Here is a 67,520-nt window from a genome sequence, read left to right as displayed (position 1 = left end):
CCCCTGCCTGGGCAGACTCGCTGTGGAAAGCTCACGGAGGGGCAGAGGATGCTGAATGCTCCGAGGTCAGACCCAGGAAGATGGAAGCCATCTGAGCTGTTTGCCCTGGAGACAGTCTGCTCACAGAGAGGAGACTTCCCCAGAGTCCTGCCTGGCTTTGTAGGGAGCAGTTCCAGAGCATTGACCAGGGACTCCATGACAACGTCTATCCTGTAAGCTGTTTTGAGAGTCTTTGGGATCAAAGGTGTTCTATCAAATAAAATATTCTTATCACAGACCTTTAAAGGCAGCACTAAGTTTACGAAGAGAGAGATCTGATTGTCAGTGGACCTAGTTTGGAGCAGTTGCAATGCTCATTAACTCCAGCTGAAAGAAAGAGTCAGCCAAGCAGTACAGCCAGGAATATGGACAAAGAAGCTATTATTGACATTTTAGTTCAGGTCTTGACCCATTAAACCCTCTCCTGGCCAGAGGCTTTGACTAATGCTATTGTTAAATCTAGTGTCCTCTTTATAATTGAACTGAATTAAAGGGAATGGAATTCATAGTTATGAAAAGCACCTGAAATCTGAGGAAGTCGGAGACGTCTGTCCTGTACAGCACACCCACACCCCCAGCCACCCACCCCATATCATCTGATCATGTCCAGGTATGTTGCAAGGCAACATGGAAAAAAAAGCTTGACTACCGCCCCCTGGTGGTCACACACAATACTACAACCTGCCTGTGTTTATGTCGCACTATCCAAAGACACCATTTCCAGGCCTGATGGGAGCGGTTTGTCTGACTTTCTGCACCTCACAGCACGCAGGTGACAGCGCTGAGTTACTGCCAAGTGTTTTGCAAATCTCACTCCTGCCAGGCAGCCTATGGGGTGCCCTTTGCTATAATAATTCAGCTCTTGAAGCAGTTACTTCGACTGAGTGGGATCAATGTGCATAGAGAATGACAAACTCCCTGCCCCAAGGCGCTTACAGTTTAAATGCTGGGTCATGTGTGCAGTGTTCCGCTGTCACCAATACACAGCGCAGGCTTCCCTCCAGCTAGAAAGCCCTTTCTGTTGCAAAACTAAATATCCCGGGGATAAATGGATTAAGTCATAGGGGGAAAGAAGTCTGAGATCTTGAATTTATAGAACCTGTAAAAGTTAAGTTTGCAAACCAGACTCCACAGATTTTCCCCCTCCCCATCTATCCAAAACAAGGAGCCAGGTGTGCCCAAGTGGACAGAATATTACACTTAGAGTCAGGAGACCTGGCTTCTGTCCCTAGTTCTGCAAGTGGCTTACTCAGGCCTAGCCTACAGTAGGAAAGGTTTGTGGGTGTATGTGGGGGTCATAGTGGATCACGAACTCCCAATGTGATGCTGTGGCCAAAAGGATTCAGTGACCATTGGCTGTATAAACAGAGGAATCTTGAGTGGGACTGGAGAGGTTATTTCGTACTGGGCACTGGTGTGACGGCTGCTGGAATCCTGTGGCCAGTTCTGGTGTCCACACTTGAAGGATGTTGGTAAACTGGAAAAGGTTCAGAGAAGAGCTATGAGGATTAGAGAAGCCTTATAGTGATAGACGGAGCACTGGAGTCTATTTAGAACAACAAAGAGCAGGTGGGCACAGTTTCAGCAGAATGGAACCGGTGTCCCCCATGGTCCACTCCAGCGGTGCCCAGTTAGGTCTCATGTCTCCAGCCATCACTTGTCTCTGGGTAATGAGCCTTCTCCCCACTCGGGTTTTAAGGCTGCACCACTCTCCGCCTAACACTGCAATATCCCCAGCAAGCCCGTCTGCCTAACGACCAGCATCCGTGCACTGCTTTCTCTGCAAGGTCTATGGGCACTGTATTGCCTGCAGTTACCTGTTATCACACAGCACTTCCCAGGGCAAGCACATTTATTCATAGGGCAAAAGCATTCCAGAGAAAACATATAAAAACAACAAACAGATTAAAACACACAACATACCGGCAGGTTTCAGACTAGCAGCCGTGTTAGTCTGTATCTGCAAAAAGAACAGGAGGACTTGTGGCACCTTAGAGACTAACAAATTTATTTGAGCATAAGCTTTCGTGGGCTACAGCCCAATTCATCGGATGCATGCAGTGGAAAATACAGTAGGACGATTTTCTATACACAGAGAACATGAAACAATGGGTGTTATCATACACACTACAACGAAAGTGATCAGTTAAGGTGAGCTATTACCAGCAGAAGAGAAAAACCTTTTATAGTCACTCTTAGGCTTTTGGGGCCCTTGTAAGCCAAAGTCTTTCCGACACTTTCACAAGAGTGGGGTGCTCCTTGGACAGAAGGTCCTGTCTGTTTGCTGGCTCATAAAAAGGCTGCATCTAAGTGCCTCAGGGCCTTCTTTCTATCCTAAGCCCTTTCTTTGTCTGCTGGTTTCTGAAAACCTAGTTTAACCAGTAGTTGCAGCCCACCCCCCCAGAGCACAACACCTCCCTGGAGGTGCTACAACCTCCATGGTTTATCTTAATCACCCCTGTAGTCATTTGGCTCTCAGCCTGGCTGTTGCCCCTAAGTTTCATGCCCCAGGTCTTCTCCAGAACCCAGGCAAGTTCCCTGCCAGAGCTGAGCTCACCCCCAGGGTCCTTTCTAAGTGTAATTACCTCCAGGTCCTGGCACTGCCCCTCAGGTGCAGCTACAGGGCTCTGACAGAGAGCAGACAACCAGATTCATGCCTAAGGCAGCAATGTCTCCCTACCCTAAACAAGGAGGGAGGAAAGGCCAGTCACTGCCTTGGGCTGGGCTCTCTGGCAGCTTCTCTTCTTAGGCAAACTCCCCCCCAGTCTCTGGTCAGCTTCACCTTTTTAAGCTCCCCTTCTCCAAACAGGGCATGCGCTACAGGTGCACCTAATTAGCAAGTGCAGGGGCTCGTTAGGCTCGCTGCCAGCAGGGTGGGGTGTGTCCCGTCCCAACTGCCCCCTGTTTCTGGTTCTTGGAGGAGCTGCGGTGACCCATGCAGACAATCCCAGGCCCACAGTGACACATAAACCATTCATTGACTTAATACAATAGGTTCCCCCAAAAGTGTCGCCTGGGTTGCAATGCCTGGCACAAAGGTTCGAGGGCGATTGGCTTATCGTCTATAAGTAACGACACGGGGAACAGAAATTTGATCCTGGGGGGCTGGTCAATCTAGCTGACAAAGGGGTAGCACGATCCAATGGCTGGAAGTTGAAGCTAGACAAATTTAGACTAGCAATAAGGTGCCAATTTTTAACAGGGAGGGTAACTGGCCATTGGAACAACACACCAAGGGGCGTGGTGGATCTCCAGCACTGGACACTTGTAAAACAAGACTGGAAGTTTTTCTAAAAGCTCTGCCCTTGTTCAAACAGGAATTAACTCCGGGAAGTCCTATGGCCTGTGCCAGGCAGGGGTTCAGACTAGACAATCGCCACAGTCCCTGCCAGTCGTCTCATCTTGCCCTTTTGTTTAAACGTCGTCTTTGGGGGATGCAAGTGGGGGTTTGAAAGAAGAGTCGGCAGCCTCTTGATGCAGTGACTCGCACCTAGGTCTGGTGGCCTGTGTTTGGGGCCTGGTCTGCCACCTGTTCCCTGACACCAGGAGCTAAGCGCCGATCCTCATTCGCTGCATGTTTTGTGGAGGCAGGGCCCTGCCTCCTCAGCTGCACCCTGGATCCGCTGGGCCCTGAGGAGGCGCTATTTGCAGTTCCTTGATTCTGGACCCAGCTGGGCCACTGGCAGCGTTCACAGCAGTCCTGTTGGCTGGTTCTTGTCCCCAAGGGGCTGTCGGCCAGCCGAGGATGCCAAAGTGGAACAGCACTCTGGTTGTCTCCTCCCACCTGGGAATGCCCCAGCATGCTCCCTATGCCAGCGGCTGCAGGGGGCGGTGCAAAGTGATGGGAGTGAGACTTAGGATTGACATTTTCTAGCAGGCTGTTACTGATGCTCTCTCCAGACAAACTAGAGCAATTACAGCCAACTGGGCAGGGGTAGGGTCTCAGCCATTCAGGCTGCCCCGTATGAAAGGCTGCATCTGGATTCCATAGGATTTGCCTTACCAGATCTACCCACTATCCGAACAGTATCCTCTGGGCGTGCCCCACTGCTCAGAGGATGGTGAAAGAGCCCAGCATGCAACTGGCCAGTTGAGCAAAGGATGCTGTGTGGAGGAGGGAGGGGGATTCCTTCCTGACCCCTGGTGGTGGGGAGCCACATATGCCCTGCAGCATGGTGTCTGATCACTCACCTCTTTTACCTGCATATGCAAATGTAAGTTATCCAGCTACAGTACCTGACTCTCTTGGTGGGGAGGTGTAAATTACATCTTCTGCTAGGCTGGCCATCACCTGTTCCCCTGGAGATGCTGTTCAGGGGACAAACTGAATGATCAGCTCTCCTATGGCCCTGGCCAGGTCCCAACCAGTGCTACAAACGTAACAGGCAGCCTGGTCCCATGCACACCCCACACATGGTTTTTGCCAACACCCCAGGGACTGAACTGGCGTTCTGCAGAGCTGAAAGCATAAGCTGCTGCAGCTTGAGTGAAAGAGCTAATCCTTGGGGGGGGGGGGGGGGGGGCTGGAACAGCTCATATCCTCTGAGGATCAGTACAGAGAGGGCCCTGTAACACACTCACAAGTGGATTACAACTACTTCCCACGCCTGTAACTCCCTCCACCCCCCACTGGGGGCCTCCATCTGTGAAGTCCAGGGTGAATCCTGTCACAGAAATGGACCTATGGCTAGAGATAAGCACAAACCTAAACCTCAGATCCAGGTACCCCAGAATGTTCAGGGAGATCTGATCTGAATTTTAAATCTTCACAGTTTGAAACCATCAGTCTACCGCATCCTGTGGCAGGGAGTTCCATATGCCCTGGGAATAGTTTCTTGATGTTTGCTCTGACTTTGCCAGCTGTTCATTTCAGCAAGGACCCCCTGGTTCTCGTACTGCAGGCAGGAAGTGAGGAGGAGAGCTGGGTGCAGCAGGGGCTTGGGTTTTCCACAGACTACCGTTCTCTGGCAAGCGTTACTGCGAGAACCACACCAGGCAGGAAGCTGCCACCCAGAAAGGAGCGGACTCACATGACAGAAAGAAGGGGGTTGAGGGAAATTGTAGCCCCTGATGGGAGTGACTTTGAATCTGGGCCAAATATAGAAAGGGAGGTGTCTGAGGTTACATACTAGGTAAGCATGTGTTGTTCCTGTCTGCGCCTGTTGGGGGCAGCAAAACATCCAGAGAAGCGTGTCCGTAACCTGTATGTCACCCAGGGACCATTACCTACACAGCCCGGTAAGGTCTGGGTTCGACCAGCTGGAATCCTGCTAACAAGCAGCCTGACTAGGCACCTACAAAGTAAACAGTTTGTCTTTTCCTTCTCCACGCATGTGTGGAAGGCGAGCAGTCAGACCTGCAGCAGAGGGAGATGGGAGCTTTGCATTTGAGAGGTGCTTCTTGCAGGGTCAAACTCAAGCTAGGGAGACCTGAGCTGACTTGAGAGGAGACCATCTAATTCTGGCAGCTGAATCCCAACTGTGCTGCCCCTGTTGCAGGAGAGGCAAGTGCCCTGCTCAGGCTGCAAGCACCAGGCTCATGAGACAATAGCCAGGAAAGGAGATCTGTTTTGCAAGCCAGGACCGCACCCTTATTGTCTGGAAACTGGTGGGAAGATCTTGGCCCAGGCAGGAGCCCGAGTTGCTGGAGCCTGTGAATAAGACGGATGGGTGCAGGCTGGGTGGGTGGCCTGCTCAGACTGTGCTGAAGAACAGCTGTCGCTGTTAAAACAGAGATTCTCCCCTCCGCACCTCACATTCAACCGAGTCACTGCTGGGGACACAAGACCCCACAGGTGCCTGCGGGGAAAGGCTCGCGGACAGAACACTAGCTCAGAACTAGCCATGAACGGGAACGGCAGTGTTGGGACCCAGTTCCAGATGGCAGAGTGCACAAGTGTGTGACTCCGTGGTTTTTGCCTGGGTCCCACCTCGGCTCAGTGCAGCTGGCAGAACAGGGAACTCCTGAATGAGCAGAACATTCTGAACGCGCTCCAAAGTCATTGCTAGCACTCGCTCCCCAGCGTTTCACACGCAGCCAGCCGGGGTTCCCCGCACCTAGCATCGGAGGCAACTAGGGCCAGAAGCCTGAATCTTCAGCTTCTTTGCATAACTGCATGCAGGGCTAGTCACTGGTCAGATGGTGCCTAATCATAGAATATCAGGGTTGGAAGGGACCTCAGGAGGTCATCTAGTCCAACCCCCTGCTCAAAGCAGGACCAATCCCCAACTAAATCATCCCAGCCAGGGATTTATCAAGCCTGATCTTAAAAACCTCTAAGGATGGAGATTCCACCACTCCCTAGGTAACCCATTCCAGTGCTTCACCACCCTCCTAGTGAAAAAGTTTTTCCTAATATCCAACCTAAACCTCCCCCACTGTAACTTGAGACCATTACTCCTTATTCTGTCATCTGCTACCACTGAGAACAGTCTAGATCCATCCTCTTTGGAACCCCCTTTCAGGCAGTTGAAAGCAGCTATCAAATCCCCCCTCATTCTGCTCTTCTGCAGACTAAATAATCCCAGGCCCCTCAGCCTCTCCTCATACGTCATGTGCTTCAGCCCCCTAATAATTTTTGTTGCCCTCTGCTGGACTCTTTCCAATTTTTTCACATCCTTCTTGTAGTGTGCGGCCCAAAACTGGACACAGTACTCCAGATGAGGCCTCACCAATGCCGAATAGAGGGGAACGATCACATCCCTCGATCTGCTGGCAATGCTCCTACTTATACAGCCCAAAATGCCGTTAAATAATAGGAGATAAATATTGACCTGCAACTTCAATTCCAACAGATTCCAGTGTGGGCTGCATTCCTACCCCTCTTCTGGGCTGGCCTTAAAGCTTTCTATTGACAAGTAGCTTTTGGTTTTACTGATCTGGCATGCAGTGATCAGCAAAGGTGAATTAATTCTGACCTCCCACAAAAGCCCCCTGTCCTCAGAGCTGCCGTGTTTGTCTCTCATCCCCACAGAGGTGTGGCCAGCCCAGAGGCTCGAAGCCATTTCTCCAAGTTCCTCTGTCTCCTGCCAAAGTCAGGGAGAAGTTTACACATGTCCAAAGAACACGTGGCTGCAGGAAGGAGTGTTGCGGTGTGTGGGAAGGTTACTTGAACCAGTTACAACCTGGATAAACCTACCTGGGCAGTAACACACCCAGAAGAAGGCAGTGGGTGGCGATTTAGCTTCCAGGCATATGTGAGCTGGGAAGTTCCCTGTATATAGCTAGCCCCATGAGGGAGCAGGTGGATTTAATACTTAGCTCTTCATCCATAGATCTCACTGCCTGTTACAAACGAGGGTCACGATCATCATTCCTGTTTTACGGATGGGGCTATGGAGGCACAGAGACGGGACTTACCCAGACTCACACAACAGCTCAGCAGTGGCGATGGTACAAGGATGCGGGGGACCTGGGCTCTCTCTGCGAGGCCCCATCGGGCCCAATTCAGTCCTCAGCAGGGGGTTCGGCCTTCTGCGTGTCACCAGAACGAAAGCCTCCAGCTCTTGAAGCCCAGGGAAGACACAGACATGAATCAAAATAGGAGCCCGCCGTGTCTGGCTGACATGGTACAGCTGTCGCTGGGGTTGGAAGATGTGGGATGAACTGCTGCAGCCGACTGGTCTTCCCACAGCACAAACAGGAAATGACAAACATCATGGCTGCAGCAGTTCAGCATGTCTCGACGTCTATGTAAATTATGTACATTACCCACAAGCCCCTGGGCCGGAGGTCTCAGGAATCCCGGCATGCCCTGGGCAGTCGCTGCTGTATGGCACGCACACGCATCAACCCAGGTTTGCTGTGTGGTTGTGCTTCAAGCTTGCAAAGGACATTTCATGCCATCGGTGGCCTGGCAATGGCTCCCTCAAGTGTCTGTCGTGCCTGGCCATGTGGGTGGACAATTTCACCGTCAGTTCCCGCCATTTTTTTGACCAAAAATACATGCTCGGAACATAATGTCTTGGGGAAGACTTTCAAAGGCTGCAAATAACAGGTACGGGCCAGGTCCTCAGAAGTATTTTGGTGCCTAACTGCCATTGAAATCAATGAGAGATAGGTAACTGACTACTTTTGAGGATCTGTGCCTCGGCTGTGCCTAAGCTACCAGTAGCTCTCCATCGGAGTAGGGTGGTCTAGTGGATCAAGGACCTGTATGGGCTTCAGAAAACTTGGGTTCAGTTCCTATCTCCGCCACAAACGCCCTGTAGGAAAGTCACTGAATTGTCTCTGTGCCTCAGTTTCCCAGTTATACAAGGGGGATAATGCTTCCCGAGCTCACAGGGGCATTGTGGCAATCAAAATCCACTAGGGCCTGTGTTGATGCTACAATGAGTGGAGGGAGCTAGCAAACCAGCTTGATGTCCCTTTGAAAAATAAGTCTGTGTGTGTTTAGGGCCCCCTCCCCAAAAGCTTAGCACAGGGAACATAACATAATGTTGGGTGAACCATCTTTCCCAAGTGCTCTCTCTGCAAGCTGGTGGTGGCCAGAGAAGTAATTATAAAGAACCTCTCTGTTCCACACTTACATTTCTTTATTTATTTTCCCAAAAGTAAATACCATTCCTTACATTGTTGAGAACGATCCCTTCCTCAGTAGCACAGCATTTCACGCTAAGAAGTGTGCTCATATTTGCCCTTTCTCATTAGGAAGTTACAAAAAATTAGTAGTGGAAAATTCTGGCCCTGTTGCTTTCACCACACCCTCACTGGAAGTGTCTGTTGCCAGGCAGATCAGGGATGTCAGTGCATTTATTCTAAATTTACTCCAGGCAGCATTCAGCCCTTGGACGCTTCTGTTATGTTCAGAGCCAATAGGAAATTCTTGCACAGCCCCACAGGGTTTGTATTTCCGATGGTAGCCTGAGTGTGCCAGGTTTCCTAGTAGAGTCCAATTCAGAGGTCTGGCCTGGTGTCATGCCCTCCGCTCCAAGGGAGCGTCTTCTGATTTACAGGAGCAGAATCAGGCTCTTAAGTACTGGCCCTACACCAATACCGGACACGGAGTCACCAAAGGATATTCAAGGATGAAGCAGTCTGTTGTGACTGGGCACACTATTTTAGAAATCCCCCCAGCTGCCCTGCAGGAGCCTTTTGAAGCCACCCAGCACTATCTCCCTTTGTTTCTGTAAGGTGGCTTGCAATGGTCTGTCATTTGGACAGATAGGGTTGCTGTTCTCTAGTTAGCCTATCACTTTGATGGGCAGAAGCCCTGGGTTTTGTGCCATGCCCTTACAGCGTACTACCTCCTTGGCCTAAGCAAGGCAGAGAGGCTCCCTGGAGACATGGGGAGGTCCCCTCTCTGCTAAAAGTGCATCTTACAACACAAAGAGGTCCTGGCCTTGAGTAAGTGGGTTCTCCACCAATTATAGTGTAGCAAAGCCTTCGAGGAGCCCTGCATGCGTTCTGCACACTCAGGCTTTCCTTCACAAGTGGCCTGGCTAGAAAGGTCGTATCTTTAAGCAGAAAAGCTTCAGTTCTGCAAAAGAAAAAGGCTGCTCGGTGGTGGGAGCGTCAAGCTGCATCATTCCATGCGTGCAGCTTTTTATTGCCCGTTTACGACGAGCCACTCAGCCCAGCCCCCGGAGAAGTACGTGTCCTACATTTGCATTCAGCACCTGTATCCGATCTGCGTTTCCCGTGCCCTGCCCTGCCCTGCCCAGGAGGCAGCAAGCTGGGGCAAGGTTGGTGGCTGCCTTGGGCACCCTATAGCCGTTGGCTTGCCCTTCGGCCAGGGGGCCCTCTGGGCACTCACCCCTAGTCCAATGCTACCATGCCAACTAGCTGAGCGAGTGACGGGCAGCCGATTGCGCTGTGGTGAAATGATCCTGCTCAGGCTTTTAAACTGCACTTTGTCAATAAACTCTGTAGGAATCAAGACGCAGGCAGCCTGGTAAACATTGCTTTGAGCCAAACCCCAGGGCTTGGCCCTTATTTCCTTAATGGAGCATAGGGCAGAACCTACCTTGAAGGTGATGGGTTAAGAGGACCTTCCCCCCTGTAACATTTAAGCCAGGAGTGTCAGTGGCACATGACAAATCTGAGTGATGGGTCCACACCACCTCCTTTTCCTCACCCACAGAAATGCCTAAATCCCACGAGTGAGTAGCTGCCCCTGAGAGACTGCTTCCCATGGCTCCTTTGTATGCTTCAGGCCCCGTTAAACTAAGTCTGGCTCTCGCTGTAAATGGAGCCCTACCCCATTAACTAGGATACTTAGGAATGAGGCCACGGGGATGGCTGCTGAGTCAGCCCGGCCGCACCCTGCTATGTAAACAACTGCCAGCTGCTCACCCCATCCCAGCCATGTTTGCTCAGGCTGCATGTGCTCTTTCGGAGAATCACGTCTAAGGTGGATGGGCTTCCAGCTTCCCGGGAGCAGACTGTCAGGGCAAGGCAGCCAGCCAACGTCCAGCCTGTTTTAGGGCTGGAAGCAGGATGCACAGACCCTGTGCATGCTGCACGGGCGACGTCCAGGCACCTGTAGGAAATGTAATAATGATCCACAGACTGGAAGGGGGCAGTTATCGAGCCCGTGGCAACAGAATCCCATGCAGTAGGGAGAAAACGACAACTCTTCTTGCTTCCTTCCAAGGAGGTAGCCTGGTGTACTACTGTACCAGAGACCCAGACTGGATTCCCACAGCCCAAGCACTTGCTCCATGGGGCAATAGGCTAGTAGGGGGCTCTACTCAGGACAGCTCCGACTGATCAAAACCATGCTAAACACCTAGGGGACATATGGCATGCAGCCAGAGTAGGGGCATCAGTATCACTTGCTAGGTGTATCCATGCATACTGTTGCCTGGGCATCCCGAGTGAGCCATGTGTTGCAGCATATTCACAAGCAACATGGACATAAGGCCATCCACTGGTCAGCATAAAGGACTTTTGCAGCCACAGGGGACCACAAAAGGTGGTTAAAAGCATAGTTAAAAATGGGGCAGCAGGGGAAGAAAAAATCCACAGGGCTCTGCCAGATTTGGGAGGTGGGGAGCTACGGGGTTGGGACAGGGGATGGACCAACATTGGGATTGGTCTTGTTCCCCCAGGAGAGCAAACAGGGAGCAACATCTTCTCTTGGATCAGGATGCAATCGCATTCACTCAGGTTAGGCACCTCCTGCCTCGAGTTAGTTTCCAGCAGCTGCAGGCATTGTGGTGGCAGTCACCAGGGTCTGAGATACAGCAAGCATCCCACTAGACTTCATTGCTCGTCAGGCCACATTGTGTAGTGATCCCACCTGGTGTCCTGTCCATGGTAAGCAGGGTCAGGCCTTGTCCAGCAGCCTTCAGGAAACAGAGGTGCAGCACGAAGCAGAGTTACTGAAGGTTTGTAGGACACCCCAACATAGGGCTCTACGAGTGCCTTTCAGTCAAGAAATACAATCAAAGGTCCTGACCACCTCTGGTCATTAAAGATCCCACAACACCCATCTTCAAGGTTGCTTCATTATCTTGGCCAAATTCCATAGCAGGCTGGATATTGCACATACTGCGACCTCAATTCCCCGTCAGTCAGCAATCAGCAGTTTTGCTTGGAACAGGAATCTTCTCCCCCGCCCCCCGAAGTTTCCTAACTAGAACTATTCCTTAGGGCCAATACCACTGTACACTATTGAAAAGCTGCCACGTCTCACCCCACAGGTGGCTGCCTATCCGTGGTAGAGTAAGTGATCCCAGAATTAAATCTGTGGAGAAATGATAGAAAAAGGCAAAACAAAAAACCCCGCACAAAAAAATGTATTTATAGCACAGACTGGCTGACATGTCAGCCAATAAGACTATTTATTGTTAGCTTACAATACAAATACGGTGGGGCGGAGGGGGAAGAAGAGGGTTGTGGGGAGCGAACAGATTCAACAGCAGCAGCTTTTACATAGGAGTCTATGTACATCACAGTATAAAGTCAATTAAAAAAATTAAATCCAAGTTTTAAAAACCCCCATGTGTGATCTAAAACCAGTAACCAGGAGTTTGGCTGAGAACTATATAGATTCTCCCTCCCCCAATACATCTAGAAATATTTTTCTAAGCCACCATTTCACAAGACCAGAAGCCAAGTTCTAAAGAGTCTGGACTTTACAGCTGACCAGGTCACATGTTCATAAATCCCACATGAGAAACTAGATTAGAATCAAACCCCCACCTCTTCAAGACCTCATTTGTCTGCATAGTCTGTCGTCTGCATCCCTGTCTCGTTGAGACACGTCGTCCTCACAATGGCCTCTGTGACAGCATACGGGTCGCAGTTGGCTGCAGGCCGGCGGTCCTCAAAGTAGCCACAGCCATCCTGGCCGACTTGGCGGGGGATACGGATGCTGGCTCCTCGGTTGGCCACGCCGGCAGAGAACTCAAAGATGCTCGAAGTCTCATGGTGGCCGGTCAGTCGTCTGGAGTTGTCCCTGCCCCCTCTGGGGTCGTACACACAGATGTGGTAATCGTGTCGCTTGCTTAGCTTCTCAATGGCAGCTTCAATGCATCTAACCGACAAGGAGAGGAGCAGTTTAGAAAACACAGATATGCAGCACATTGCCCAGTGGAAGCCTGGGCCATGGCGGAGGCTCCCACGCACTACCGCAATACAGAGACCATGTCAACATGAAGTGCTCTTTGAGTGTGGGGCGTGAGCATGACTGAGAATCCTGCCAAATGCAGTTACTCAAGCAAGAGACGCGTGCAGGGCTCCGGGGACAAGCGGCACCTCGGTCTCACCTGTTCTCTGTCTGGGGCACACCAGTGGTCTTCAGTCACACGAAAATCTTGTGCGTCTCAGAAGTCACTGGGCCCAACATGGGGAATCTGGATGAAATTCAATGGCCTGCATTCTACAGCTCACACTAGATCAGGGTGCCCAGCGTACGCCCACCAGAGCGTTTCATCAGGCCTGTGACTTGCTTCAACACACTATGCTAATGGACGATGCATTAGCATTTTGTCGTTGTGCGCAAATTTTATGCATGGGTGTCTTTATTGGTTTTTAAATAGACAATACTATCTGTAGAAACAACCTATCTAAATACATACAAAACAAGCCAAACTTAAAATACGAATCAACACAGGGGACTTTAAATCTTATTAAAATATGTAGAATCTGTTTGGCCCATACAAGGTTGTGCTTCGGTTTACGTGACCGTCGTGTGTAATAAGGTTGGGCACCACTGCACTATATGATCCAATGGTCCCTTTTGGCTGTGAAACTACAAAACCAGTTTTCGGTCTGCCTCATGAGGACCCTGTGCACAGGTTGTGGGGAGGGATTTCACCCATTATCTAGAAACCATGTCAGTAAGCCCCTTAGAAAGGTGCTACCAACCATAACGACCCCAGACAGACTCCAGCCTAGCAACGGCATTAACTCACTTGAGACCGCCCTCCTTCCTCATGTCTTCTGTGCTGTAATTGGTGTGGCACCCAGCTCCGTTCCAGTTGCCAGTCATTGGTTTGGGGTCCAACGTGGCCACGACCCCAAAGTCTTCACAGACACGGTGCAAGATGAACCTTGCCATCCACAGGTGATCTCCCATCTCGATGCCCTCACAAGGCCCGACCTGGAACTCCCACTAGAAGGGGAAAGATGAGCATTAACGCTAAGGTTTGGGTATCTCCCTTAGCCACTTGCTTTTGACTCAACAGTGGATCATGGCGGACTCCTGCCAAGTGTTCTGGCACGCACGCCAGTAAGCTATTTATCAAGGGTTTAATCATCCAGCTCCTGCCAATGTGCAGCCAGAGGCTGCTCCACCCGGGATGACTAAGCAGAGGCTTGCGTTATCGGATTCCTTTCGGAGGCAACTTTATAGCATCTGTAGGTATTACCCAGCCTAGCAAGGATCAAGTGCAGAACACGGAAGGAAGTGGAGCAAGAGCTTAGAAGGGCTCACTTCATTGTGGGTTAGAATCAATTCAGGGCTTGTTAAGGTGTTGGGCAGACAACACTGCAGTAAAATCCTCCACTTATGCTGAGAGCAGGTACAGCCAGGGTAAGATCTACCCCCACACACTGCCTTGCCAATGACCCTCAGCCCTATTCCACAGACAGCAGGGACAGGGGAAAAAAACAAACCAAAACAAAAACTCCGAACGACTCATACTGAGTGCGCCAAGACTCGGGTCCTGTCTACATGGGAAAGTCGGACCGGTTTGACTTGAGGTGTGATTTTAAAATGAGTGCAACCCTCTCATGTGGAATTAGGAGATAATTTGAGCTAATCTGAAACAGGAGTCTCCATTCAGGGTTGGCGCTAGTTTAAAAATCACACCTTCAGTGAAGCTGGTGCAGCTTTCTCTTGGAGACCAAGCCTTAGCTGAACCTTTCAGCACTGGAGACTAGGTTCTCCAGAAGAACACACTTCCCCTGTGTCATAAATATAAAGAGAAGGGTAAATACCTTTAAATCCCTCCTGGCCAGAGGAAAAACCCTTTCACCTGTAAAGGGTTAAGAAGCTAGGATAACCTCGCTGGCACCTGACCAAAATGACCAATGAGGAGACAAGATACTTTCAAAGCGGGGAGGACGACAACAAAGGGTTCTCTCTGTTTGTGTGATGCTTTTGCCGGGAACAGAACAGGAATGGAGTCTTAGAACTTCGTAAGTAATCTAGCTAGATATGCGTTAGATTCTGTTTTGTTTAAATGGCTGATAAAATAGCTGTGCTGAATGGAATGGATATTCCTGTTTGTGTCTTTTTGTAACTTAAGGTTTTGCCTAGAGGGATTCTCTATGTTTTGAATCTGATTACCCTGTAAGGTATTTACCATCCTGATTTTACAGAGGTGATTCTTTTACTTTCTCTTCTATTAAAATTCTTCTTTTAAGAACCTGATTGCTTTTTCATTGTTCTTAAGATCCAAGGGTTTGGGTCTGTGTTCACTTATGCAAACTGGAGAGGATTTTTATCAAGCCTTCCCCAGGAAAGGGGGTGTAGAGCTTGGGGAGGATTTGGTGGGGGGAAGGGGGAGAGACGTTTCCAAGCGGGCTCTTTCCCCGTTATATATCTGTTAGACGCTTGGTGGTGGTAGCAATAAAGTCCAAGGGAAAAAGGGAAATAAATAGTTTTTACCTTGGGAAAGTTTTGACCTAAGCTGGTAAAAATAAATTTAGGAGGTTTTCATGCAGGTCCACACATCTGTACCCTAGAGTTCAGAGTGGGGAAGGAACCTTGACACCCTGGGTGGAGAAGGAGCTCATTTCTCCCTTCCACATAGTTTTGCTGAAGACCATGAATACTCAGTGCAGACAGCTCTCTTCAGTACTGGGCAAGAGGTCAGGTGCTGCAGCAGCTGCGAGTAAGTGGGGGAGAGGGAAGCTGGAGACTGCAAGAACCAGATCCCCAGGGATAGCACTGCAGAGCTAATGCTCGGGGCACTGGCAGGCAGCGCAAGGTAAGTATTCCAATTCCCTCAGCTTCCTGCCTCAACGAACGCTCTCTTGACAGGGGCAATGAGAAATGCTCCTTCCGTACATACCTGGGAGGGCATGACCTCAGCGTTGGTGCCACATATCTTCACCCCGGCATAGATACATGCCTTGTAGTGGGACTCGACAATATCTCGCCCGTACACCTTGTCTGCTCCAACCCCACAGTAATAAGGCCCTAGAAGGAAGACACCACGTCATCAACCAAGTCAAGCTCAAGGGAAGAACAGTGACTCTTCATATCCCATCCCACAGGCTTATCTTCCAGCAAGCATTTAGAACTCAGAGATGTTCTCAGGGCTCTGCTTCCTGCACAAGAGCCCTAATAACCACAGAGATGCAATGGCTTCTCCAGCTCGGCTCCACACTGAGCTGAAGGGACTTCATCTAGGAGCAAGAGCAGTTCAATCCCCCGGCACATCCAGGCCTCTGCTGAGATTTGCCAGCAACGGGACAAACTGAAAGGGCTGTTCTGTTGTGTGGACACCTGCCCATCCTATGGGAAAGGTATTGAGACCAAAAGCTGCTCCACGTGAGAGCTGTTCAGTGGACATGACCAGCGAGGGGACTGATTGGAACAGCAGCTAGGAAGTGCAATGCTCCATAATCCATTCCCAACACTCTGGGCCATTTAGTCTCTGGCTGTTCCCCAGTATTCCCACAGTAAACTTGGAAGGAGCATCCATTTTCCCATAAACCTCATTTAACTTCTAGCTATTGTATTCCTTAGTACTTAAAGTTCCAGCAGAGAGACTGCACAAGCTAACTGGTCCCAATTAAATGGAGCATTTCCCATTGTGGGGGTGGCAGGAAGAAAGGAAGTGAAGAACTGCTCCATTACAATGAACTCCACCCCTAACACTAAGGCTGGCTTTTTGAGATTGTTTTGACAGCTAATGTTGCCTGTGTTTATTGCAACAAACTTGGAACCTGAATGAGTGTTAACCTGCTGCAGTTTGCTACAGGTTTTTCCTCCTTCAAAGAAGGCAGTTAGCTCTGCAGTACAAACTCAGAGAGAAAAAGGAGATGTTGAGAAAAAAATCCCAGTTAGGGGATTTTAAAGAAAAGAAGAAAACCCTCTAGTGTCACTACCCCCACTCAATCCAGTCTAGGCAGCCGAACCAGTTTGTGTGCAGAGGGTGGGGGAATTTGCTGGAGCGCGCAACCTTCACACGACCAGTCTTTACATTAATAACCACCTGCAGTTTTTTTTCCCCCAACCAAGTTCTCAAACCCTCGACAAACAAGTTCTAGAATGGAAAAGTTTGTGTAATCTCAGGCAGTGTCAGGCGAGTGGTACCACTGCAGGGCACGTTATCTGCAGGGCATGCAATGAACAGGTGTGCCGCTGGTACTTAGCGGAACTTGGCACAGTGCTACCTGTAATTTCAGTTTCAGGAAAAAGCTGCATCCATTTGCCTGAGAGCAGTAATTGGCAGGGTGATTTGTCCAAGAAGCCCATGGCTGGATCAACACCTTCAGAAGGAGTTCTGGCTGTTTGAAGTGAGAACAGCAGCTGAACTAAGCCAGCCAAGGTCATCCACCCACCAGTACCACTTGGGATGTGTGGATGCAAGAGCTTTTTTGCTGGGTTTCGCTCACTCAGCAAGTTAAAACAGTCTTGGATGCAGATCCTGTCATGAAAACTGCACTGGGGATGGCAGGGCATGTGTGGGGGAAAAAAAAGACCTGCACCCACACAGAATACAAAGCTCTGCCCACTTGGTTCTCATTGCAGGATTGGAGCCCTAGTCATGAACTGCACAGGGTTCAGCACTGATCCTGTGAGGCCCTGAGTGCCTTTGACTGCCATAGATATCAATGGGAACTGCACCTTATGAAGTCAGTCCTTTCATCGTAGGAGAGGTGCAGGAGTTGGGTACCACTGTGTTAGCTACCAGAAATCTGGGAATACTAGGGGGAGGAGAGGATTCAGGGGAAGGAGAGTCTAGCTCTTACCTTGTGGACCTGGGAACCCATTATCAGGCCAGCCATACGGGTGTCCATTGATCCCCAGCAATGTGTACTCTTGCTCCATTCCAAACCAAGGATGGCTGTCCTTAACCAAGTCCATGACTTTTTTACATATGTTCCTCAAGTTAGTTTCTGGAAAGAAGAGAAATTCCTTAATTAGACCTGGAACATGTAACCTGGGGATCGGACCCCTCCAGCATTTCATTCAGCCCATCACTTGAGGGCCTTTCTTACTGGGAAAGACACCAGTTGGCACTTTTCCTTGAATAGCCCTCTATGAGCTATAGAGGGTTCTCCTCCAGCCAGCCTCTCTCTGTTGGGAATCTGCAACCAATATTGTCGTTATGAATTCATGACACTGTATTGGTTTGCACGGCAACAGACTTGTCTCAAAGATAGGACTAGGACAGCCCTGGCTGTGGAAAAGCTGGGCTGAGAGGTCGATAAATCCAGACCAATACAAGATGTGGTCAACAGCAGGGAAGGGAATAAGGAAAGTAACTTGTTACACAGGGTCATCTCCCTCCATCCCTGAATAAAATGTTCTCTGCTCACCCATCATTTGCTTTAGCATTGGAGGAAGACAACAGCGCTCGATTTCAAAGGGTGTGTAATTTTATATACAAAGTGCAAATTTAACCCTCAGCCCATTAAAATAGATACAAAAATCCACAAACATCTAAGTAGCCATATGCCCTGATGTCTCCCATCACCACAGTATCTGGCCATCTGCCAAGTATGTATGGATTTAGACTGCCACCAGTGGTAGGCAAGTAGTCTTCCCATTTTACAGATGGACAGTCCCTTACTCAGAAGAAGGCCATCTTCCCACCCTATGCACATGTCCCCAGCCAAGCTTTCCTGAGCTCTCTTCCCACCTCACTGCCCCCTATGTTCTGGGCAAGCACTGAAGTTGGCTGACAGCTTGCAAGAGCTGATTGAGTGCCAGGGCTCGTCTATCTGGCTTTCTCCCCGCTGGGAGTGGCACAGAAACCCATCAGAACAGTCCCGAAGATACTGCTGGCCCAAGAGAGACCAGAAACGGAAGAATCCAGGTAAAGGGGAGAAGAAGGAAATGAAACAACAGGTTTTCCCTGTCACTGAAAATGGCACCCTGCAGGCAATAAGTTGCACTTTTACCAACAGTGCTCATTGAAGAGACCCAAGTGCTGCTGTGACACAAATCCCAGGGATGTGTAAATAATGACAGAGCACCAGCAACTGTTTCTTTTAAAGGTCACACTTAGAACGTTTGTATGGTGGAGAGAAAACTGAAGAGACCCTCTAACCATGTAAGCTGGGCACCTTCAGAGAAAAGTCAGTTCGGGGACTGGCACTCACTGGGTACTAGGTAAGTGCCAACTGTTATGAGCAACACTGGCTGCCATATTCCCCATTGAATCTTTTTAGCTCTACCAGGATCATGAACATGGTACAACAGATGCATTTAAACAAGCTTCAGAAACTGAGCTATTGTCTCCTGAAGCTCTTACTGGGGGAGAATCTGGCTCCACTTCAGCCCCAAAACGAGCCACTGCTTTAAAGATACAACTGAGCCCCAGGCTAGCTGCTAGGAATCAGCTGTTTCCTTTATCTGTTAGATGATAGTTGGCTAATTTAATTAAACAAAATATTGTAACCACAGGAAATTTGAAGTGGATGACAGGACCTTTCTAGGTACTTTTGCCAGAAAAGCACTGCCTCCATTCGTCAAGCCAAATGCCCCTTAATTCAACTTATACAGAATGTCTCATATGCTTAAATTATTGGTGACTGACAAAGCTATTCAACCATATTACTTTAAACACAGTAACATGGATAACCTCCCTGTTTGACAGAATACAGCCAAGTGCATGGATTTAAATACTTCGACTACTTTAAGCCATAAATTCAGTCATCTGAGATCACAACAGTTGCCCCTCAGAGCTGTCTTACTGCTTGATAGGTGTCCCTAGCCTCTGTTTGCCAGAAGCTGGGAATGGATCACTTGATGATTACCTTATGTATGTTACAAGAATTAACTTAAAGAGCCCACCAACATGAATTTATAAGTAGAGACCCAGGACTGAGCTTTCCATCTACATCAAGCCTGCACACTGTTATTAGACTGGTGTCTCAAAAAGTAGGGCAATTCTTAAAGAAAGCCTTTGTCAGAATAGAAGCATAGCAGTAATTGACAACACAATAATTATTTTTAAAAGTCCAGAAGTCAGGATTTACACTACGGTACTTCACACAAAAGTGAAATGCCAGAGTTTTAGTGTTTTTATAACCAACCAACCCACCCACCCTATCTTGGACCACCACATCCCTTAGACCTCCAACCCAGAGAAAGCTTTGCATACAGACACATGGTCCCCACATGTAGGGGGTCACCTGACCTGCCTTTGCCCTCACAGGAGCATACAAGATGCAGATTTCCTTTCTCAAAGCAACTAGTGGACCTTTCCAGCGGCAAGGGGAAAGGAAGCGAGAGCGTGGTGCGGCACTAAGGCTCCCAGGTACCTTAACCGAGCTTTGAGTACGGGCATATAGGTTTTTGTTTAAAATACACTTTAAATCTACAATCATTTCTATGTTTTTAAACCCTAACTGCCAAGTTTCGGTCTTAATGTTCAATATGCTACGTTCTAGTAATCTGGTTACAGTAAGTACAATCTCCCTGAATACATTTGGGAATACAGGTTAAAATTACTTGGTGCTGGCCTGGTCTGTGAGGCGTGCGGTGACCTCTGCAGACAGATGTAAGCAGAACATTAGCTCCTTTTTGACTACTCAATACAATTCTCCTGTCCTCCCAACACCGGGTTCCTGCAGATAACCAGCACCAGATCCGGGGTTTTTGCATGCCTAAGCTAATCGCAAAAACCACTCACCACTTATAGCTCAGTCACTGAGTAGCACATGGTCATTCACAACTTCCCACTGACTTCAAGTGGCATTGTGGGTGCTCAGCACTTCTGAGAACGAGGCCCTAATATTTTGATGCCCATGGCACTTAGCTGGTGTGTCTGTTTGGTAACACGCGGGCTCTGGGAACAACCAGTTTAGGGCAGTGCAGACAGACAGGAACCTCACCTGCATTTTTTCTGTTGTATTTCAGGACCTCACACAGCACTAGCTTGTTCGGGTCCAGACAGAAGGGGTCTCGGAACATCCTGACTGGTATCAAGAACATATCGCTGTTCGAGCCTTCTGCTTGGTCTGTACTGGATCCATCGAAATTCCATTCTGGGACATCTGGGAGCGAGAAGAAAAGGAAAAATCCCTAAGATTAAAAATCCCTCAATTTGATCATGTTAAATGTTCAAGAATTTTAAGAAGAGCTCAATCAAGAGCCCAGGGAGGATATACTCCACAACATGCCACTGAAAACTGCTTCAAAAGGAAATCCAGGAAGCTTTTGACTCTCCTGTACCTACCTACATACAGCCCAGTCCCGTAGCTACTACTCCCATCACTGACCATAAAGGGGACAAAAATCCAGCAACAGCCATAGGTGCTGGAACTAGGGGTGCAGCAGCAGCCCCTCATGTGAAGCAGTTTCCATCATTTATAGGGTTTAGTTTTGTATAATGGCTTTCAGCAAGCACCCCCACTTTAACTCCCCTTAACCACTTTGATGGTTCAAACAAGATAGTAGATTTAGACTTCAAACAGTTCACTGCATTTTTAGTGACCAGCACGCCAGACAGGGTTAACATCTCCATTCCAGCCTCAGAGGTGCCTCCCGAACTAGAGGTTTGGCCTCCAGGCCTTTGGCTCTGTGTCCACAGCACCTAGCCAAATCCCATTACAAACCACTTTTGATGGAATCCCATTTAAACATGCTTCTTGGAAACGAGCCCTGCTCTTAAGAGGTAAGAATGCTGCCCCCTCACCATCCTAGCATTGATGGCAGAGAGCTTATGGATAGCAAACACGATCATCCTGGAGAAGGCTAGCGATTTACCATTCCACCTTATATAACCGTGTGATAACATCCACAACCCTGTTAATTCACCTTGCATAATCCGCAGGGGGAAAAGTTCTGTGCATTATGCCACCAAATAAATCAAACAAACATACAGCAGCTCCTCACATAATGTTACTAGTGTTACAGGCCTTGCATCTAAAACTCTTGGCTTCTATATTTTGCTCCATTTACAGACACAAACAGCTAACAGGCCCAGCTTTACCTTCTATGCACTTTGGTTCCTGGTCCATGGTTCGAGTTTTACAGCGGACGCCTTCTCCGCTGCCATCGATCCATACATAAGTCACCAGGACCCTGCCCCCTTGGGGAAGCCTCATGTACTGGTCCCGGACCACCTTGTTCAGCTTGGAACTGTGAGACACAGACATGCTGATGGATCTGGAGAATGGAGGAGAACAAAAGAAGAAGAGCCCCAGTTATAGATACCCTTCCAGAACAGAGTGTCCCGTCGCCACAGGGAGAGCAGGAAAACCCCCCTCTCAGGGGCCGGGGCGGACAGCCCCCATAGCTCACGCCTTCCCAGGGGGCAGGCAGCTTATTTCTCGTCCCAGGGGTAACAGAGGCCGGGCAGATGCGCGGTTCTATGATCTTGCGCCACTTCCTTTCCACTGCAGAGCGGGTGCTTTGGCGCCATTTCCTTTTTTTTTTTTTTTTTTAAATAAAAACCGTATTTAAATGTTGTAAGGGGGGGGGGGGGCTGAACATGAAACCCGGAGCTTGTCCCACCATTAAAAAAAAAAAAGGGGGGGCACCCCTCCCCCCACAAATACAGCTACCCCCCCGCGGACTTGGGGCGCGGCCCAGCCCCGGGCAACGGGGCAGTCCTGCCCCCAAGGGGCGGCCTCCGCTAACCCCGCCGGCTTGCGGCACCGCGGGGCGGGCACGGGGCCGTTCGGGTCCCGGAGCGGCAAAACCGAGAGCGACGCGAGTGCGCGGAGCGAGACCCGGCGGCTGCCCCGGCGTGCGTGAAGCCGGCGCGGGGGGCGCCCCCTCCAGGGTGGGGAGCGGGCCGGGGCTCCCGCCTCGCCCAGGCCTGCGCCGCTGCGGCTCAGCCCGGGGGCCGCCGGAGCCCCCCGCCCCGGAGCGCCCCCACTCACAAGGGCAGCGCCGGGGGGGGAGAACCGGGGCCGGCCGGCGGGATCCCCGGGCAGGGCGCCGCGTCCTCGCCGGGGAGCGCCCGGCCCCGGCCCCGCACTTACCGGCCCCGGCCGCGCAGGAGCCCGAAGCCGCCGCTCCCCGCCCGCAGCCCGGCTGCCGCCGCCTCTTATAGGCGCCCCAGCCAGGCGGCGGGGCCGGGGCCAGCGTGGGGCGGCCGCTCCCCAGCTGATGCAATAGCCGGCCGAGGGCTGGCCCCACGGGGTGGCGGGGGGAGGCGCCTGGCGCTCGAGTCTGCCCCCCCCCCCCACCCCACCCGCCAGGTTTGCGCCTAAGTCCCCGCCCCGGCAGCTTGGGACAAGTCTGGGTCTTCGAGCGGGTTGTTTCCTGCTTTGTTGTTGTAGGGTCGCCCGGCCTGGAAGGCGGCTGGGCCGATGGTTTTTGGGCTTGCCCGTGGAGCCAGGCTCCTAGCTGCCAGGGGAGGAGAGGGGCACAGCGGGGCAGGGGATGGATCTTCCAGAAAGTTTTAGGGGGAAGGGGGTGTTTGGGGCAGCAGTTGTGACCTGTACATGAAGTGTTGCCCCACACTCCTTTCTAAAACTCTTCTAAGCGCCTCAGTTCCTGGAGTCAAGTGATAGAGGAAGAGCAGCTTGCTTTTTAAAAATATGTTTTATTCCTCTGGGGTGCAGAGGGAAAAAATAAGGCAACCAGACAGCAAATAAAAACACAAAATAATGGGGGGAAAAATCATTATTTTTAAGCCAAGCTCATGATTTTCAGGGACATGACTCACAAATTATGGATGCGGGACCTTAGCAGGACTCTGGGAGGTATGTCCTTTCTGCCCGATCTCCACTCTGAATGTGCTTTTCAGGATCAGTTCTAGCTTGGGCTGGGTCTCGGGTTGGTGGGAGCATGGGTGGACCTTAGAACTAGCGAAGGGTAGAAGCAGCTGGAGAAATGATCGAATGGGTCTGCTCGAAAAGAAGCTTGCCCTTTTAAAGCTTTTTCATTTAAAAACAAAAGATACAGATGAGACTGATGTAACCTGAAACATTTAGCAGATTCCCAGTCCCGTCACAGTGGTGTAAATCAATAGGGGACACCGGTGGATGAAACGGCAGTGTTGGCCAGAGCTCTGCCCACCTATGGCACCAAAACAAAATGCCCTGCACAGTAACTTGTGTGTGGCTTTCTGTAATAGGAGCAGCCCACTTGGGTGCATGCTTTGACCCGTACTGAAATGGCTAAGAATACTGACATTTAGCATCAATCAATCAAAAACAAACAAAAAACCTGCGGCAGCAAGTCTCGGGGCCCAGATCTGCAGTCTTGAGATTGGTGCTAAAAATAGCCATGTAGATGTTTTGTTTGGGTTCAGAGACCCATCCCCCTCACTGGTTTTCAGAGCCCGAATGGGAACATCTAGCTGATTTCTAATGCCCCAGTGCAGGGATGGCCAACCCAAGCCTGAGAAGGAGCCAGAATTTACTAATGTACATTGCCAAAGAGCCACAGTAATATGTCAGCAGCCCCCAATCAGCTCCCCCGCCCCAGAGCTTCCCGCCCACCGGCAGCCCCACTGATCAGCACCTCCCCATCAGCTGTTTTGTGGCGTGCAGGAGGCTTTGTGGGGGAGGGGGAGGAGCAAGGGCACAGCCAGCCCAGGGGAGGGGGCAAGGTTGAGCAGGGAGCACCCCCTGGCCCATTGGAAAGTTGGCACCCGTAGTTCCAACCCCAGAGTCGGTGCCTAGACAAGGAGCCGCACGTGGCTCTCCGCGGAGCTGCAGGTTAGCCACCCCTGCCCTAGTGCAAACCCAAGTCAATAGATCTAGGCTCTGAGACTTGTTGCCATGGTTTTTTTTTTTTTTGGACAACCCTAATGAGGCCCCTGCGTCATGACGGATACAATTGGGGAAGTTCACATCTCTGGGCCACTGTTTCAGGCTGGTGGCAGACAGCCTTCAGACCGTTACCCGAAGGTATATCTTTAGAATCAAAGGCACCAGGGACAATTTTTCTTAAAACACACAACAAAAGCTTAGAGTCCACTGGAGTAAAAGAGTGACAGCTGTTAGGGAAAAGTACTGGCTAGCAGAGCACTGCAAACTTGCCATATTCACCCTGAAGCATATGGGCACCATTTATAAGTTAAAACTGGACACTTAGTTCAGGCCCCATGCATAGAATAAAATAGGGGGGTTTCAAAACCAAGGGCTTGTTTACACACACAAGTTAAGCATTGGTTTAATTTAAGTGCATTCACAAACCAATTTAGTTGAACAGGTGTGTAGCAGGAAGGTCTGGTTCATGGCCTTACAGGTTCTGCAGGTCTAGTGCTCTCAGAGAGGCCCCAGCTGTGGCCTCAATTACTGCCCATGCTCTGACTGATCTCCCAGAGTTCATCACTACAAAGGTGCGGTGGGGGGGAGGGCAAAGTAGGGGAACCCAGGCCCACTCACTTCACCTTATCCTGAACTAGGAGTGTCTCAAAGTCTCCAGCTCAGTTATTGAGCAACCCCCAAATACCCGTCTGGAGCTCCTCAGTTTGGGGCACATACAGCTCATTCCTCCTCTAGCCTATGGCACCAGTGTCCTTTTTAAGCTGTTCCTCCACTGGGAACATGCCCTGAACCTGTTGAGGGGTGAGGCCTCCCCATCCTCATTCAACATGGGGCCTGCAGACTCCATCACAAGGTGCAACCCCTGTGTAAATGATTATTTCAGTTCAAGAGTGGCTTCCTGCAGTTTAGCTTCAGTCAATTCCTCTAAATCGATTGAAGTGAAACAGAGAATCCTCTTTTCACTCAAAAGAAGCGTGTCCACCCAGGGATTTGCACCCGTTTAAATAAGTTGGTTTAAAAAAAAAAATCACATTGCAAATTAAGCCTGTGCAGATTTGTGTGCAGACCAGTCCCCAGTGCAGAGGACCAGCTCTTGGAATTTTATCATGGGGCTCATGATTATTTGGTGGGGTTTTGTTTTCTAAAAAAGGCCCAGCTACTGGACTCATGGGATTACAGCCTGGTCTGCACTTAAAACGTAGGTTGACATAGCTATGGGGTTCAGGGGTGTGAAAAATCCATACCCCTGAGTATTGTTGCTATGCCGACCTAGCCCCTAGTGTAGAGGCAGCTACGCTGGTGGAAGAATGCTTCTATTGACCTAGCTACAGTCTCTTGGGGAGGTGGAGTTCCTATAAGGATGGAAAAATCCTTTCCATCACTAGTCTGTGTCTACACTATGGGGTTACAGCTATGCCACTGTAGCACCCATAGTATAGACATGGCCTGCATGGGACTCCCATCTTTATTTAAAAAATATAAATTCTAACCCTCATAGTTTCAGAGAAAAGCTTGATAACATAAAAGCTCAATCCCCCCTCCCCTGAAACAACAAAAAACCAAAACCCCAGCGGGCAAAGAAGGCCCACCTCATCATTTTTTAAGTCTCATGATTTTTGGGGCCTGAGTCAAAGACATTTGAATGAGCTCACTGTATTGAAACACCTCTAAGCCATTACTTTTCCTTGACAATTAAAAGCTCTAGCCACTAAACACAAATTACCCTTTATTGCTATTGACGGGGAGGCAAATAGTAGAGAACTATAAAGCAACAATCCTGTTGTTTTTCCTCGGAAGGTGCTTTGATTGCCTATGATGATAAATGTTTAGAAACAAGTTGGGTGAGGTAATATCTTTCTTGGGCCAATTTTAGATGAGAGAGACACAGAAGCGTTTGCTATTGCACAAGAACCAGGAAGTGTAGCCAATGACCACAACAAAAGCAAACCTGATAAGTGATTTTGGACAGCAAGACTGTACTCAAATGTGAGCCAAAAATCAACCCTGCTGTAAGCAAGGGCAACTTCGTTGGAGTCATGCCCACTTACAAGGCTCAGATAACGAGAGAGCATAGAGGAGTGAGGATTTGCAGAGGCCCTGAGCGAAAGGCTGACTTATACTGCATCAGCAAATGGTAACATTTGCACTGAGTTCTCCAATCTGAACTCAGGTTTCAGAGGAACAGAACTTTATATCTTTGGAGTTGCATCAGTACATCTATATTAACAAGGCTGCAGTCCATATGCAAATAGGCAAACTCCAGTGGGTTTTCTATCAAACCTGTGATTTGATTAAAAAAAAAACAAAAAACCAAACTAGCCAATAAATATTGTTAGAGAGATTTCAACATTCTCTGTGGTAGAGAATGTCCCAGGGACTCCCATCCTCTCTCTCTGTTCCAGATTAAATGTCCTGTTGGTATGAACTTTGGATGAGTCAATCCTATTTGCATCAGTCGCCTTAGCTTGTTTATAGCACTCCTTGATAGGGAAACTTCCTTGTTTGATTCCTGTGGTGCTTGTTATGTTGGAGATGGAGCAAAGCAGAAGCCGGAATACCAGAGCGAATGAAACAGACCCCGTGGCTGGCTACCCTCCAACACAGATCTCAGTGGGGAAGAACTTACGTTCTTAGGACTATCTAAGGGGAGGAGAAATGGGGGCATGCAGCCTCAAACACTTCTAAGACTCTGGGTTATCTGAAACCATGAAAATTGACAAGAAGTTTTAAAGATGAGAAGTTAGAGAGTCCCCCAGTTTGCTGCCATTCCACATAGTCAACAGTGTTAATATTAGAAGTAGGGGTGGAGGGTTGGGGGAAGTTTCTCTGCCTGCCGCCAATGAGGTTCTTCCCCCTTCTATGAATACTGCTCAGTCACCTTTGGCCTAGATGGTTTATTCAGGCTCAATCTTTCTTAAGAGGATTTTTTTTGGTCTTTGGAATGCACCAAATTCCACCCAACGTGGTATCTATAACCTCTGTATCTTATTCCACCTACTCATTCCCTTTTGCTTTGTCATTGCTTCATTGTGGCCAAAATCCTGAAAGGAGCTCTGTCATTAATATAAAGGGAAGGGTAACCACCTTTCTGTATACGGTGCTATAAAATCCCTCCTGGCCAGAGGCAACATCCTGTTATCTGTAAAGGGTTAAGAAGCTCAGGTAACCTGGCTGGCACCTGACCCAAAGGACCAATAAGGGGACAAGATACTTTCAAATGTGGGGGGGAGGAAGGCTTTTGTTGTGCTCTTTGTTTAGGTAGTTGTTCTCTCTTGGGACAGAGAGGCCAGACAGAAATCCCTCTTCTCCAACCCATCCTAATCCAAGTCTCCAATATTGCAACCAGTAGAGGTAAGGCGGATTAGTTTATATTTTGTTTTATGTGAATTTTCTCTGGGTTAAGAGGGAAGTTTATTCCTGTTTTCTGTAACTTTAAGGTTTTGCCCAGAGGGGGATGCTCTGTGTTTTGAATCTGAATACCCTGTAAAGTATTTTCCATCCTGATTTTACAGAGATGATTCTTAACCTTTTCTATTTTTTTTTTAAATCCTTCCTTTAAGAACCTGACTGATTTTTCTATTGTTCCAAGATCCAGGGGTTTGGGTCTTTGATGATTTTGTAACAAATTGGTTAGGATATTATTCTCAAGCCTCCCCAGGAAAGGGGGTGTAGGGCTTGGGGGGATATTTTGGGGGAAGACATCTCCAAGTGGACTTTTTCCCTGTTCTTTGTTTAAAAACGCTTGGTGGTGGCAGCATACTGTTCAAGGACAAGGCAAAGTTTGTACCTTGGGGAAGTTTTTAACCTAAGCTGGTAAGAATAAGCTTAGGGGGTCTTTCATGCAGGTCCCCACACCTGTACCCTAGAGTTCAGAGTGGGGAAGGAACCCTGACAAGCTCTTTGCAGGTGCAGGAGTCTATCCACAAATAACTGCTTGCAAGATTGGGGCCTTAGACTGTAAGCTATTTGGGGCAGTATCTTTTGGTGTCTGGAGGCCATCTTGTGCACAGTGGGTGCTAAATGAAGTTTAGTAGTAGCAATAAATAGTGTGGTTGCGGTGTTATAACAATGTTGCTTTACGAAAAAGAATCCCTGAGAATAAAGCCAGCCTATAAATGTGTTATCCCCAACTCTTACAAATTACAGTTTAAACCCCACCTTTTACCAAAGTAATTTTGGATCCTCTAGCATTTAATTCTATACATGTTATTTGGGTTTTTTGTACCCCCTTTTGCAAGACACACTTTAAAAGAAAAAGACACTACTGAGATATGTTTAGTTATTGTTTAAAATGTTCCAATTCACTTTTAGAACAAAAATAATCCACCTGTATTCTGAACCCCTTGAATTTCACATAATACATTCAGAATCGTCCTCTGTATTCTAATCACTGCTATTCAGATCTCAAACACTGGGGAAAGCCTGTTTGAAGCCTGGGGTGGTGGGAACCCGCCACAGCAACAAGATGCGGGAGAGGCCACAGAGCCCTGAAAACAACTGATTCTATGGGACAGCACCTGATCAACCAGGAATGGGAGTGGGGATGTCAAAGATTCAAAAGAAGGGCAGCAGGGGAGGACAATGAACAGAGAACTCCAGACAGTGCCCACTGTTTCACCATGAACACATGGATATGTGATAGAACCAAGAAATGGAAATAGGCCCCGTGCTCAACAAGCTAATATTTCTGGAGTCTGAAGTCTAACTATGGCTCTGAGAAAGTGCAAGTCGGAGGTTTCCTCCCTCTGCCAGTCTCTCTTGCCACTGAACTGAAGGGAATTATGTTTGTAATAACTTCTGGGTAGGTGAAAATATGCTGATAGGCAAAAGGCAGATGTGGTCATGAAAGAAGAATCAGACCAGACAAACCGAACAATAATCTGTGTTGCCAACTCTGTGATTATGTGGCGATTTATGGGATTGGCAGTGCTGCAGCACCCTGGGACACAGCTGCAAGTCTGGGAGGCAGAGGGAGGGCAGTTAAATTCCCAGCTATACCAAGAAATAGTCCACCTCTAAGAATACAAACACTCTGTGTCCAGGATCTGTTTGCATTGCAGTAGCACGTATTAGCCAATCAGAAATCAGAGCCCCCTTGTGGTAGGCACTGTCCCCCTCCTGCCCCCCAATTCTCCCATATAAGCATTTTGGAACAAGGACTGCCTTTTACTATATATTATCACTTTTAGTTTGTATCATTAAAGCACCAAAAGTCTGCTAGTTGCTATACTAGACAGAAAAACAAAAAACAAAAACAAGAACAGGGTTCCTGTCCTAAAGTGGTTAAAAATCTAGATACTGGACTATTTCTGTGCACACTGTGGGACTAAGTCTCATCTCACACTGGTCTAACTCTACTGCCTTGTGTAGAGTTACTCCTGATTTACACTGGTGTCAGTGAACTCAGGATCAGGCCTAGATCCCGTAGATTGTAATATGATATTTTGTCCCACAAGCGCTTTCCATCTAAGGATCTCAACATTCTTTATGAACAATGTATTTAGCTTCAACACACCCTTGGCAGGCAGGTACAGTAAATATTATGCACCAGGAGGAAAGTTAACTAAAAGATTAAGTGACTTGCCCAAGGTCAGACACAAGAGTTCTGTGGTGGAGCCAAGAACAGAAAGTAGATGTCCTTATATCAGCAAAAAGTCACTTAGATTAAATCTTCAGAGAACTTTTCAGAAGACAGTGTCATTCTATTAGAAGCCCAACTTTACATGCAGATTGTTTCAAGGTAAAGGAAGCTGGAAGTAGAGAAACAAAATTCTGTGTTCTTGCTACCAACTAATAGCAAAGACAAACTAGAACCCCATTGTCAGTGCTGTTCTGTGGCTAGAAACAAGCTCTGTACATGGCATTCCAAGAAGTAGTGCAGGTCTTTTCAGAGGTTTCATCATGTGGTTTTGCTATTATTAGAGAGAATACAGTGGGGAATGGTGGTGGTGTATATCAACAGGGAAGTTAGACCTTCCCTCTCCCTCTGTTTTTCTTGGTGATAGCAGTGAAGTTCTGACAGCACCAGTCTTTAGGGAAAGCTTTGAAGCCTCTTACTTCTGTGTCTCACCTCCTACAATTCATTTCTCCCTTGCTGTAGTCCAGTGGTTCCCAGACTGGGCTTCATGAGTCCATGGTGGTCTGTGGACAGGTTGGTCGGTCACATAGGAATGGCTCCTCCTCCTCCTCGGTTCCAGCTGCTAACTTCCAATCACAAGGAACAAAAGCTCCACTGAATGGTGTTATATTTCTCCTTTCCCATGTCAGCAGTTGCTGGAGTTGCCACAGAGAAGGTATAAGATAGTGAATGGGAGCACTGGGGTTCACCAGACCAGTCTCTTTGCTACATTGTGGTCCTCACTAGGGGAGTGCTGGAGAACTCTGCTGCTGTAACTCCCTTCAGTAAGTTTGGCAGTGAGCTAAATTGCTTTTCATTGTTTCAGTTGTTATCTCTCTGACTTTGAGACTATCTTTCTGACTATTTTCTACCTTTAAAAGGAGATGCACTGGAGATATTATCAATGCATTTCTTAAAGCAAATACTCCAGGACTAAAAAATATTCATTAAAACACGGATTTCAAGCAGAGCAAGTGTATTTCCTTTCAGCACCAACATTTGGAAATCACCAGCTGTAGCAACATTAATATCCAAACCATCCTCAGTTCACATGATCTACCAAATGTTATATTGCCCAAATGAATGAACTCATCCACCTCCACAATCAACTTATCACACAGCATCCACCCTGCTTCCCTTCACGTATACTCTATTCCTCACAAGTCAGGCAGAAAACACACAACTTTCACTTTGACCTGCAACACTTTAAGGCCATCTGTTGGTAACAGGTTCATTTTGATGAGGTCAGAGTTAAGGGTGTGCGTTTGAGTGCACCTGGCTTAAGTAAAGGTGTGCATTGTGGGAGGTTGTGTGCTGGAAGTGAAAGGGAGTTTGTGAAACAACAAGGAACAGGAGGGAAATTATATACCAAAAATTAAATCTCAGATTTAATTATAAAACTGAGCAAAGAGGCTGTATGGAGAGAAAGGATGGTCCAGTGGACTTGGATTTGATTCCCTGATCCACCACAGGCTTTCCATCTGATCTTGACTCAGATCCTTAAAGGTATATAGGCACCAAGCCGCACTAAAGTGCCTAAATATCTTTGAGGATCTGGGCTGTAGTCTCTGGCCCAAATCCACAAAGTGCCATAGGCATTGCAGTGCGGAGTATCATGGTGCCTGGAAAACCACAGGAACAGCACTGCAATCCACAAAGCCAAGCTAGGGGCCCAGGCTCCCTATACAACTCATGGGGGGAGACAGGCCCCTTAGAATGCAATCCACAAAAGCCATCACACCAGGGGAGTGGTTTATGCTGGCCAATGGGTGATGCGCACAAGAGGGTTTGTGCTGAGCCTGCCCCTGTCATGGAGATAGGTGCCTAAGGCCAGCTGCAGGGAGGCACCTAACTGGCACCCGCTGCCAAGAGTCAAGTGGCTCAGGTGCCTAAGGAGCTCCTGGGGAGAATGAGTTCGGCTCTTGCCTCACTCCACACAAGACAGCCTGAGGAAGAGCAGGTCTTGTCCACGGTATGTCTCAGGGGTGTGCGTTAGTGATTGAGCTAGGGCCCGGATGGGCAAACTACGGCTCGTGTCTGGCCCATCAGACCTTTTAATCTGGCCCTCGAGCTCCTGCTGGGGAGTGGGGTCAGGGGCTTAATAATGGAAGAGTGGTTGGACCAGGGGGACTGGACCCAGGGACTCCCACCTTCCAGCTAAGTGCCCTAACCACTGGGCTCCTGAGTCATTCTCTCTCTCTCTTGCAATGACTTAAGTATTTACCCTCAGTGGAACAGCTTCAAGAGGAGAGAGGGAGGGAACCCCATGGCAGAATATCCCCTAGCTCAATGGGTTGAACACTCTCCAGAGGAGGGACCCAGGTTCAAATCTTTTCTCCTGCCCTGACAGAAAACATAGGTGCGAAAGGTTTCAGAGTAGCAGGCGTGTTAGTCTGTATTCGCAAAAAGAAAAGGAGCACTTGTGGCACCTTAGAGACTAAAATTTATTGGAGCATAAGCTTTCGTGAGCTATAGCTCACTTCATCGGATGCATTCAGTGGAAAATACAGTGGGGAGATTTATATACATAGAGAACATGAAACAATGGGTGTTACAATACACACTGTATCAAGAGTGATCACTTAAGGTGAGCTATTACCAGCAGGACAGCAGGGGGAAAAGAAACCTTTTGTAGTGATAATTAAGGTGGGCCATTTCCAGCAGTTGACAAGAAAGTCTGAGGAACGGTGGGAGGTGGGGAATAAACATGGGGAAATAGTTTTACTTTGTGTAATGACCCATCCACTCCCAGTCTTTAGTCAAGCCTAAGTTAATTGTATCCAGTTTGCAAATTAATTCCAATTCAGCAGTCTCTCCTTGGAGTCTGTTTTTGAAGTCTTTTTGTTGAAGAATTGCCACTTTTAGATCTGTATTCGAGTGACCAGAGAGATTGAAGTGTTCTCCGACTGGTTTTTGAATGTTATAATTCTTGACGTCTGATTTGTGTCCATTTATTCTTTTACGTAGAGACTGTCTGGTTTGGCCAATGTACATGGCAGAGGGGCATTGCTGGCACATGATGGCATATATCACACTGGTGGATGTGCAGGTGAATGAGCCTCTGATAGTGTGGCTGATGGGATTAGGTCCTATGATCGGTTTCAGAGTAACAGCCGTGTTAGTCTGTCTTCGCAAAAAGAAAAGGAGTACTTGTGGCACCTTAGAGACTAACCAATTTATTTGTAGATCATTCTTACAACTACAATACCCACCTGCTGAAGTGAAGAAACAGATGGACAGAGCCAGAAGAGTACCCAGAAGTCACCTACTACAGGACAGGCCCAACAAAGAAAATAACAGAACGCCACTAGCCGTCCCCTTCAGCCCCCAACTAAAACCTCTCCAGCGCATCATCAAGGATCTACAACCTATCCTGATGGACGACCCAACAATCTCACAGATCTTGGGAGACAGGCCAGTCCTTGCTTACAGACAGCCCCCCAACCTGAAGCAAATACTCACCAGCAACCACACAACAGAACCACTAACCCAGGAACCTATCCTTGCAACAAAGCCTGTTGCCAACTGTGTCCACATATCTATTCAGGGGACACCATCATAGGGCCTAATCCCATCAGCCACACTATCAGAGGCTCATTCACGAGTTTTCTTCATCCCATTGTATTTTTCATGAAATCACCATCCTCTGAATTATGAGGGATGGCCACGGCTGGAGATGGGATCCTGGATGGGGAGGGCCGGGGCTCGGAGATGGCACTGAGCATTCTCACTGTCAGGTGCTTGGCTGGCTGGCTCTTGCTCACATGCTCAGGGTCTAATTGATCTCCATATGTGGAGTCAGAAAGGAATTTCTCCCCAGGCCAGATTGACAGTGACCTTGGGAGAGTTTCACCTTCCTCTGCAGCATGTGGGTGCGGGTCACTTTCCAGGGTTATCTGGCTATATCTCACTTCATCATTTCCCTTCCATTGCAGGGGCTCAGGCACTGGTGCACCTCGGTCCCTCCTATTCTCTGTCTGTGACACCTCATAGTCTAGGTGCCTGAGGACTGTAACCCCTGAGTCTAATTTCAGTTGTTGGTGGCCTATGATATACAGGAGGTCAAACTAGATGTTCTGCTGGTCCCTTCTGGCCTTGAACTCTGTGATTCCATAAGGTGGAGCTTTAAGAACATCAAGTACCACAAGACTCATGATAAAACCATGGGAGTTGGCAACAGTGAAGTTTTATTCAGTGGAGACCTAAGACCCCAACCCTGCAAGGTGGTTTGGGCAGGCAGGCTTCTGCACCCTCTTTGAGCTTTCAGGGTGAGGGCCTAAGATACAAGCAGTGAAGCTGCAGTAATTTGATTCCTGTTTGTGAGATCAGCCCAGCAGCAAACAGATCCTTGGTAGAGCCGGAGGGCACTTTTGTGTCTCCATCAGAAAAATGACGATTTGTCAAAAGCAAAAATGTCGATTTTGGGACAAAGGTTCATTTAGGAAAAACAGAATGGGGCATCTGAAAATGTTTTCAGAATGGAACATTTCAATTTTTGGTTTCTATCAAAAGGAAAGGTTTCCATCGACACAAACTGTTTTGTTTTTCTCCCCCCCATCCCCCCAAGAATTTTGTTTCAGGAGACATTCCAATTTTTTTTGGTTTTGTTCTATTTCAGGGGGAAAAAAAATAATCAGAGAGTTTCCCACAGAGTAGAAAATTTGGTCCCTGCTCGACTCTAGTTATTAGAGTGCCTTGATGGCCATTGCTGAAGTTAAGCGAAGATTAAGACCTTTGTTGATATAATTGTTTAATTATATATTAAATAGAAAAATATTTACTCTGATCACTTATACTGTGCCCAGACAGTATAGGTCAGGGGTGGGCAAACCCTTTTGCCCAAAGGCCACATCTGGGAATAGAAATTGTATGGCGGACCATGAATGCTCACAAACTTGGGGTTGGGGTGAGAACTCTGGGGTGGGGCCAGAAATTAGGAGTTCAGGGTGCGGGAGGGGGCTCTGGGCTGGGGTGGGAGAGTGGGGTGCGGGAGGCAGGTGAGGGCTCCAGCTGGGGGTGCAGGCTCTGGGGTGGGGCTGGGGATGAGGAGTTTGGGGTGTAGGAGGGTGCTCTGGGATGGAACCGAGGGATTCGGGGGGTGGGGGGGTTAGTGCTGGAGCAGGAGTTGGGGTGGGGGAGAGGCTCAGGGGTGCAGGCTCCGGGCAGCGCTTATCTCAAGTGGCTCCCGGAAGCAGTGGCATGTCCCTTCTCCGGCTCCTACACGGAGGCATGGCCAGGCGGCTCTTCACACTGCCCCTACAGCTCCCATTGGAGTCCCGGAGGGGGTCGTTGGGGCGTGTAGGAGCTAGAGCGGTATAGGTTTTATTGCTACTGATGAAACCTCTGAGTAGTAATTTATGGTAAGCTGTTTTGGAATGCAGCCTAATGAATGTTTTTCTTTGAACACTAAACAGTAATGCTGGGTTATGTGTCTTTGATTGTTTAGCTAGTCGTAATAGAATAAGTCTCAGTTTATTGGCAGAGTTAAGTCCTTCATCTTAAAGGACACAGGACTCTGGTTATTAGAGTGCCTTTACAGCCTCCTGAAATGCTCTTCTGAATTAAAATCCTAAATGTATGTGACAATTACTGCACGTGGGGCAACTCCAAGCCCTAAACTTCCCTGAATTTTGGGGAAGTGCCGATCCAAACTTCATTGCAGAAGGTCATCTCACAAACACGGATGCATTTGCTTCACTTTAAATCAAGGTGACTGCTCATGAGAATAAAGCACAGACTTAAGTGTTTGCAGGATCAGGAACATGCTGTAAGTTCTGCGGGGCAGGAGCCCGGTCTATTTTTTCATTTTAGGTAAAACACCATGCACCCCTGTGGGGTTATACTCAATATTATATGATTAATAGGAACACATAAGCTAAGTATAACTCTCAGGTGCCACTGAGGCGTTTGTAAATTTGGGCACCCCTCGTTTAGGAAAGGGTAAGACAGCTCTTTAATGCACATCACTTCTGCCAGAGAGGACAGCCTACATGTTATTCCATGTGCAGAGAGGACAGTTTGTTTCCTTCCTGGAATATAACAGACAAATAGCTGTGAACGCATAGTACTTTCCCAGGAGGTGAACAGGAAAAGGGACCAGCACACCTTCTTCATGCACACTCAGAAGTGACCCTCTACCCGCACCCCACTAGCGGATTAAAGAAGAGCTAGGACTAGTTTCTTCCATTGCTTATGTACAATCAACATCCATGGATTATTAGGAATCACACACGAGAAAATGGGGGGGGGGGGAGCCAGAGGTCAGAACTTTACATTAGGCTTTAAACTTCTTTCAGATCTTCCCTGTCAGAGCCTAACACAAGGTAAGTTCATCACATGACTAAAATTAAATCACACAAATTACTTACTTTTCTCACCTGGCCATAACACTCAGCTGTGTGGGTCAGAAGAAGCCAGGGCAAAGCTTCCACGGAGAAGAGAAAGAGAGGAAGCTACCCTCCCTTCTCCTAACTTTGAGCAACTTCCCTCTTTGCTGGGCTCTCCCAATCAGGCTCACCTGAGGAACTCCCCCTTTCAGGTAGAGGAGACCTCAGGTTGGAAGGAAGTCATTACCTTCCTGTACAGCCCAGGTGGCTATTAACTCCCTTATTGCCAAACACCCAGTGCAGCTTTATACCCTCCCCTGCCCTTTGAAATCCAGCACCAAGTGCTTCCGTTACTTGATGATTGCAGATTGACCAGCCTTCCAGTAAGTTATACACACAAGTTGGTGTGACTCAAGGCTCAGGAATTCAGTTCTAGTGTCAGCATAAAGCCCCGAGAATTTATTTACTTTGCTTGGTTTCTTGTCCATTTGCAAATATATTAAGGAAGCTCTAGGAAAATAGCTACCACACCCGTGGTCGTGGCCATCAGCTGGTGCTTCACAGGAAGGCAAAGCCTCCCACTCTGCCTAGCCAATGGTTTAACAACAACTACTCCTTCCTGAGCGCCATGTGCAGCTAAACATTTCTGCATTGCTCTGAGTCTAGCACAGGAGAACCTATCCACCACTAGCCGGGTATCTGAGAATGCTTCACAAGCTGTAACATATTATCCTCCAGACACCATCATGTGGTATAAACATGCTATTACCCCCATTTGACTGATGGGAAATGGAGGCATAGACACCCCAATCCTCAGAAGTATGTAGCTGCTAACTCCCATTGATTTCAGAGGAAGTTAGGACCCTGAATACCTTTGAGGATCTGGGCTTGAGAGAATGAGGACTCGATTTTAAAAGGCATTTTGGTGCAGATAGGCACCTGGTGGGATTTTCGGAAGTGCCTGGCTCCCATTGTGGGAGTTAGGCACCTAGGGCTAGCTCTAAAAAGGAGACTTAGGCTCAGTGTTGCAAGGCCTCAGTCTCTCCTGAAGCTGTTGCACTTTGTATAATCAGGTAGTTATTAGAAGAGGAACTTGGACTCAGGTTTCCTCTAGCCTAGGAATGTGACCCAACCATAGGGCCATACAGTCATTCCTGCTGTTTTTCTGGCCTAGGAACTATTTATTTTTACAAAGTGGAATGGCTTCAATAGGAGAGATTAACAGAGTCCCCCGCCAGACCACCCCATAGCTCTGGGGTTGGGGTATGCACTGGAGAGGTGGGGCCTGCTCCCAATCAGGCAGGGGGGCAGCTCTCTTGGGTGACAGGTTTCAGAGTAACAGCCGTGTTAGTCTGTATTCGCAAAAAGAAAAGGAGTACTTGTGGCACCTTAGAGACTAACCAATTTATTTGAGCATGAGCTTTCGTGAGCTACAGCTCACTTCATCGGATGCATGCCGTGGAAACTGCAGCAGACTTTATTTATACACAGAGAATATGAAAAAATACCTCCTCCCACCCCACTGTCCTGCTGGTAATAGCTTATCTAAAGTGATCATCAGATTGGGCCATTTCCAGCACAAATCCAGGTTTTCTCACCCTCCGCCCCCCCACACAAATTCACTCTCCTGCTGGTGATAGCCCATCATGATAATAAAGTTGGGCCATTTCCTGCACAAATCCAGGTTCTCTCACCCCCTCTCCTCCCTCCCAAAAACCACACACACAAACTCACTATCCTGCTGGTAGTAGCTCATCCAAAGTGACCATTCTCCCTACAATGTGCATAATTAAGGTGGGCCATTTCCAGCACAAAGCCAGGTTTTCTCACATCCCCCCACCCCCATACACACACAAACTCACTCTCCTGCTGGTAATAGCTCATCCAAACTGACCACTCTCCAAGTTTAAATCCAAGTTAAACCAGAACATCTGGGGGCGGGAGGGTAGGAAAAAACAAGAGGAAATAGGCTACCTTGCATAATGACTTAGCCACTCCCAGTCTCTATTTAAGCCTAAATTAATAGTATCCAATTTGCAAATGAATTCCAATTGCTAATCACTAGGCTAACAGTTCTCAGGGGATCGCTACGTTATTCTCCATTTTGCTCCGGGCCTGGTCTGTTCTGCAGCCTGTGAGAACCTGCACTGTATCAGGCCCCGGAGGGGTGATAGCAGAGCATGAGATCCTGCCAGGACTGAGGTGTGAGCTGCACTGGGCATCAGGGGTTAGCCAGCTGTGTGCGTGTCCACTAGATTTTTACGTGCCTAAAACACTTTATTGGTGGAAACTTCGACACCGAGGGACGTTAGGTGACTGGAGAGTTAGGTGGCAGCTGATCAGAAATTTTGAAGAATTAAACTTTGGACTTGGGTGCCTAAAATGGTAGTTAAGACCGGAGTCCCTTTGTGGCTCTAGCCCCAAAGTACGTCCACCTCAGAACTTTTGAAACTCCCACCAGGTGCCAATCTGCATCGTTAGGGTCCTCTAAAACTCCGACTCTAAGGGTAGGCCTCCACTGCATCTGGCAGCAAGCCTCCCAGCCTGGGGCCACAGACTTGCACCGGCAGGGCTCATGCCAGCGTAGGCGGCGACTCCGTGGGTGCTCTGGGGCACAGAAAAAAAAATAGCGGGTGCTCAGCACCCACCGGCAGCCCCGCGGATCAGCTCCTCCCTCCCAGCCCCTCCTGCCCGCCCAGGATCAGCAGTTTAGCGGTGTGCAAAAGGCGCTGAGGGGGAGGGAGGCAAGTGGGGGCAGGAAGAGGCGGGGCCAGGGGGGCTTGGAGGAAGGGGTGGAGTGGGGGGTGGGGCCTGGGGTGAAGTGGGGGTCGACCCCCACCCCCCAGGATCTGAGTAATTCAGCACCTGTGTGTACTAGTGCTCTAAGAAGAGCTGTGGAGGCATTCTGATTCGGGCTGGAGCCCATGCTCTCAAGAGTAGGGTGCAGGGTGGGCATGACAGCCCAAGCTCCAGCCCAGGCTGGGAATGTTCACATGGCTATTTTTAGCATGCCAGCACAAGTCCGGGCTGGGAGGCCGACTCCTGATATAGTGTAGACATAGCCTAAGTGACTTGCTAAAGGTCACACAGATAGCCCATGGCAGTGCAGGGAACTGAGCCAAAGTCTCCCAAACTCCCAGCTAATTCCCTAACCACTGGGCCAATCTTCCTTAACCACATGGGCTGCGGGTATCATAGGCTGGGGGAGGCTGTACCTCCCCAAACAGCCTGGCGTGGCCCTGTCCACGCTCTGCCCCCAAACTCCCTCCTGCAGTTCCCTGCGCTCTACCCTGTTCCAGTCTGACTGGGGCTGGCTCTGACCGGCCTCCCATGGGGACATGGGGTGGCTGGCACTGGTGCCATGGTGCCCACCCAGCACTCAGACTGTGTCGCCTCGCTGCCTGGCGCTGGGGTGCTCTGGGCTCCTGTGAAGGAAGGGGGCAGAAGGGAAAGGGGTGGTGTGGAGCCTCGGGCACAAGGGATGGGACTGGGGGCCAACCTCCCCTAGCGGCTGGGTCTTTAGCCACCCAAGCTTAACCTAATCAGATAACTGACTCAAAGCGTCAGAGGATCTCTAGTGACCCTAAGAAAAGGCCTATCTATTAATCTAGTGCATCTCCTTGCCAGCGCAGGATTGTCTCCCGTTGTACATGTAGTAGAATTCTTCCCAGGCAGTTTAAATGTCCCAGGCAATAAAACCTCCACCACTTCCCTTGGGAGCCTACTTTGTAGCCTTGTTGGTCTCACTATTCAGAAGATTTTCTTGATAACTCGCCCTCAGTTCCACACCTCTTTGATCTAACTTAAGCAGCTCATCTCTTTGGAGAACATGAGCATGATTTCCCTTAACCATGGCCTATTCAAGATTTAATTATCTTCATCCATTGTCAACATAAGAACAGGAACTGAATATATACATCAAAGTGAAACTGACTAGGGCTGGGATTTTCAAAAGGAGCTAATCAAGTTAAACTCCTAATTCCCATGAATTTCAGTGGGATTTGAGCTCTCTCTATTATGTTCCCACCCATATCTTCCCCCATTATTCAAGAAGAATTAAACAGACAGCTTGAATAGGAAGTTGTTTTTACATTTTTTTGATTTTATGGGCTTAGAAGCAACATGGGTCAGGGTTTTTTAAAAAGTCTATGGGACACAATTCTCCACTCACTCCGGTGTGAATCAGGAGTAACTTTACTAGAGTCATACTCAACTCAAGAGGAAACTGAAAAACTGACTCTATGGCCCTGTGGTTGGGTCACATTTCTAGGCTAGAGGAAGTTTGGAGGCAAATTATTATTTATTAAGGCAGAAGCAGTCCCAGTCTGTTCAGAGATCACAGCTTATTCTTTTAATTTATGTAAGCTAGTGAAGAGTTTTTGCATGTCTCAAGTTCCCAAGCAATCTCTCCCATTTGACTTATCAGGTCTTTTCTTTTTGTTTTAAACAAAGAAATAAGTACAGGTGGGATCTTGCTCTTTGACAATCATTAACTGGCCATGTTTGTTCTCCCACCACTCAGGTAGTTTGTTTCCTAAATTGTATGGGATATGGTGAGGAAACAGTCGCTAAACTAGTTCTAACTAGAAAAGGAGGACTTGTGGCACCTTAGAGACTAACCAATTTATTTGAGCATAAGCTTTTGTGAGCTACAGCTCACTTCATTGGATGCATACTGTGGAAAGTGTAGAAGATCTTTTTATACACACAAAACAAGAAAAAATACCTCCCCCCACCCCACTCTCCTGCTGGTAATAGCTCATCTAAAGTGACCACTCTCCTTTCAATGTGTATGATAATCAAGGTGGGCCATTTCCAGCACAAATCCAGGGTTTAACAAGAATGTCTGAGGCAGGGTGGGGGGTAGGAAAAAACAAGGGGAAATAGGTTACCTTGCATAATGACTTAGCCACTCCCAGTCTCTATTCAAGCACGGCTGTTACTCTGAAACTAGTTCTAACTAGTATCCTGTTTGGAGTTTTCCAGTGGTTTCTTTGTAGGGGAAAACTAGGTGGGTTTCCCATGCCCAAACCCACTCTCTGTTCAATTCTCCTCCCAAAGGGGGTTTACTCCAACAGAATTGCATTGACTTCAGTGGAGGCACTCCTGATTTTTGCTGTTGTAGGGGGGAGAAGAATCACCGCTTCTACCTCTGTCCTGGCTCTAAATTCTCAACTTCCAGCAGAGGGGAAATCTATTCTTGCCTTGAATATCTTTTCCTGTGCTCTGCACTATAATATGAGAGGAAGTATGGTCTAGTGGTCAAAGCTTAGGACTGACAGGACTGCGGGGGTCTGCCATTTATGCCTTTGAAAGTCCATGCACGTACTTGTGCATCCAGTGACACATTTGTGCTTGGCACGAGGCAGAAGTCTCCTGCAGAAAGGCAATTTGCACATTGGTTATTTTTTTTCAGTGGTGACAAGATTTAGTTTCTTTTATCAGGCTGCATGAATTCAAGGGCCTCATCTCAATTGTTTCTGCTCCTGGACTCATCAGCAAAAGGTGAGAATAGGCGGAGTACTTCCTGTGTACAGAACCCTTCCCAAGCCCAACATCCCTGTTCTCAGCCTTCCTGCTGACTTTTCATGATCTGATTCTCCACTTTCCCCGCTTGGCATTTCCGAGTCAGAGACTCATTGTTCTGCTTCTTGTACAGCCTGAGAAATGTTCATTAAGTGTTGAATCAATTCTCCACTTCACTCTCTGGCTTTGCAGGGCCACTAAGTTAGTAATTACTTTCCTTGGCACTGCAGAATCCTAAACACATTAGGACTGGAAGGGCCCATTAGTGGGTCATTTCTATCTTTCCTCTAGGGTGACCAGAGGTCCTGATTTTATAGGACAGTCCTGATATTTGGGGCTTTTTCTTATATAGGCACCTATTACCCCCGACTCCCGTCCCGATTTTTCACAGTTGCTGTCTGGTCACCCTACTTTCCTCATTGCAGCAGGATTGATTTCACTATGGCTAAACCATTCCTACGATATGAGCATCTAGTCTAGCTGTGAGTATTTCCAACCATGGTAATTCGTTGGCCTCCTTTGGTAGCTTGTCCCATAGTTTTAGCTGTTTTTTATTGATACCCCTTTGCTTCACGAATGCTGCCTGTTTTACAGCCCTTCTTCCTGTCTCTCTCTAGGCTTTCTTTCTCGCTGCCCCATTGGCCAGGACTGCCCTCCCTGACTTACCTCACCATGCGTCCTTCCTTGCCTCACAGTCACTCCCATCTGAAGTTGTTCAGGCAAGTGACCAGTTGTGACTTCTGCTTTTCTGTTAAACTCCCCTCAGTTTACAGTTATCTTCTCCTTCCACTTAACTGTCTTTCTGTGTTGCTTCCTAGCGGTCATGTAAGTTGGGAGCTCTGTTGGGGGGGGGCAGGGACTGTCTTCTTTGTTGTTTATGTGCTACCAGAATACAAATAATAATCATAGGTCCTAAATCCTAATCATCCCTTCATGGAAGTGGGAAATATCATAGCTCAGTAGCTTTGATTTTGGTTATGGCACACCTGAATCCCTCATCGATATGTGGCCTATTTAGCTTACAAGCAGTTCACACAGGCAAACTTGTCTCCTGGATTGTCTCCACTGCACACTTTAAGAGCTATGCAAAGAATAAATCATAAAGGTTTCTTAATGTTTAAAAAACACAAGATGAATTCATGAGGGCTTGGCCACAGAGTGTGTGATTCTGAACATTTGTCCAAACAAATACAAAAGTTACAAAGCTCTTTGGAGAAAGAGGATTAGAACATAGATTCCAAGCATTTGCAATAGTTTTAGGCCAAGTCCCAAAAATATACACCAGGCTCTGCTTCTTCTTTACAACAGGACAGTTCTTTGTTTCATTCCTTTATGGCCTGTACCCTCAGAGGTTTCCAGTTACATGGAATGCAGAGTTTGGTACACACAGATAAGGTCCTGGATGAATGATGTGATCATATGGTGAGTACTGGCTTGATCCTGCATTCCGGGTGCAACCAAAACTCCCACTGCAGTCAATGGGAAAATAAGGAATGCATCATCAGGCCTTACAACCCTAGGTTTTACAGTCCCAATCATGGGTCAAATGTTGGGTCTTGATTGTTGTCCAGCACACCATTAATTTTTTTGGGTAATCTCATCCCAGAACTTTTGCACAATCCCACATAATGTCCATAACCTCTCTAGGCCCCTGTGTGACACCTCCAGCCCATTTTCCATACCCAAGGGATGTGATTGATTCTGTTGCTTGTGGCTATATATCAACACCAAGTTTCACGTCCATTTGCAGAATGTTGTTTCACAATACCCTGTACTTAGCATTTATGATTAGTCACTGACAAAAACTAAATTTAGTTAATGCGGAGTTAACGTCACCCAGTGCTGTCTCGTGCCCTTCCGGAACACTGAATTTAGCTGAACTCAAATGTCTGAAAGGCAGATATGATGAATTCAGATAAACACAAGCTTGAACCTCTGAAAGCCAGAAAATTCAGAGTTAAGGTACATGCTATCGTGCGACTCTGATGCCAGATATGCATCTACAGGTTCTTCTTCCCCATTCCAATGTAGCTCATGTACATTTACTCTCTTTGGAACATCGCTTTGGTTTGGGCAATTCCCTGCAACAAATTTTGCATGAGCCGCACTAAGGCACCACACAGGGCATTAGACATAGGGGTGGTACGTGTCAGAAAAGACTGGTGTTTGGCTATATTTTGTAATTACTGCCTAATTCTTATGTTGTACACAGTATTGTTGCAGCAGCGTTGTTCCCAGGGTATGACAAGGTGGGTGAGGTAGTATTTTGGAGCGGTGTTAATAGACCACTTCACCTTGAATGGTCCCTTGAAATGTGTTAACTACTTATGCTAAACAATCTGTTCCCCCTTGTATTTAGCTGTGGCAGTCGGAGTACATTTCCCAGAGCGGACGAAGAGCTCTGTGTAAGCTCAAAAGCTTGTCGTTCTCACTAACAGAAGTTGGTCCCATAAAAGAAGTTACCTCACCCAATGTGTCCCTCTAATTCACGTGTCATTCACCTTTTAGAAAGAATTATAGCTCCTTCTGAAGTAGCTGTGCTACTCAAGGCAAATTTCCTGGAAGTGTAAAGCCCTAGACTCACAGACAGCAAGTAAGCAACATGCTCAGCAATCGTTCTCACATATCTTCCCAGACCAGGGCTGGAACAGGGCTGATAGACATGGCTGGGTTCAATGACTACAGCAGGTACCCTGAGATGCAATGCGAGGCTGACACCAGGTAAGTGCCTACAGCCCGCCTCAGCAATACTCTGACAGACGATCTCCCAGCCGCACCCAGCTCGTCCACACTGCAGGCTCTTTAGCCCATCAGTTAGGCTTGAGCGGAGCTAGAGTTCTAAACTTCATCCTCATGAGCTTTTGAGATATTGCTTCCCCAAAGGGCAGTGGGAGCCAGACGTTAGCGGAGATCAATTTGGGGAGGATGAGGGTAACTCTACCCTGCAAGCGAAGGTGGGATTGGTGCACGGGAAGGCTTTGATTTAGCTAGCATGGGTAACAGTAGTAGTGAAGCCTGTGGTCCCTCCACATCTTCAATGTGAGCTAGCAACCGGAGTATGTACCTCAACTCCGCATCAACTCCAGCCCCGTGCCACCACTTTGTCGCTACTATGGTTACCTATACTAGCTAGCTTAAAGTTAGCACTGGTATGCCTATGCACATTATGATCACACCTTCACTTGCAGTGTATACATACCGTTTGAGCCCAGGTGTGTGCAAACACAGAAGAACCAGGTAATTTTTACGAGCATCTGTCTCTTGGGAGCCTTTTGCTCAAATAACTGAAATATGGATCACGAATTCTATCCGATAACCCCACGAGGTACAGCACATTTCAATACAATAGGAGTAACTTGCAGACTTTAGAGCACTTTGAATAGTGCTCTAAGATTTGTGTGCTTACTCCCAGACTTTGTGAATGTTTGGAGCCTGTTCTGAAATGAATGGTTTGGACCGAAGCCTATCATACTGTTTATCTCTACCCCAACCTTTGCCACCAGAAGCACCTGTAGAAGCTTCCCATTTTCCTCTTTGAGGAAAAATTCATTTTTCAGCTTCCCTCTCCAGGATTTTGCAGGACTTTGTTAGCCACATTACACCTTTCAGATGGAAAATTACCTTTTTTAAAGCAGAAAACCTTAATATTTTCCATAGTGTGGTACACAGAGTCATAGAATCATAGGACTAGAAGGGGCATCCAGAGGTCATCTAGTCCACTCCCCTGCACTCATGGCAGGACTAAGTATTATCTCCATCCCTGACAGGTGTTTGTCCAACCTGCTCTTAAAAATCCCCAATGATGGAGATTCTACAACCTCCCTTGGCAACTTGTTCCAGTGCTTAACAACCCTGACAGTTAAAAAGGTTTTTCCTAATGTCCAACCTAAACTGCCCTTGCTGCAATTTAAGGCCACTGCTTCTTGTCCTATTCTTAATGGTCAGGGAGAACAATTTTTCTCCCTCCTCTTTGTAACAACCTCTTATGTACTTGAAAACTGTTATCATGAAAGATTGGAAGGCAAGAGGTCACCAAGACATTCTATACCATACCAGCCTCTCTCTCCCAAATCACAATTTTGTTTTTATTTTTTTTTTTTGGCAATAGCACAAATATCCCTAAAAGCAACTAGAAAAATTGCTTTCTTAGAAATGTAAGACTTGTAGCTGCCTTTAACATGCTAAATAGGGAACAGAGACTGAACTGGAGTGAGGCCCCTGGCTCCAGCTCTTCCTGCTTCTGCAGAACTAAAGCTCCACAAGAATCCAAAAAGAGCAAATAAATTCCCTGCAGAGGTGAAAAGTTGTGCAAAAGTCATGGACGCTCAGAAGCAGGCTATGTAAGGGCTGGTCTACACTTGGACGAGGACAAACATAGCTTTGTGACTCCGGGGTGTGAAAAATTAATTCGCCCGATTGCCATAGCTATGCTAATCTAACCCCTGCTTCCATTGACCACACTGCCCCTGCTCGGGAAGGTGTTTATCTAAGCTGCTCTTAAAAATCTCCCAGTGACCCTTGGACTGTGCCTGGAAAACCTGTTAGATGCACAAGACTTTTTCCATGGAAGTTATAATCTTTCCAGAGCTTTCATGTAGCACACAGAATTTTTTTTTTGCTAGTGGATAATTTTTCAATTTTCCACCCAGCTTATTGGTCACATTGCCGGTGTCCTACTTCTCCCTCTGGTCTGTCAAATGCAAGAAGTTTCAAATTCCTAGGTCAAGCTGTTTTTGAGATTCATGATGTCGGAATAGCAGGAGAAATTCTTCTGTAGCTTCAGATTGAAAGGAGGGTTTGGGGCAGAAGTTAACAGGGATGTGGGAGAGGATTTAAAAAAGGCTTTTAATGGAAAAAAAAAGTCTTACTACCTTAACTATGGAGTTGCCACCGAAGCTAGGTGAAGCCAACCCTGCAGGCAATGGCTGTAAAATTCTTTAAAATAAAATCTTGGCTTCTGTAAAAAAGGACAGACATTGCACATAGACACTAAAGCAGTGGGCTGAGGAGACGGTCAACTTTTGATCCTTAAGATTTCATCAGGGTTTGTCCCTATAAGAGTCAGGGAATTTCCATGAGTGGGAGTTATTGCCATAAACACATTCTGTTATGACACTAACAACCAATTCAGATAAGCAGTACATTGGTATTTTTTCCTCCAGATGAAAGGGGGTTAATCTCCGAACAAGATCAGGGAGGGTGGACCTGTTTAACATTGTTTTGTGTCCAAGACTCTTCCATTCAGCAATGACTCTTTTCCTGCTGCAGTTCACAGAAACTGCAGAAAGGTTAGGCTTGCTGATGCTTAACTTTTAAGCAAGAAGTCAGAATGCTGAAGTAAAACTATATGCCATAAATAAGGTCAAAGGAAAATTGTGGGTTTTGTTTTCCCTCTCCTCCCCCCCCTTTTTTTTAAAATTCACAGCAGCATCATGCGTGTTTGAATTTCATGGGATGCACACAGGCAGCAAGTCCCCCAGATCCCCATGCGTGGCTGTGGCTTTTCCAACAGTGGCTGCTCATGGGGGTTAGTGGGCCGATTCCATCCCAGAGAAGGATAGGGAGGTAAGGATCAAGGGCCCCACATGGCACCAGCCATCTGGTCCAGCCCAGCCTGGCTTGCTCCGTGCTGAATTCTGGCCTATGCCACCACCGCTGCTGCTGCTGCTTCCTGTCTGTCTGTCCAGCAGAGGGAGAGGGCAGCACTGACAGAAAGTGGCAGTCAAGACCCCTGGCATGGCCCACCCCACAGCAGCCCCTGCAAGAGACCGCAAAAGCGGAGACCAGGATCTTCCCCTTGGATCTTGAGCAGGTATGATGGTTCGGTCTGTTCTATCCCATCCCCCCACTCCAATCCCCCTCCTGGGGCAGGGCCAGAAATTCCTCTCTCTGATCCTGTGCTTATTTTGTGGCACTCCCAGCTGTCAGCCAAAAGCTACACCTTCCCCCAAGTTTCTTCTTAATATGGAGTCAACTCGCTTGGGATTCTCCATCCGCACAAGAGTGCTTCAGCCCACATACCCTGCCAGTGACTAGGCTGGAGGATGTACAGCAGCCAGCTCATGAAATCGCACGCCATGGATTGTCTCATGCCTAGGATCTCTGCATCTAACCTTTTTCTTATCTCAATGTTCAACAACATGGGGCTTGGCATGGCCCAGAAAATGGCAGCCACCAACTTCAAATGGCCACTGTACCTTTAACTCCGTGCTTCTGTACTTACTTCATGCAAGTTCTTGATTCAGGAACCTGTAATAGGGTTCACTACTCCCCACTGGGGCAACCTTCCTGTGGGGATTAGCTCACAACCAGTCTAATGCTCCCTCCTTCAGTTGTTGGCCCCATGGTCTCCGTCTCCACAGTCAGGCTACTCGCTCTTCATGACGCGGGGTTCTCCCTCTTCGTGGCTTGGCTCTCCAACCAGGTCATTATTGTGACGGGTTGGATCACAGAAACCCCTTGGGAGCTGCCACCTGATGTGCTAAGATTACTTCTGCTCCTGCTTTCCTGCCCAGTCAGCTTAGGACTCCAGCACCCTGCCTGGTTTGAGCCAGACCCACTAGGCCGCTGCAAACCCAGACCCAGGTCTGAACCACGTCCCCTAACAGCTGTAGGTTTAACTGAAAGCAGCTCACAGAAGTGTGCCTGTCTTTAACACTCAGATGCCCAACTCCCAATGGCACCCAAACCCTGAATAAATCCGTTTTACCCTGTATAAAGCTTATACAGGGTAAACTCATAAATTGTTCGCCCTCTATAACGCTGATAGAGAGATATGCACAGCTGTTTGCCCCCCAACAACTATTAATACATACTCTGGGTTAATAAATAAGTAAAAAGTGATTTGATTAAATACAGAAAGTAGGATTTAAGTGGTTCCAAGACAGAACAAAGTGAATTACCAAACAAAATGAAATAAAACCCGCAAGTCTATGTCTAAGAAAACTGACTATAGACAAAACCCCACCAGTTCCAGTAAGCTTCCTTTTACAGAAAAGTCTCCTTCTAGTCCGGGTCCAGCAATCACTCACACCCCCTGTAGTTACTGTCTTTTGTTCCAGTTTCTTTCAGGTATCCTTGGGGGTGGAGAGGCTCTCTCCTTAGCCAGCTGAAGACAAAATGGAGGGGGTCTCCCGTGGGCTTAAATAGACTCCCTCTTGTGGAGACCCCCTCCTCTCTCCGATGCAAAGTCCAGCTCCAAGATGGAGTTCTGGAGTCAAATGTCCATGCAGGACTCACAATTTTACAGGCAACAGCCATTGCCCACGTGGCATCCTGAATGTCTTCAGGAAGACTTCTTATGTGGACTGGAGCCTTCCAAGATGCACTGTTCCTTAAGTGCTTCTTGACTGGGCACTTAACTTTGCAAATTCCTTTCTCCAGGAACTGATCAAATGCTCTACTAAGAGTATTTAGAAATCAAGCCAGTACATGGCCAATATTCATAACTTCGAATACAAAAAGGATACATGCATGCAAATAGGATTAATAGCTTCAGTAGATCATGACCTTTACATAGATATGTTACATGGCATATGTAGCCTAGAACATATTCCAGTTATGTCACGTATATTCATAAGCATATTTCCATAAAGCCTTATGGGGGGCACCGTCACAATTATAGTTTCTCCTTTCCAGTATATCAAAGGATCTCTGGACCAACTGTCCCAGGCAGTCTTCCGCTCTACTACCCAGACTCTGCCACTTCCCCAGTGGCTGGTAGGGGAAACTCATCCCACCCATGACTCTGGGTTCCAGTCCATGGACCCTGTGTCTCACAATCAATGGTTGGCTCATGCTCTGACCTTGTTGCTGGTCCCGTGGGCTCCTTCCTACCTTTTATCTCTATTTTCTGGCTCCTCTCTGGGTTACTACTGGAGCTTCTTCTGTACCCCATGGTGATTCCCTCCCTCTTTGTCTCAGGTTCTTGCCGAGTCTGTATTCCCAAGCAGGATCTCAGGGCTTACGCCCCCATCCCAGCCTCTTTCTCTCTTATCAACATCCCTCCTCTCTAGGAAGCAACTGTAGAGTTCCTCCCTACAGCCCTTCATGCTGCCAACTTCCTCTCTTTATCCCTAGCCCAGCTCCTCCCGCATCTGGGCTTCATCAGCCATTAGGCCTCATCAGTCCCAAGTCTCCTCCAGGTGCAGTCTGGCATGGGGTTAATTGGCCCTTTTTTCCACTCAGGCGGTATGTGGGGTGACACCCCATCCCAGGCCCTCCTTGGGCAGCACTGTGTTTGGTTTGAGCTGGTCAGAAAATGGGAGAAAAACTGGTCAGAAAACTTTTCAAATGCATGTTTCCATCAGAGTTTCACTTTCACTGTTGTGTTCCAATCAGCTTTGTTATTGATGCTACAAAACACCTAGGCACAACAGGGTGAGTTAATGAACATCTGTGAGAAGCCATAAAAGCACTCACACCACTTTGCCCTCATAGTAGCTCAGTATGGGTGGTATTAGCCTCATTTTACAGATTGGAAAACTGAGGCACAGAGATGTGTTAAGCAAGTTGGCTAAGGTCACAGAGTGAGTCAATGGCAGAGACAGGAATAGAACCCAGGTGTCCTGAGTCCCTGGCCTGTGAGATAGTCAGAAGACCAGTCTTTCTCCCACTGTAGGTGTCCAAAAGTTGGAATAATAGGCCATATCCTCAGCTGGTGTAAACTGGTGTCACTCCATTGAAATCAATGGAGCTATGTTGATTTACAACAGTTGACCTAACCCAGTTTGTTTGCACTTGGCTGGCTGTGGGAGAGGTTTTTGAATGAGCCTGACCTCGCTCCTATCCTCAGAGAATCTCAGTTTTTATCTTGTATCCCATGGATAGAAGCTTTAAGAAACTACAGCTCAGCGAATCAGTTTCACACAGAGAAAGGTTCAGAGAAGGGTGAAAACCGTCCAGTTCCCTATTTCAGAGACAAACAAACACGGACATAGACGTCACCAGCTTCCCTTTTGCATGGCTCTGAAAGCTGATCACCCCAGCCACTCCTAGCATAGCCATGGAAACGGCTGTTGATTAACCATAGCTGAGTGGGTAAGTGCATTCTGTATCCTCTGTGCCCTGCGTTAGAAAAAGACTTTGCAAATCATCCCGTCTGGTGATTTACTGTTGTGTAAGTTACAGAGCCGCTCTCTTGCCACTTATCTGTGCCCCATCAGTCTCAGAAAAGGGCTGCCCTTTCTGTACCTCCAGAAACCCTGGCCAGAGGGATTTCACCATCACTCTCTGTGGTTTTAACTAACGTCAATAACATTTAGCTTCTATGCAAAACGTGTTGAATCCCTGTACATGCTGCTGGCCTAGTGGACCGACCAGCTCCTCCACAGACCTCTTTTTACTTCTCACTGTCTTGTGAGAACGAACCCCCCCACCCCCCAAACTGGCCACCTGCCTGCTCAAATGCCCAATTTGCACGCTCAGTTACAGTAACACTCACAGCTGCATGCTGTTTAGAAAACCAGGCCCAAATAATGGAGGATTCTTTGTATCTGTGCCTATTTTTATGCTTCAGAATCTTTCTAGGCTCATCTCATCTCCATTTCCAGTTGTAGCTATGATAGGTAATGAGCCAGATTGCTCCACACAAGAGCAGCGCATGAAGACTACAACCCACAATGGCACTGGGTGCTCCTGGGGGTGCTGTAGCCAGGTCTCTGGGGTGCACATTTTCTCCTCTCCAACCTGCCATAACTTACCCAGAAAAGTTAATTCAGCCCCAGGCTGTATCAACCCTTCCACGGATTTCCAACACCTGTCCAAGCCCCGGAGAAATCGGTGACGACAGGGGGTCCCCGGCAGCAGAATGAGAGTCAAGGGTGGGGGAGGCACTTGCAGGATAGAGCTATCACAGAAATGTCTTTGGCCTTTCACGCCTGGCATGAGGGAGAACCCCACCCCACGCGCAACAGTTTTGAAGGGGAGGTGGGGAGTGTGTAACTGATCCCCAAATCTCAGATCCACTGGCCAATCCTCCCAGCAGCGCAGCAGACCAACGATAAGCACAGGGCTTACAAATGCTACCTCTAGCCCTTTTCCCCTCCTGGCTGTTTTTAAACTGTCTGCATTAAAAAAAAAAAAAAAAAAAAAAAAAAAAAAAAAGCACCCTTCCTTCTTGGAGTTCAGCATCAGGACTCTGTCCCCTGCAAGGATCCACCCTGCAAAATCAGATTAATTACACTACAACAGTTAAATCAATTTCTCCTGTTATCAGTACCAGTAACCTTTCTTCCTGAGCCAGCTGCTGTGTGTTACTGTGCCCTAAGGCTCACTCAGCTTGAGCTCTCAAACCAAATGTTCCCTGAAGCAATTATTTATGGCAGAGAATGTGCAGCTCAGTGACATTAGAAACAACTGATGTTCTGTTATTCTTTGTCCCAGTGTTGTGTCATCCTCCCTCCCACCGCTATCAAGCTAGCTTGATGCCTCAATTTCTTTTGTTTTTACTCACATGGTAGAGGGTGGAAAGAGCATTATCAGGTCCCTGGTGTGAATAAGGGGTTAACTCCCGCTCAGCGCCCTGTCTCTGCTGTTGGGGAAGGGGAGGGCTGTGATAGCAGCTGATCCAAGGGGAAAGTGGGGCTACCCATGAGTAAGAGTCAGCACACCTGGGTCGTGTTCCTAGTGCCACCTTTTTCCTGCAGTCATTTTACCAGCTCACAAACAGATTGCCAAAACAATCTTCTCACTAATGATAGTTGAGGAAGACCCTCTGAAATGTGCTTTTATCAAGTGCCTTTGGCGCTTAAGGGGATAAATCCTGGCTTGGAGTAAGCTGGTGCAAATCCACATGTTCTCAGTAGGAGCAGAGCCCACTTGCCCCAGCTATGAATTTGGCCCAAGGTGTCCAGAAACTGTGGCTAAATCAGCAGGAAGGGTCCAGGTCATACTGGAAACTCTTGGCTTATGTTCACACAGTAGGTTATTATCTATCTGGCTACTCCTTATGGAGACAGTGCAAACACAGCATGGAGTAAATACAAGGGCATCGCCCAGAGATGAGAGAGACGCATAATCGAAGGGGATAAATCATCTTTGAGTGTGACTGTAATTTCAATCCTGTAAAGTCATTAACATAATGTGACCTAGATGGAGTTACTATAAGGTGGGTGAATAACTGGTTGGAAAACTGTTCCCAGAGAGTAGTTATCAGTGGTTCACAGCCATGCTGGAAGGACTTAATGAGTGAGGTCCCACAGGGATCAATTCTGGGTCCGGTTCTGTTCAATATCTTCATCAATGATGTAGATAATGATAGACAGAGTACGCTTATAAAGTTTGCGGACGATACCAAGCTGGGAGGGGTTGCAAGTACTTTGGAAAATAGGATTAAAATTCAAAATGATCTGGACAAACTGGAGAAATGGTCTGAAGTCAATAGGATGAAACTCAATAAGGACAAATGCAAAGTACTCCACTTAGGAAGGAACAATAAATTGCACACATACAAAATGGGAAATGACTGCCTAGGAAGGAGTACTGTGGAAAGGGATCTGGGGATCATAGTGGAACACAAGCTAAATATGAGTCAACAGTGTAACGCTGTTGCAAAAAAAGCAAACATCATTCTGGGATTTATTAGCAGGAGTGTTGTACGCAACATATGAGAAGTAATTCGTCTGCTTTACTCTGCACTGATTATGCCTCAACTGGAGTATTGTGTCCAGTTCTGGGCGCCACATTTCAGAAAGGATGTGGACAAATTGGAGAAAGTCCAGGGAAGAGCAACAAAAATGATGAAAGGTCTAGAAAACATGATCTATGAAGGAAGATTGAAAAAATTGGGTTTGTTTAGTCTGGAAAAGAGAAGACTGAGAGGGGACATAACAGTTTTTAAGTACATAAAAGGATTTTACAAGGAGGAGGGAGAAAAATTGTTGTTCTTAACTGCTGAGGATAGGACAAGAAGCAATGGACTGGAAATAGGTTGGAAAAACTTCTAACAGTCAGGAAATAAATTGCCTAGGGAGGTTGTGGAATCTCCATCATTGGTGTTTTTTAAGAGCAGGTTAGACAAACACCTGTCAGGGGTGGTCTAGATAATACTTAGTCCTGCCATTAAATCCCTTCCAGTCCTACAATTTTATGATTCTATGATAAGCACAGCTTCATATAGGGCTTCCCATTCTCTTTCCACAGAGTGATTCCAAGGCTCACTACTCTTATAGGATACTCTTCTTTCACAAAATAATATTTTGCACATCTACAGCACCTTCCCGTCAAGGATCTCTAATCATTTACAAATATGAAGGCATTATTTGTTATCCTTTGTGAGGTGGGAAGTCTAATTATTCCCATTTTGCCACTGGGGAAACGGAGGCACAAAAGGCTAATGACTTGCCCAAGTAAGTCTGTGGCAGGACTGGGAACAGAACCCAAATCTTCCAGCCCCATGTCTTTATCATGATATTGTTATAGGCTTTTTCAACCCATTTTCCATGGGATGCCCACCGGAGTGCTAGCTGGATTGCTCGAAGTGCATTTTACAAGGCTAAGGAGGCACAAACTACAATATCATTAGTCTCAGTGGCAGCTGGCAGGGCCAATGAACCCCACTTATGATATTTTTTTGCATACTCTTTGTGTCAATAGAAATGTCTGCAGGTGGGACTGAGGGAAATTGGGAGAAATTGACCAGAATAGTTATTCCACAGTAGATCCACATGTGGACACTGTCCACGTGGGGAGTAATTCTGAAATAGCTATAGCACTTGAAATCCACACCCTAGTTCATTCTGGAATAACTGGCCTGTGTGGACAAGACTTGAGAGTATGGAAGCCTGTGAGGCTCATGTGGGCACAGAGTAGGAACTTTCTGAAGGGGGGATGGTATCAGAGGTGGAAATGGCTCCTACAGGGTCACCACTTCCAATGAATACTGTCACCCCCCAAGAGGAAACCATCACACCAGGACACAATGATTCAGATTTCGGAACAATAGGATGTCATTGCATCAGCCCCACAGACATTTCAGGGCATTTCCAGTGGTAGAATGGGGACTACCCCATGAAAAGGGTGGCAACAGGTGGTAACCCCACATCTTCCCCAGTTCAACCCATCATTGCTTGAAACCATGCCCTGGGGAGGAGGTCTGAGCAATCTGGGACAAAGCGCCCTACCTTCCAAACCAAAAGGAATAAACTGGGCAGAGTTATAGACAGCATCTGAGATGTTATTCCAGAACAACCCCAACTCCTCAAGGCTCTCAGATGAAACCTGGGGCCCCTCAGATAGTTGGAGGTGCAGATTAGAGGGAGACCCCAGCAAAGTCCCCTAAGCACAGACCTCAAAAACGAACTCCACCTGGTCAGTTTCCATGATTATAACCAGCTATAGAAGCTTCTTTATGGGCAGCTGCTGAGCCAGAGTCAGCACTAAGGAGCTTTAGCAACAGAGTCCCAGCAGTGCATTGTTAAACCATGTCAGTGCTGGGTCTTGGCTATTCCCTTGGGGAAGTCAGCCTATTCCATCATCCGGGCCTCACTTGTTGGAAGCCTCCGGTTATCAGAAGCAGGGTCACAGCCCCAGCGCTAACGTCAGGGACATGATCCTGTTCTCAGAATTGTGGTTGGGTTGCATCCCACTTCTCAGATAACCCTGAAGCAGGAGTCAAACCTCCACAAACTAAGGGTAATGCAGAGGGTGGCTCTGTATAGCCATCAGCAAACAGACAAGGAAGACGAGTGGATGGCACCAGCCTGAAGGCCAAGTCAACCAGAAACACAGCTCATAGTGAAGCTTCCGCATTTCACGGCAGAGGGAATCATCAGATCCGGTCGTTCACTCTGCCGCTAAGCACAGTGATTGCACTGTTAAAAAAACAGGTTAAAAAACTGGACATGTTTAGTCTTGAGAAAAGAAAACTGAGAGGGGACCTGGAAACAGTCTTCAAATATGGTAAGGGCTCATACAACGAGGATGGGGATCAAGTGTTCTCTGTGTCCACTGGAGATAGGACAAGTAGCAATGGGCTTAATCTGCAGCCAGGGAGATTTAGGTCAGATATTAGGAAAAACTTTCTGACTATAGTTAAGCTCTGGAACAGGCTTCCAAGGGAGGTTGTGGAATCCCCATTGCCGGTGGTTTTTAAGAACAGGTTGGACAAACACCTGTCAGGGATGATCTAAGTTTACCTGGGCTTGCCACAGCACAGGGGTCCCTTCCAGCCCTACATTTCTAAAGTGAAGTTAGTGACACATTGGCAGCTCCGGGAGGCTTAAGCCCTCTGTGTATCCATCTATAGCCTGGGCAGCTGCAGCATAAACTTCCTCCATCAGTGTCCTTAGCAGGGACCAGCACTAGGGCTGAAAAAGGGACTTCAGATCCGGTATTGTTTTCAGTTTATTTGACCTACTGAGTGTAGGTGAGGGAGACTGTGTGTGTGCACCCCAGCTGGGCATGTTCCACGCAGAGGTCCCAGCTGAGCATGACGTACAGTTCAGGGCACCATCACTGATCCAGCCCTGAGCAGCATCAGTGTTTCAGAAATAAATGTATTTCCCCAGCAGTGCAAGGTGGATTTTTGGCCAACTGAGCAGAACCATGGGCGGAAGTGGCTGAAGACAGATGTTATAAGAGGGTTTTCTCCTGCTTGGATTTTTCCTGCCGATGCACTGGGCTCTTCAATAAGTCTTCCTGGGGTGCTATGTTTGGTGTCAGGGTATGAAACCTGTTCTCCCTGCCAGGGAGGGATGAGGGATGAGCAACATCTTGCTGTCAATGACAAATGCAATTTGCATGTTCCTGCCCTAGATTTGCTAGTGAGATGACAGGGAAAGAGGAGAGAGACCTTTGGTGAAAAGCAGAGAAAGTTAATTCATAGGAACATGCAGTCGGGGGAGTCCCATGGCACTAGTTTGATTCGGACTCTCTTTCACTGTGCTGATGGGCATTTTTATCATCATTGAACCTTCATTCATAACCGTTTGGCCTCCAGTGGCCGGTCTGACACTGTGGTCAGCAGAGCACTTGCTTCTGGCCAGCAGTTAGTTGGCAGGGCCGGCTCTACGCTTTTTGCTGCCCCAAGCAGCACGCCGATTTGCTGCCGCAGGACTGTGAAGATACAAGCTGCTGCTGAATTGCTGCTGCGGCGAAAAAACCCATGCTGCCCTAACGACGCATGGACTGCTGCCCCTTTTAGATTGCTGCCCCAGGCACCTGCTTGGAACGCTGGTGCCGGGAGCTGGCCCTGTTAGTTGGTCACATGAGCCCAGATTCTCAAAGGGATGTTAGGCACCCTTGAGGGTCTGGGCCATGGTGTCCATGTTTTCAGCTGCTCTTACAGGTACCAGGCTCTTCCTTGCAAAGAAAGACTTGGGAGCCTGTAAAAGCTAGAACTGGAGGTGCGGGTGGCAGGTTGGCAGCAGCCATTCGTGGGAGCTGCTGCGAGTGAGGAAGGACATAGGGACAGGCCTTGGGAACACAGTCAACACTGGGGATGTCAGCACTGGCTGTCAGCAGAAGAGCAGGGGCCAAAGGAGCAGAGGAGAAGGAACAAGTGTGTCCAGAAGAGTACAGGAACCAGGTGGCTGGGCAGTATGTCCAGGAGGGAGACAAGGCAAGCATGAGAAGGGGAAGGGAGGACCAACCAGTAGGGCAGCATGTCCTGGGGCAGGGGAGTAAGGGAAAAGAAGCACATGCAGAATGAAAGGGGGAGAAAGAAAACAGATGAGGGGAGGCGGAGGATGAAATGAGGGGTGCAACCAGACAATGTGGTTATTTCCCTCCCAAAGGACAAATCACACTGCATTACAGCCGCTATAGAGAAAAGCATTTCTCTCCTAACATCGCTTTCCCATGTAAGCAATTGCTACAGCTGCCAAAGGGATGTTAGGGGATCAGGAACGGAGCAGAGCCAGGGCTAGGTGACAGTGAATGGGAGGGGAAGTGGAATCTTCATGGAGAACCCACTCTGAAGAGGGGGCCTGTCATAAATATAAAGGGAAGGGTAAACACCTTTAAATCCCTCCTGGCCAGAGGAAAAACCCTTTCACCTGTGAAGGGTTAAGAAGCTAAGATAACCTTGCTGGCACCTGACCAAAATGACCGATGAGGAGACAAGATACTTTCAAAGCTGTGGGGGAGGAAACAAAGGTTTCTCTCTGTCTGTTTGTTGCTTTTGCCCGGACCAGAGCAGGAATGCAGGTCAGAATTCCTGTAAAGAGTTAATAAGCAATCTAGTTAGATAGGTGTTAGATTCTGTTTTGTTTAAATGGCTGATAAAATAAGTTGTGCTGGATGGAATGTAGATTCCTGTTTTTGCGTCTTTTGTAATTTAAGGTTTTGCCTAGAGGGATTCTCTATGTTTTGAATCTGATTACCCTGTAAGGTATTTACCATCCTGATGTTACAGAGGGGATTCTTTTACTTTAATTAAAATTCTTCTTTTAAGAACCTGATTGCTTTTTCATTGTTCTTAAGATCCAAGGGTTTGGGTCTGTGTTCACCGATGCAAATTGGTGAGGATTTTTATCAAGCCTTCCCCAGGAAAGGGGCTGTAGGGTTTGGGAGGATTCTGGGGGGAAAGACGTTTCCAAGTGGGCTCTTTCCCTGTTATTTTTGTTAGATGCTTGGTGGTGGCAGCAATAAGGTCCAGGGGCAAAAGGTAAAATAGTTTGTCCCTTGGGGAAGTTTTAACCTAAGCTGGTAAAAATATGCTTAGGGGGGTTTTCATGCAGGTCCCCACATCTGTACCCTAGAGTTCAGAGTGGGCAAGGAACCTTGACAGGGCCCATACTATGAAGCAATTTGAGACCCTCAGTCTCTACTGTCCCCTTTTATAGGCTGTTAGCCTGTCTGTCCAGCCCATGAAGGACACAGTGCTACACCCAGAGTCTTTTTCCAGCACAGTTTTGATCTCCAAATGTAAGATATAGGCAAAACATCAAGCACAAAAAACAGATCCTCCGCCCACCGTGGGCTACAGCTCCCAGAAGCTTTTTAACTTTGCCTCTCACTCCCTCCTTCTTCACAGCCATCTCCTTTGGGCAGCTCGCCCTCTACTGAGCCCTTTCAGCCCTTTACAGGGATCTTCTGACCCCTTTACAGCTGGGTCTGGCTGTCCCTGGAGCCCCTTGGCCCTTAAGGGAGCAGACCGCCCTGTTACACATCTCCCGCCTTCTCCAGAACCTGGCCCAGCCCAGGACAAGTTCTACAGTTTATTTGTACCCTCACCAGGGCCCAGGCTTTTCCTTTTTAAGGCAGTCACCTCAGCCTCCAGAGTCTCCAGCTTTTGATCCTTCTCTGCCATGCACTGGTTCTGTAGGATGATTGCTACGCAAAGTTTCATCAACTCCTCCTCCACCCTCAAGCACTGCTGCTCACCATTTTCTCGGTACATCACCTCAGCAGGTGTATTTAGCCTTGGTCCAATCCCTCCCCCATGTTCTTGGGCTGGACAGAACTTCTCCCAGAACAGCTCAGCTTCCTTCAGGTTCCTGGGACTCACCCAGAGCTGTACCCTTCTGCCCAGTATGAGTGTCCTGAGAACCATTTCTCTTCACTTGTAGAGCCCTGTGTTTTTCAGGGGCATCACCCACTTCCCCAGGGTCCCAATGATCAAGAGGCCATGCCTTTAATATCTTTCCATATCCAAAACACACCTCTGAGTCGTCCTTCCTCCGTGGTTGTGCGACAGGCCACTTAGGGGTGTACTGTTTGGAGGAGATCCCAGCCTCCCCCTTGGCTGAAATAGCACCCCTAGGGTGACCAGATGTCCCAGTTTTATAGGGACAGTCCTGACATTTGGAGCTTTGTCTTATGCAGGTGCCTATTACCCCCCCACTCTCCTTCCCAATTTTCCACACCTGCTATCTGGTCATCCTAAGCACCCCACACGCATCCATTAGGGGGCAATTTCTCTTAATGGGCCCAGATTAGCCCCATTGATATCATACTACCAGGACTTCCCAGCCACCCCCAGGGGGACTTCCAGCAGGTTGTGGAACTGATTACGGGGCCAAAAACCCTCTTGAAAGCCTGTCTCAAGCCACCCAGGACACTCTCTCTTTGTGAGTTTCCCCTGGCCTGCCCTGGTCAGGGCACCTCACGTTCCTGCCTTCCGCAATGGTGACTCCTGGTTGGGGGGAGGGATAGCTCAATGGTTTGAGCATTGGCCTGCTAAACCCAGGGTTGTGAGTTCAATCCTTGAGGGGGCCATTTAGGGATCTGGGGCAAAAACTGGGGATTGGTCCTGCTTTGAGCACCCTCAGGAGGTCATCTAGTCCAACCCTGATATTCTATGAAAGCACTCAGCTCCCAAGGCCCCTGCTGTCTCCACCATCTCACCCATGGAGGAGGGCCAAAGACACATACCCAGCAGGACCTGTAAGGATTGTTCCAGACCCCTCAGGTCCACGATTCTCCCCACAGAGCTCGTCTCTGGGTACGACCACCAGGTAGCGAAGTCTCTCAGCCGCTGGGCCGCTACACGCAGGCATGCTCCCCAGGGGAGCGTCTTGATGGGGAACCAGTGACAATCTGCCTCTGGAGTCAGTCCCACTCTCTCTAGAATGGCTGCTTTTGCCTCAGGATTTGAGCCAGTTGCTTGGAGCGCTGCCTGGGCTGCTCCAGTCAGAAATGGTGCCACCCTGGCCACCGAGAGTGACTCCTCTCAGCCAGCAGCACTGGCCCCTCGCTCAAAGGGGCAGAGGAGGGCCTCAAGGCTGCCTTCTGGCCACAGCTTCACCAACCTGTGGCCAGTCCTGCCTGAGTTACCCTCTCCAAGACCAGTAAGGCTTCCGGGAATCCCCCTCCCAGGGTGCTTCAGGAGCCATTCTTGTTGCTGGCATTGGCTATCCGGGTCTGTTTCTGCTCTTGCTGCTTTGGCTCTAAATTTACCTCTTTTGTTGGGTGGGGGGAGGTCTCAAAAAGTTCTGCCAACTATATCAGTGGTCACAGGGCCACCTTATCCAGTTTGGCTTCAGGCAACCTTCTGCCTCAGTTTCCCCTAAGTTCCAGGGGGTGGGGGCAGGGGAATCACTTGCCTGCATTCTCCACCAGCTGTAGGGTGCGAGCCTGTCTCCCAGCCCTGGAAAGATTCATTGACATCCCCACACCCGTCTTTTTCCAGGCACTGTTTTATTTTCCAAATGTAAAATGTAGACAAAACATCAAACTCAAAAACAGCTCCTCAGCCCACCCTGGGCTCCAGCTGCCTGAGGCTTTTCCCCTTTGTCTCTCAGTCTCTCCTGCAGGAACCCATCTCCCTTCCTGCTGCCCTGCCCCTGCAAGTGAGTTCTCTCAGGCCTTTATAGCAATCACCAGACCCCCTTCCCAGAGGGGTCTGAAACCAAACAGGCATGGCTGTCCCAGGTCCCCTGCCTCTTAAATGGGTAGGTCAACCCATTACACCTTTAGGCTGAAGCAGAACCCAGAGAGCAAACTCCCCCCTAATGTTCTCCTTCTTCTGTAGCATTTAACCCTCTCCTCTTAGCTGCTTACCTGGCCAAATAAATACATTCCCTGAGGATTTACAGCTCTCCAGTTGCATCCATAGGTTTTCAGAGAGCACCTTCCACAGGGTTAATGTCTGAAAGAAGCCCGGCAAGGCCCCCACTTTATGTGTATGCAGCTGTATTATATACAGCGTCCTAGGATAATCACCTCACAGGCACATGGGAGGGAAGGGACAACGAGCAGGGGGTTGGACTAGATGGGTTCGGGTTTGGGTCCCTTCCAATCCTGATATTCTATGATTCTAATGCAGGGAAGATCAAGGAAATGGGAGTCACTTCAGTACAGTCTCTCTCAAAGGGAGAAGCTAAGATAAGATAAGACAGAGCCTAATTTCCCTTGGCTGGCCAGCTTTTCCCAGACGCATCGCTGCCCTAATTCTATCTGTTGTCTGGTCATCTCTCTCCTCATTTCCCCATAACGTGAGTGGAGGAGCTGGCAAGTTAAGTCAAATGCAAGACTACTGACAGCCCCAGGAGAAGGCAGGGAGCTGAGGCATGAGACACTATTTGATGTAGGAGCCAACTATGAAGGGCAGCAAGAGGAGTGATTAGGACACATGACTGGCTTTTAGATCTTGAAGGCTTCCCTGTTTCAGTGCTCCGCAGATTCAATCGGCTTCTGCCTATGATGCTTCATTCTTACAGTGATGTTGTATCATGGCCCAGTGTGGCATCATCACGTCATGTGACATCAGTTCTTCACCTCCTGACAAATGTCTCATTGACAGAGAGAAACTCAGGGCTTTTCTGCAAGCTCCTGGTGTAGGACTCAGCTGGACAGAACCTTGGAGGTCAGAACATCCCTTGAGCTGCAGGCTGGGTGTCAACCCCACCCCAGTGATTGTGAGGACTCAGATCTGCTAAGGTAAAGGGGTTGATTTTGTTCCCTGCTCCAGGGAGCCACAAGAGGTTGTGGGAGAACTGGATGTTTTAGTGGTCCTATACTGCCTTTCCTTGTAGGCCTTTGTATAATGGCAGGGCTGAGAACATAATTATAGGGTTTTGGGGAATTATGGGTAGCTATGCCCTCAAGAAGAGATGGATCAAACTTATACCAGGGGACATTTCTGCCCCCACATCAGCCCTGGATCCTCGTAGTGAAAGGCAGCCTTCCAAGCTTTACTTCCCAGGAGGCACAGCACAGCTTCTAGCCCAAAGAGTCTAACAAAGTTCGGGAAGGGGTTTGGCATAATAAAACATGGGTACAGCACCTCCCTCAGAATAGAGACTTTTGGCCTCATTGGACTGTAAAATATTTCAGTATGTTACTCTCAGCCACCTCGCTAGGGAGATTGTGCGTCCTTACAAAGAAGGATCGCCCCAGTTCAAGGTCTGTCCCCATGTCTCCATATGTTGGTATTTTCTTCCTGCATTCCTGGCCTCTGCAGAACCTGGCCCCCTGGCTGAGCAGATGAAACTGACAGCAGGCTGGCTGGGCGCATGGGCACCTCAAGCAGCACCTGCCGCCTGGCCTCTCACAGGCTGATACTGCCCCACGGAATGTGTGTGTGTAGGGATCAGCTGGATTTGGGGGGGTTGGTTGGTTTTTAAAAATAAATGTTTTCACCCCCTGGTGTATATAAAACAGCTTCAGAGATGCTTGGAACCCTGCGGTCAATTTCATCGACTCAGTCAAGGGACCAGGATCTGCTGAGGCCACAAATGCTGGAAGAAAACACCAACATTTCTAGAATCAATAGAGAGCACGGACTAGCAACCTCCTTCCTTCCTTCCTTCCCCACATGCATTGTCCTGACTCTGCCCACCCCACACCCTTCTCCCCACGTGCCATCCTGTTTCCCCTCTCCCCTGCCCCCTTCCAACCTTTGCCCTGGGTGCCTTGTTTTACGTTTTGAAAATCTGGTCTCCTCGGCCTTGCCCTTCCCAATGAGAAAATGAACTTGACCTACATGCATGATGTTGTTAGTCTCCAAGCAGAGAGAGAGAGAGAAATACCCAGGAGAGGGAGAAGTCACGGTTTAGTGAGTCTGAAAAGCCATGAAACAAGACATCAGCTCATAAAGCAGCCGCACCTGCAGCCCAGCTCACCTGCTGCCGGGGGCATTTTTAATATTTCAAACACCTCTGCTGCCAAAGTCTTCTGAGAAAAAACGTGTCCCAACAGCCTCACTACCTTTCAGTCAAGAGAGATGTCTGCAGGGCAGGATTGGCCTAGAAAAATAAGTGATGAAAAAATAATGGCCATGTTTTCCTTTATGGATTATTTCCATCCGGAGCCCCGCAAGAGTCCAGGAACTCCACAGTCTCCTTTCAGCTTCTCTCTCCGTTCATGACTGGAGACTCCAGGTTACTAGAAGCTCAGAAGGCCCACCAGGCTACGCAGAGTCCGTTAAGTTTGTTTCTTAAAACGTTCAAGGCAGAGATTCACATTTCTTTGCTCCCCTTCCCTTGGCAGGGGAAAACTGCAAACGCTTTGATAAATGGGTTGTGCTTTGGTACAACTGCTTGTTTGTGTTGTTGTAGCATCCAGAGGTCCCAGGTGTGGAGTAGGACCTGTTATGGCAGGTGCTGCACATACACAGAGCAAAAAGATGGTCCCTGCTATGGTGATGGGACTATAGAAAACCGCTGATAAAAAGAGTGGTTTCAGAGTAACAGCCGTGTTAGTCTGTATTCGCAAAAAGAAAAGGAGGACTTGTGGCACCTTAGAGACTAACCAATTTATTTGAGCATGAGCTTTCGTGAGCTACAGCTCACTTCATCGGATGCATACCGTGGAAACTGCAGCAGACTTTATATATACACAGAGAATATGAAACAATACCTCCTCCCACCCCACTGTCCTGCTGGTAATAGCTTATCTAAAGTGATCATCAGATTGGGCCATTTCCAGCACAAATCCAGGTTTTCTCACCCTCCACCCCCCCACACAAATTCACTCTCCTGCTGGTGATAGCCCATCCAAAGTGACAACTCTTTACACAATGTGCATGATAATCAAGTTGGGCTATTTCCTGCAGAAATCCAGGTTTTCTCACATCCCCCCACCCCCATACACACACAAACTCACTCTCCTGCTGGTAATAGCTCATCCAAACTGACCACTCTCCAAGTTTAAATCCAAGTTAAACCAGAACATCTGGGGGAGGGGGTAGGAAAAAACAAGAGGAAATAGGCTACCTTGCATAATGACTTAGCCACTCCCAGTCTCTATTTAAGCCTAAATTAATAGTATCCAATTTGCAAATGAATTCCAATTCAGCAGTTTCTCGCTGGAGTCTGGATTTGAAGTTTTTTTGTTTTAAGATAGCGACCTTCATGTCTGTGATCGCGTGACCAGAGAGATTGAAGTGTTCTCCGACTGGTTTATGAATGTTATAATTCTTGACATCTGATTTGTGTCCATTTATTCTTTTACGTAGAGACTGTCCAGTTTGACCAATGTACATGGCAGAGAGGCATTGCTGGCACATGATGGCATATATCACATTGGTGGATGTGCAGGTGAACGAGCCTCTGATAGCGTGGCTGATGTTATTAGGCCCTGTGATGGTGTCCCCTGAATAGATATGTGGGCACAATTGGCAACGGGCTTTGTTGCAAGGATAAGTTCCTGGGTTAGTGGTTCTGTTGTGTGGTATGTGGTTGTTGGTGAGTATTTGCTTCAGGTTGCGGGGCTGTCTGTAGGCAAGGACTGGCCTGTCTCCCAAGATTTGTGAGAGTGTTGGGTCATCCTTTAGGATAGGTTGTAGATCCTTAATAATGCGTTGGAGGGGTTTTAGTTGGGGGCTGAAGGTGACGGCTAGTGGCGTTCTGTTATTTTCTTTGTTAGGCCTGTCCTGTAGTAGGTAACTTCTGGGAACTCTTCTGGCTCTATCAATCTGTTTCTTTACTTCTGCAGGTGGGTATTGTAGTTGTAAGAAAGCTTGACAGAGATCTTGTAGGTGTTTGTCTCTGTCTGAGGGGTTGGAGCAAATGCGGTTGTATTGCAGAGCTTGGCTGTAGACGATGGATCGTGTGGTGTGGTCAGGGTGAAAGCTGGAGGCATGCAGGTAGGAATAGCGGTCAGTAGGTTTCCGGTATAGGGTGGTGTTTATGTGACCATTGTTTATTAGCACTGTAGTGTCCAGGAAGTGGATCTCTTGTGTGGACTGGACCAGGCTGAGGTTCAATTTCCATCCCACCACCAACCTCAGCCTGGTCCAGTCCACACAAGAGATCCACTTCTTGGACACTACAGATCTCTGTCAAGCTTTCTTACAACTACAATACCCACCTGCAGAAGTAAAGAAACAGATTGATAGAGCCAGAAGAGTTCCCAGAAGTTACCTACTACAGGACAGGCCTAACAAAGAAAATAACAGAACGCCACTAGCCGTCACCTTCAGCCCCCAACTAAAACCCCTCCAACGCATTATTAAGGATCTACAACCTATCCTAAAGGATGACCCAACACTCTCACAAATCTTGGGAGACAGGCCAGTCCTTGCCTACAGACAGCCCCGCAACCTGAAGCAAATACTCACCAACAACCACATACCACACAACAGAACCACTAACCCAGGAACTTATCCTTGCAACAAAGCCCGTTGCCAATTGTGCCCACATATCTATTCAGGGGACACCATCACAGGGCCTAATCCCATCAGCCACACTATCAGAGGCTCGTTCACCTGCACATCCACCAATGTGATATATGCCATCATGTGCCAGCAATGCCCCCCTGCCATGTACATTGGTCAAACTGGACAGTCTCTACGTAAAAGAATAAATGGACACAAATCAGATGTCAAGAATTATAACATTCATAAACCAGTCGGAGAACACTTCAATCTCTCTGGTCACGCGATCACAGACATGAAGGTCGCTATCTTAAAACAAAAAAACTTCAAATCCAGACTCCAGCGAGAAACTGCTGAATTGGAATTCATTTGCAAATTGGATACTATTAATTTAGGCTTAAATAGAGACTGGGAGTGGCTAAGTCATTATGCAAGGTAGCCTATTTCCTCTTGTTTTTTCCTACCCCCCCCCCCAGATGTTCTGGTTTAACTTGGATTTAAACTTGGAGAGTGGTCAGTTTGGATGAGCTATTACCAGCAGGAGAGTGAGTTTGTGTGTGTATGGGGGTGGGGGGATGTGAGAAAACCTGGATTTCTGCAGGAAATAGCCCAACTTGATTATCATGCACATTGTGTAAAGAGTTGTCACTTTGGATGGGCTATCACCAGCAGGAGAGTGAATTTGTGTGGGGGGGTGGAGGGTGAGAAAACCTGGATTTGTGCTGGAAATGGCCCAACCTGATGATCACTTTAGATAAGCTATTACCAGCAGGACAGTGGGGTGGGAGGAGGTATTGTTTCATATTCTCTGTTTATATATAAAGTCTGCTGCAGTTTCCACAGTATGCATCTGATGAAGTGATCTGTAGCTCACGAAAGCTCATGCTCAAATAAATTGGTTAGTCTCTAAGGTGCCACAAGTCCTCCTTTTCTTTTTGATAAAAAGAGTGTCTATTGAAGTAGGTCTCACTCATTGATATCAATGAGTACTTGAAGCCCGTGTGGCTGCTTTACTGATGGGCTTCTATGGTCTTGCTTATGATACAGAATCTTGCAGGACTTAGTAACTGTTCTTGCTCCTGCGACTGGCTGAAATTCCCCCTTACTTCCCACACCCAGAAGTGCTAGAAAGACACTAGTAACGCAGATTCGGCTGGGCTGAGGTCTGAGCTTCAGTCGTTTTGGCTGTTGCTGTCCCTGGTGCAGCGAGGCAGTTGATTTAACAGCCACACAGCAGTCCTACAAAGAGTTTAGGTTAGAAAGTGAAGGACACAGTAAAAGTTCAGGGGGGATTTGAGGGGAGTTGACCACCATTATTCAAGTGATATGCCCTGGGAACTCGAATGACCCACATAGGGAGAATTAGAGATGGGCCTGAAACACTTATCATCTGAACGTGACTCCACTTCCCAGGCATCAAGTAAATAGGCACCAGAGCTGAGCCAGCCCTCATTTTGGCTTTACAAAACAAGCCACCCTCCTCCTCCACTCCACTTTTGCAAGGCAGCTTCCCCAGCAGTGCAGTGCCCCCAGCACTGCTGACTCAGTGGGAAGAATTGCACTTGCTGAGTCACTAAAACCACTTCTTGCAGCAACTACTTACTCTCCCAGCCAAATCCAGACCAGGCCCGTCCTGGCTGAGATCACGGCACTGGGGCAACTGGATGCTTGCCAGATAGGAGCTGTTAGGCAGCAGAGAGACAATGCCCTGATGTTGGCAAGGGAA

The 67,520-nt window shown here is 48.1% G+C and overlaps 1 protein-coding gene across 3 annotated transcripts; it reads right to left on the bottom strand.

The window, feature by feature from the left end:
- Window positions 1-11,779: 11,779 nt before the first annotated feature.
- On the bottom strand, window positions 11,780-36,524 carry LOC140899091 (glutamine synthetase). Of its 3 annotated transcripts, none has more exons than XM_073313915.1 (7): window positions 36,331-36,524; window positions 21,609-21,784; window positions 20,509-20,670; window positions 17,416-17,562; window positions 15,507-15,634; window positions 13,401-13,600; window positions 11,780-12,520 (listed from the first exon to the last, which is right to left on the bottom strand). In XM_073313915.1, exons 2-7 carry the CDS (start codon window positions 21,772-21,774, stop codon window positions 12,199-12,201), a joined length of 1,125 nt encoding a protein of 374 aa, XP_073170016.1. In that variant the 5' UTR covers window positions 21,775-21,784; window positions 36,331-36,524; the 3' UTR covers window positions 11,780-12,198. The 3 variants fall into 3 exon arrangements, with proteins under 3 accessions (XP_073170016.1, XP_073170015.1, XP_073170017.1); XM_073313914.1 differs by lacking the exon at window positions 36,331-36,524 and adding an exon at window positions 22,606-22,715; XM_073313916.1 differs by lacking the exon at window positions 36,331-36,524 and adding an exon at window positions 22,504-22,574.
- Between the last annotated feature and the right edge of the window lie 30,996 nt (window positions 36,525-67,520).

This window comes from Lepidochelys kempii, chromosome 16 (assembly GCF_965140265.1).
Source record: "Lepidochelys kempii isolate rLepKem1 chromosome 16, rLepKem1.hap2, whole genome shotgun sequence".
In the NCBI taxonomy this organism is placed as follows: domain Eukaryota; kingdom Metazoa; phylum Chordata; order Testudines; family Cheloniidae; genus Lepidochelys; species Lepidochelys kempii.
This window is presented reverse-complemented; position numbering and strand designations above follow the sequence as displayed.

What these genes read in the sequence shown, in the direction of transcription:
- LOC140899091 (XM_073313915.1), bottom strand. Translation starts at nt 21,774, where the DNA reads ATGTCTGTGTCTCACAGTTCCAAGCTGAACAAGGTGGTCCGGGACCAG. An exon ending in GGAACCAAAGTGCATAGAAG is followed by an intron (nt 20,671 to 21,608) that starts GTAAAGCTGGGC and finishes TCTCGCTCCCAG; the next exon opens with ATGTCCCAGAATGGAATTTC. An exon ending in AGGAAGGAGGGCGGTCTCAA is followed by an intron (nt 12,521 to 13,400) that starts GTGAGTTAATGC and finishes CTTGTCGGTTAG; the next exon opens with ATGCATTGAAGCTGCCATTG.